This window comes from Hyla sarda, chromosome 1 (genome assembly GCF_029499605.1).
Source record: "Hyla sarda isolate aHylSar1 chromosome 1, aHylSar1.hap1, whole genome shotgun sequence".
Taxonomy (NCBI): domain Eukaryota; kingdom Metazoa; phylum Chordata; class Amphibia; order Anura; family Hylidae; genus Hyla; species Hyla sarda.
In genome coordinates this window covers 196,061,304-196,133,392 of record NC_079189.1, presented here as the reverse complement: position 1 = coordinate 196,133,392, position 72,089 = coordinate 196,061,304, and the positions used below count along the sequence as shown (strand labels likewise).

The following is a 72,089-nucleotide window of genomic DNA, read 5'->3' as shown; positions in this document are numbered from 1 at the left end:
CATAAGTGCATACCACATACGTACATCTAAGTGGTGCACCATTTTGTTCCTGTTAAAGTATTAAAGGGGTACTCCGCTACCCTGTGTCGGAAGCTCCGCTCCCCAGCGTCCGGAAGTTTATTGTTCCGGACGCTGTGTGCGGCTTCCGTGTTCAGGGCTGCCCCTCGTGACGTCACGCCCGCCCACTTCGTGATGTCACGCCCGCCCCCTCAACGAAAGTCTATGGGAAGCCATCGTTGGCCATCCAAAAGGCCATCCAAAAGTACACACCTGCTGGTGTTGTAGACAAATACTGTTTTAAGCCTAGTGGAGTGTATTGTACTCCCCTGACATGTGCACTAAGTATGTCAGCCAGAGAAGTGCCAGGATGTGCACAGAGGAGTGGCAGAGACCTAAATTAATCAGGCAGCAGACTAGGGGCGAGTTGCAGCAGGAGTTGCAGCGAGAAGGTGAGCTCCCGAATCTGCTAGCAGTTGTGTCTCGACCAGTAACCCATGTGCCATCATCGATTGGTTAACACGGTCATCCACTTCAACGCAAGTGACATCTGACACTCCCAGTCAACAGTCGGTGGGTTCCTAAGACACAACCCTCAGATAGCATAGCCCGGGAGCAGTCCATGTCCTCACATTGCCTCTGTCCTATGCTGTTCTCTCCCCCACAGAAGTATCTTATGCTGTGGGTTCAGCTCCACTATTTAGTGAGAACAATCTCCTAGAGGACAGTCAGCAGCTACTGCCCAGCCAAGAAGTGCAAGCTGTTTCCTCCGCTAGGCAGGCAAGTAGTGATGATGAGAGTGGTGTGGGAAGTGGTGTTGCAAGCGTTCAGGCTCCTGAAGCAGACACTGTTGAGGAACCTGAGGAGGACATCAGTGACGTGCAGACACAACTCGATGATGTTCAAGCCGATCGCACTTGGGAGCAGAAGGGGCTTCATCGTCATCAGGAGAAGAGGGTTGCAGGTTGCCCGTGAGGCAGCAGCTGAGAGAGCAAGGTGGTAGCATAGTTGGCAGTCAGCATGGTGACAGAAGTGGAAAGTCTGGAGCCAAACGTGCCAAGGGGAAAGACCACCTGCTTCGAGGTAGCCTACCTTCCCAGGAGGTAGTGGAACAGGGGTTCCTGGAGTCGGCGGCAGTAGCAGTCAATCAGTGCGGACTTTTGGTGGGAAAATCAGCTACTCGGCGGTGGCAGTTTTTCATCAAGCTTCCAGAGGAGGTTAACATGGCCACATGCAAGATATGTCGGCAGAAGTTGAAGTGTGGCCAGGGTCCCAATGTTCACACCATGGCCCTTAATCAACATATGCAGCATCACCATAAAGCGCCCTGAAAAACTGTGGCAACTATGTATTGGTCCAGCCTGCTGCATCACCCAGTGGTACGCCACTCCCTGTTTAAGCCAGCCAAGGCTCCACCACCTCAGCCGAAGGGAGCTGTGTGTCATACCCATCTCAGGTCGCTCCAGATGCTCCTGCTCCTCCTACTTTGAGTTAATCATTCTGCCAGCAATCCATCAGCGAAGCCATGTCCAAGAGGCACTCATCCAATGGTGCAGAAGCTGAATGTGCTCCTGTCCAAGTTGCTGGTGCTGCAGTCCCTCCCTTTTCAAGTGGTGGACTCTGCACCTTTCAGAGAACCGATGGCTTGTTCGGAGCCGAGGTGGAGAGTCCCAAGCCGTCATTTCTTTGCAAAGAAGGCAGTACCAGCCATACACAATTTAGTGGAACAGAAGGTGGGACAGTCCCTGAGCCTATTGGTGTGTACCAAAGTACACGGCAGTGCCGATGTGTGGAGCTGTAACTACGGTCAGGGACAATACATGTCCTTTACTGCCCACTGGCTGAATGTGGTTCCTGCACAGCCACAATACACAATGGACAGGTCACGCCGCTTCCGTCACCAAGCTCTCAGGCCGTTGGTCCTGTGACAGTGTGCGACTCTGCCTCCTCATCCTCCACCGTTTCCTCAGCCTCCACTGCATGGACAAGTCTCAGTGCCCCTCCAGCATACCATATGTGCAGGGCACGGCGGTGTCACGCTGTCCTTCAAATGGTTTGCTTTGGCGAACAGAGTCACACAGAACAGTACCAGCTCCATCAGCAGTAGCCTGAGTCTACAGTCGCTGATGAGTAGCTTTTTTCACCCGCATAGTAAAGCAACTCATCAGCAGCAGGTAGACCTAGAGCAGGACCTGAACCATCAGGTGATGGCATACCTTGACATGATCATGCCAACGCACCTTGAAGATCCACTGGACTTCTGGGCAGCCAAACTTGATTTGTGGCCGCAACTAGCAGAATTTGCCCTGGAAAAGCTGTCCTGCCCGGCCAGTAGTGTGCCATCAGAGCGGGTGTTTTGTGTGAAGGGGGCCATAGTAACCCCAAGGAGAACTCGTCTGTCCACGAAATATATGGAGAGATTGACCTTTGTGTAGATGAATCAGGCATGGATCGGCAAGGATTTCCAACCACCAATGCCTGATGCATCAGAGTAGTTTGACCATGGTGCCACACCAACATTTCACAAATAGGGATAGTGCAAAACATATTTAAGGTGCTGCTCCCCAGTTACAGAAATTCCTCCGCATCAGACCACAAGTAAGTATTGAGGATATGCATTAGCTAAAACGTAACTTTTCTTAGGATAAAACATATGGACCCCATGTTTTTTTTATACCTAAGAAAAAGAAAGGTGTGCAAAAAAACACCATGTGCACCTACACCACCAAGTATCAATGTGATGCAAAGACCTCTAAAAGGTGGAAGGGAACAAAGCATGGTCCATTGTAACCGGTGGGGGTAAAAACTTGCCCTGTAAGGCCTTACTCTCGCATTATTAATTCCCTTCTTGGCAAGTGTTACTTGCCCTAAAAAGGGCAGCTCCCACACAGGCTACTCTCCCTATTTCCACCTAAAAACCCTGTGAAATGGCAGTGCAGGTGGAAATAGGGAGAGGTTCCTGTGTGGGGCCGCCCTTTTTAGGGCGAGTAACACTTGCCTAGAAGGGAATTAATAGGGGAAGTTTTTACCCCCAACGGTTACAATGGACTATCCGTTGTTCCCGTCCACCTTTTAGAGGTCTTTGCATCACATCAATACTTGGTGGTGTAGACTGTTTTCTTCTGTCTACCTGCCTCAGCTACTATTCAGATCCTGCCACCCGCCTGATGCCACACATCTGATGCCAAGTTCTCCTTTTATCACCCACCTTCGTCACCGGGTACTGGTATTGCCACCCACCGCCCCACTATGTAACCGGGTCACTTTCAGGACTCGTGATGCTACTGATGCCACCTCCAGGCTGTCTCATTCTGACACCATGTGTTCTCCTCATGCTGCCGCCAACTCCAGGCTGTTTCATTCAGCCACTATATGTTCTCCTCCTGCTGCCGCCGCCAATTCCAGGCTGTGTCATTCAGCCACTATATGGTCTCCTCATGCTGCCGTCAACTTCAGGTTGTGTCATTCAACCACTATATGGTCTCCTCATGCTGCCGCCAACTCAAGGTTGTGTCATTTAGCCACTATATGGTCTCATGCTGCTGCCATCGTCAAGCTGTGTCTTTCAGGTACGCCCTCGTTCCCTGGAACTTAAGGATGCAGGGCGTACCTGTATGCCCCAACGCCTTAAGTGGCTTTGAAGCAAGCGCAGAAGCAGCTCTCGCTTCAGAGCAGTAAGTATCAGCTACCATCAGTAGCAGCTTACCGAACACCTGTGACATGAAAACAGAGTGCCAGTGTGTTAATTCTATATGCAGAGTTGCAGTGTGTGGCAGTATTATATTCTGAGGCTACAGTGTGTGGAAGTATTTACCAGCTCCATTGAATGACGTCGGTGGGCAGAGCGGAGCTGAGCTGAGGTTGGCATTAGGAAGGAAGACAGAGTTCCAGTTTGTCCAAAACAAAGAGGCAAACAGTGGCACCGATACCTATGAGTCTCAACCACGAGATGGATATACTCACGCCAGGCAGAAGACCAGACAAACCTTACTCGGCGGTGCTAGGACAATGCAAACGATAATCAGCAAAATGGAAAAGACAAGAGAAAACAGGCGTCCTGCACTCACCGTGTAAGAACTGGTCAAACGACTCCCATCTCAGGTGATTCCTCCGGAGGGATCCTAAAGACTGTATGGGGCGCTCAGAGGCGACTGACGGCAGTTTCAGACAATGAATGTGCTTCGTCCTGCCTCTTTGTTTGAGTTCCAGTTTGTGTTAGTTTTATATGCAGAGTTAGCAGTGGGTGGTAGTATTATATTTAAAGTGCACAGTGTATAGTAGTATTATATTCTGAGGCCACAGTGTGTGGTAGTATTATATTCAGAGGGAGCAGTGTCTGGCAGTATTATATTGAGAGGGTGCAATGTCTAGCCGTATTACATTCAGAGGGTGCAGTGTCTAGCAATATTATATTTAGAGGGTACAGTGTGTGGTAGTATTATATTCAGAGGGTGCAGTGTCTGGCAGTATTACTGTATATTCAGGGGTACAGTGTGTGGTAGTATTATATTTAGAAAGCGCAGTGTGTGGCAGTATTATATTCAGAGGGTACAGTGTGTGGCAGTATTATATTCAAAGGGTTCAGTGTCTGGCAGTATTATATTCAGAGGGTACAGTGTGCGATAGTATTATATTCAAAGGGTTCAGTGTCTGGCAGTATTATATTCAGAGGGTGCAGTGTGTGGCAGTCCTCACTTGTTTATTTACTTATGTTGTAATACATTAGTAATTGTATTATTTTATCTACGCTATATATTGTACACTACAGTGACATTTAAAAAAACAAATGTAACTATTACTTACAAATGCTCTTCATACGTCCATAGAAAATACCTATGGGTGGTGCATATCAGTATAGGTAGAGCAATTTGGGATGGGTGGGGTACATTGGCATGGGTGTGGCATACCTTGTGGGGGAGGAGCTTAGGGGCCTCCTCAGTAGGTCTCGCAAGGGGGCCCCTAAATTTATTGTTACCCCACTGGCAATATGGTACAGGTCATCAAGTAGAGGTGAAGTCAAGAAGGCAGGATAAGGTCAAACACAGAATATGGAGCACTAAGAAGAAGCCACTTTACTTGGAACACTAGCAGGCTAGTGTGGTAGAGGGTGTGATGCAAGGCAGATGGAATTACCCTAGGGGCATATGGCATTAACCCCTTGTATTCATGATGCCAGGGCGTGGTTTATCCTCAATACCACCCAAAGGTGTACCGCTGGATACTGGGCTAGGCACGGGGGCAATAATGACTCTGATACCAGGTTACGGAACAACGGTAGCTTTACTGAGTTAGACAGGTGGAATAGTCTATACAGTTTAGCCAGGCCCACGGAGGTGACCAGTATGTCATGTCTATCCTGGTCTGTGTTCACACACAGCTATTGGATTTGCTGTGTGTGAACAGTTTTATGTTCTCTGGTCAGGGAATAGTTAATGTCTCTGGCTTTTTCAGCCTCAGCCTCTGTTGTCCAATTGCCTTTACGGTGTGTCTATTTAATGTCAGCCCAGTCTAGCCTCTGGGATTGTGATTGACTTCATTTCATCCTGACTTGCTAACATGCTGGCTATGCTGCTTATGGAGACTTGGTGAAACACTCTTTGTTTGAGCTTTTAATCTACTATCTCTGTTTTATCATACCACCACACTAGGAACCTCTTGAATTAGAACAGATATGAATGCCCTACATAACCTGTACGGACCGGTGGTTGACCAAGGAGCCTACAGGCAGGCAGAGAAACAGCATCAGGACCAGAGGAAAGGGGGGGGCATAGAATGCCTAGACACAGAAAAGAGAGGTAAGCTGGTGACTGTGTCTGCAATAGGTATCACATGCTGACAGGGATAAGCCTTCAGTGTTGTACCCATTATCAGCCCTCACAATGACCTTGCATGTTTGTGTTACAGAATTTCCCTCTACTCTTATATATATATATCTAATGATAAGGCTCCAAAGGAATCCATTATTATCTTTATTAATGACTAGCTGAGTACCCGGCGTTGCCCGGTTTTTCCTTCCTAATCCTTGTTGGGGAGGAAAATAAACAAAGGAGGAAGCTTTTGACTTCATATCCCGTCCTCATATATTGTTGTCATATCCTGACCTCCTATCCCCTCATCATATCCCGACCTCCTATCCCGACCTTCTATCCCGTCCTCCTATCCCATCCTCCTATCACGTCCTCCTATCCCGTCCTCCTATCCCGTCCTCCTTTCCCGTCATCCTTTCCCATCCTCCTATCTTGACCTCCTTTCCCGTCCTCCTATCTCGACCTCCTTTCCCGTCCTCCTTTCCCGTCCTCCTATCCCGTCCTCCTATCCTGTCCTCCTATCCAGTCCTCCTATCCAGTCCATCTATCCCGTCCTCCTATCCCGCCCTCCTATCCCGACCTCCTATCCCGTCCTCCTATCCTGACCTCCTATCCTGACCTCCTATCCAGTCCTCCTATCCCATCCTCCTATCCTGTTCTCCTATCCCGACCTCCTATCTCGACCTCCTATCCCGACCTCCTATCCAGTCCTCCTATCCCGTCCTCCTATTGCGTCCTCCTATCCCGACCTCCTACCCCAACCTCCTACCCCGGTCCTCCTATCCCGGTCCTCCTATCCCGGTCCTCCTATTCCGATCCTCCTATCCCGGTCCTCCTATCTCGACCTCCTATCCCGACCCGTAATATGTGTACCAGTTATTGAAATATCTACAGCCGTACCTAAGTTATGTGGGAACATACATTTCCCATTGATTTGCATGGGACTTTAAACAAAAACCCCGACCCTCACAAATGAGGGTAGTTAAGGGTTAAATTAACTATCCTATATTTTAAGTGGATATATAAGTAACATGTGACCAAGTATTATCGAAATATCTCCAGTAACATGTGTGCCAAGTTTCATGTTAATATCTTTAGCCGTTTGGACGTGATGCTGGAACATACACACATACATACACACATACATACATCCACACACACATACATACACACATACATACATACATACAAACACACACACGTTGAGTTTTATATATATAGATAAATGCAATGCTTTTTATAGCATACTTGTATGTCCCCTACAATATATAAATGATCTATAGGATTATGTTAGCACTGAATATCTGTGAGAATGTTGTCCATGTTATGGAAAAAGGGTAATTGTTTTATTTAAAGCGTTACTGTCATTAAAAACAACTTTTAACATATCCTTTCGGCTAATAACTCACGTCGTAGCATGTCTCAGTAGTGAGCCCCAGTCTGATCACCATGTCCGAGTGACATGTCAAAAGTTGTTTTTAATGAGAGAACAACTTTTCCTTATTGTGCTCAGTAACATCTCTCTCACTCTCTAGAGAATTCCAGTTTTGGCAAGCTCTTACATAGCTATGTGAGATATGAGGATAAACACCAACAGCCATGCACAGTCTTTTCATTCCCCTAAGAAATTCTGACTGGTATATGCTTCTTCTGGCTATCACTCCAAAAGAGATAAGTGAGCTATCAGGCCTAGTATGTGCAACTGATATGTTAAGCAGTGTTTGCTGAGAGATCAGCTGCCATACTGTACAGAAGAATGAGCAAAACATAGAACCCTGACCTTTCCTCTAAAACTGTCATACAGTAGTAATGGGGGCTGAGGTGATTGAATTCTTTATTAGTGTTGAGCGGCATAGGCCATATTCGAATTCGCGAATATTCGCGAATATATGGATGAATATTCATCATATATTCGCTAAATTCGCATATTCATAATATTCGCGTTTTATTTGCGCATATGTGAAAATTAGCATACACAAAAATTAGCATAAGCGAAAATTTGCATATGCGAAAGTTAGCATATGTAAATTTTCGCATATATGCGAAAATTCGCATGCCAGTCTCACACAGTAGTATTAGAGCCTTCTGTACACCACACAAGCTGGAAGCAGAGAGGGATGATCACTGTGATGCGTACTGTGATAAAAAAATATATATATATATTTGTAATTACGAATATATAGTGCTATATTCACGAATATTCGCGAATTCGCGAATATGCGATATTCGTGAATAAAATTTGCATTGCGAATATTCGCGAGCAACACTATTCTTCAAGCCGGGACTGGAGCTGAAGTTAATGGAGAAGATTACCAGAGATCCCCTGCACGGAACGGGACAAGATAAGTACCGTTGTCATCAGTGTCACCTGCACTACCTGTCGGTACTGACAGGTTAGTGCAGGTGACACTGGTGACAGGTTTCCTTTAACCCCTTAAGGACACATGACGTTCTCATACGTCTCCATTTCCGAGTCCTTAAGGACACATGACGTATGAGAACGTCATGTGTTTTACCGGCCCCCCGCAACCATCTGGAGCGGAGCCGGTCCCCGATGCCTGCTGAAATCGTTCAGCAGGCATCTGGGCATATCGCCCAGGGGGTCATTATGACCCCCCATGTCGGCGATGGCCGCAGATCTGCGGCGGATTCCGGGTCAATCGGGTCTCCAGTGACCCGGTGACCCGGAATTATTGGCTGATCGGGGCCGTCAGAGACGGCCCCGATCAGCCAGAGCCAGCAGGTGTGAGGTGGCACTGGTGCCACCTCACGATCGCCCTGATTCGTCGGCCGGATTACCGGCCGACCAATCAGGGCGCCTGCTGCGGGTGTTACTCCCGCAACCCGCTCCTCTTCCGGAGGACGTGAGCGGGTGCGGGACGTGCACCCCGGGTGCTGGGGACCCCGATCCCCGGCGCCCCTGTTGGGATCGGGGCCCCAGGAGCAGCGGCGGCGGCGGAGACGACGAGGGACTGACCTGTGCGGCGAGGATCGTTGGAGGTGAGTGACAGCCTCCTGCTGTTGCTTAGCAACAGCTCCCAGCATGCAAAAAGGGCATGCTGGGAGCTGTAGTTATGCAACAGCAGGAGGCAGACCACCACAACTCCCAGCATGCCCTTATGGGCATGCTGGGACTTGTAGTTTTGCAACAGCTGGAGGCACATTCTTTCTATGGAAAAGTGTACCTTCAGCTGTTGTGTAACTACAACTCCCAGCTTGCACAATCAGCTAAAGTGCATGCTGGGAGTTGTAGTGGTGCATCTGGTGGTTGCATAACTACAACTCCCAGCATGCCCGTTGGCTGTCGGTGACTGCTGAGAGTTGTAGTTTTGCAACAGCTGAAGGCACACTGAGTTAAGTAGTAAACCAGTGTGTCTCCAGCTGTTGCATAACTACAATCCCCAGCATCCCCAGCCAAAGTAGTATGCCTCCAGCTGTTGCATAACTACAACACCCAGCATGCCCTTCCGCTGTCCGTACATGCTGGGGGTTGTAGCTTTTGCAACAGCTGAAGGCACACTGGTTGCAAAACACTGAGTTTGTTACCAAACTCGGTGTTTCACAACCAGTGTGCTTCCAGCTGTTGCAAAACTACAACTCCCAGCATGCACTGATAGACCGTACATGCTGGGAGTTGTAGTTTTGCAACAGCTGGATGTTCCCCCCCCCCCAATGTGAACGTACAGGGTACACTCACATGGGCAGAGGATTACAGTAAGTATCCGGCTGCAAGTTTGAGCTGCGTCAAATTTTCTGCCGTAGCTCAAACTGCCAGCGAGAAACTACTGTGAACCCCCGCCCGTGCGACTGTACCCTAAAAACACTACACTACACTAACACAAAATAAAATAAAAAGTAAAAAACACTACATATACACATACCCCTATACAACCCCCCTCCCCAATAAAAATGAAAAACGTCTGGTACGCCACTGTTTCCAAAACGGAGCCTCCAGCTGTTGCAAAACAACTACTCCCAGTATTGCCAGATAGCCGTTGACTGTCCAGGCATGCTGGGAGTTTTACAACAGCTGGAGGCACCCTGTTTGGGAATCACTGGCGTAGAATACCCCTATGTCCACCCCTATGCAAGTCCCTAATTTAGGCCTCAAATGCGCATGGCGCTCTCACTTTGGAGCCCTGTCGTATTTCAAGGCAACAGTTTAGGGCTACATATGGGGTATCGCCGTACTCGGGATAAATTGGGCTTCAAATTTTGGGGGGTATTTTCTGCTATTACCCTTTTAAAAAATGTAAATTTTTTGGGAAAACAAGCATTTTAGGTAAAAAAATATATATATTTTTTTACATATGCAAAAGTCGTGAAACACCTGTAGGGTATTAAGGTTCAAATTACCCCTTGTTACGTTCCCCGAGGGGTCTAGTTTCCAAAATGGTATGCCATGTGTTTTTTTTTGCTGTCCTGGCACCATAGGGGCTTCCTAAATGCGGCATGCCCCCAGAGCAAAATTCGCTTTCAAAAAGCCAAATGTGACTCCTTCTCTTCTGAGACCTGTAGTGCGCCAGCAGAGCACTTTTCACACCCATATGGGGTGTTTTCTGAATCGGGAGAAATTGGGCTTCAAATTTTGGGGGGTATTTTCTGCTATTACCCTTTTTAAAATTGTAAAAATTTTGGGAAACAAGCATTTTAGGTAAAAAAAATATATATTTTTTTACATATGCAAAAGTCGTGAAACACCTGTAGGGTATTAAGGTTCACATTACCCCTTGTTACGTTCCCCGAGGGGTCTAGTTACCAAAATGGTATGCCATGTGTTTTTTTTTTGCTGTTCTGGCACCATAGGGGCTTCCTAAATGCGGCATGCCCCCAGAGCAAAATTTGCTTTCAAAAAGCCAAATGTTACTCCTTCTCTTCTGAGACCTGTAGTGCGCCAGCAGAGCACTTTTCACCCCCATATGGGGTGTTTTCTGAATCGGGAGAAATTGGGCTTCAAATTTTGGGGGGTATTTTCCGCTATTACCCTTTTTAAAAATGTAAACATTTTGGGAAAACAAGCATTTTAGGTAAAAAAAAATATTTTTTTTTACATATGTAAAAGTCGTGAAACACCTGTAGGGCATTAAGGTTCACGTTACCCCTTGTTACGTTCCCCGAGGGGTCTAGTTTCCAAAATGGTATGCCATGTGTTTTTTTTTTGCTGTTCTGGTACCATAGGGGCTTCCTAAATGCGGCATGCCCCCAGAGCAAAATTTGCTTTCAAAAAGCCAAATGTGACTCCTTCTCTTCTGAGACCTGTAGTGCACCAGCAGAGCACTTTTCACCCCCATGCGAGGTGTTTTCTGTATCGGGAGAAATTGGGCTTCAAATTTTGGGGGGTATTTTCTGCTATTACCCTTTTTAAAAATGTAAAATTTTTGGGAAACCAAGCATTTTAGGTAAAAAAAAAATATATTTTTTTTACATATGCAAAAGTCGTGAATCACCTGTGGGGTATTAAGGTTCACTTTACCCCTTGTTACGTTCCCTGAGGGGTCTAGTTTCCAAAATGGTATGCCATGTGTTTTTTTTTTGCTGTCCTGGCACCATAGGGGCTTCCTAAATGCGGCATGCCCCCCAAAAACCATTTGTCGCTCCTTCCATTCTGAGCCCTCTACTGCGCCCGCCGAACAATTAACATAGACATATGAGGTATGTGCTTACTCGAGAGAAATTGGGTTTCAAATACAAGTAAAAATTTTCTCCTTTTTATCCCTTGCAAAAATTCAAAAATTGGGTCTACAAGAACATGCGAGTGTAAAAAATGAAGATTTTGAATTTTCTCCTTCACTTTGCTGCTATTTCTGTGAAACACCTAAAGGGTTAATACACTTACTGAATGTTTTTTTGAATACTTTAGGGGGTGTAGTTTTTATAATGGGGTCTTTTATGGGGTATTTCTAATATGAAGACCCTTCAAATCCACTTCAAAACTGAACTGGTCCCTGAAAAATAGAGTTTGAAAATTTTGTGAAAAATTTCAAAATTGCTACTGAACTTTGAAGCCCTCTGGTGTCTTCCAAAAGTAAAAACTCATAAATTTTATGATGCAAACATAAAGTAGACATATTGTATATGTGAACCCAAAAAAAATATATTTTGAATATCCATTTTCCTTACAAGCAGAGAGCTTCAAAGTTAGAAAAATTCAAAATTTTCATTTTTTTCATCAAATTTTGGGATTTTTCAGGATGCAAGTTACCATAAAATTTTACCACTAAGTTAAAGTAGAATATGTCACGAAAAAACAATCTCGGAATCAGAATGATAACTAAAAGTATTCCAGAGTTATTAATGTTTAAAGTGACAGTGGTCAGAATTGCAAAAAACGCTCCGGTCCTTAAGGTATAAAATGGCCTGGTCCTTAAGGGGTTAAAGGGGTAATCGAGGTGTTATTAACATTTATTGAGTGGGCAATATATGTCCTGTTGCTTTAGACTAAAGGAAAGAAAATGTACAGTGAGTAAAAATAACGCTTTTCATCCAGCAGAAGTACCAATGAGAATTTAGCAATTAGCCACTGGAGGGGAGGGAGTAATTTTGCACCGTGGACTATAGTACCACTCTACTGGGCTGGTTGTTGTACTCTGTAATATCCAGCCTGTATTTCACATACATGTAGTAAAAAGACTAGGCATGCATTCCTTTTCTGCCTATAGCTGCTGTGAGTGAGCGCTTAACAGTTACAGCGCTTGTAACCCAGCCTGTGTATAGCAAATGGAAATGGTCCCCCTTATACTTCTGATTTTAGAAGCTAAGATACTTTAAGACCCTTGATCTTGCCTAAGAAAGACTGAAAGAGATGCTCTGACTCTCTTATCTCTTTGGTGCACTCCAGATACTGTAGGTGTTAAGGGTTCTGACCACAGCCAGAGAGTGAAGTCTCTTCTGCTCTTCAGTAGAAATCAGTATCCGTATTTACTGGTCGAGTCATATTAACCGCCTTAACAAAACCCTGTATGAGTTGCTCCTGCAAAAGCCATTTTCCTAGAGCTGCTGACAATGCCAAAATATAACAGTTTGATGTTCAAGACCCTTATGAATACCCTCATGTAAAAAATCCTGGATATTCTTAATAGGAGAGGAGGGGGGGGGGGTGGCACCTGGTTCCAGCAACACCCCCAGAAACTGTGCCAGAGGTGTGCGATCTGTTAGAAGATTATCTGATTCAGATGCTATTCCCTTAGAGAGGAAAATCATGGCTTAGTCTGCCAAGGAGTTGGGATTTATTTTACTACAACTAACTGCTGAGAGAAGCTCTCTACCCAGGTAAAAATCAGATCCACACCTATTAGAAGGGTAATGGATCTTGTGCCTACCTGGTATAGGATACTTACTAACCACAAAGTTGCTAAACAACTGCTTAAGGGTGGTCTATGCCATAGTAAAGATTGGTTCCCCTGGGCTGGGTGAAAATGATTTAGAGATTTCTGAACAGCTCTCTTTTTTTTGGGGGGGAGAATAAATAACCGTTTGGTCAGAGACCATGTCCCAACCTCTGCATGACTGTGTGTGCACCATCCTGTTAATCATGCATCAATCACTATTTCCATCTATGTCAGAGGAGTGAGTGACTTGCAGTTTTTTTAGGAAGAGTCAGTACCAATTCACAATACTAATTCTGCTGACTCGACTTGTATTTGACACACGTGTCATCTTTATCATTTGACAGGTAGACCATAACTCTGGTTCTCAGAACTCTGACAGCGTAATGGAGAAATGGACATTTGTCTTATGATGTCTTACAGAAACCCCAGAATATGACACTGCATAACCAGCTTATGCGGTGCCGTTTATGGGGTTCTGTAAGACATCATAAGACAAATGTCCATTTCTCCATTACGTTGTCAAAGTTCTGAGAACTAGAGTTATGGTCTATGTGTCAAATGATAAAGATGACACGTGTCAAATACAATAAAGACTGGATGTCTCCTGGTTGACTATTCACCCCAGAGCCTTGATGTAAAAAAAATATTGTGTTAAGATTTGCTGTAAGATTCCTCACGGAGCTGACTTTACCAGTTCTTCCTACAGGTAGAGAGATACATTGTAATAACTGACTCTCCTTTGGTAAACATATGCAATGCAGAAGAAATAATGAAGGATATTATTGGACTAGAAATTGAGAAAGTTGCCTTCTGCCTACTATCAAGTATCTGTGATTTGCAGAAATTTGTAATACTTTCTGTAAATAGGGGTGTACAGGTATGCACACTTAAAAAGTACCTGTCACTAATTAAACTTTTCTAAACTAACTCAGGCTATGTTCCCTAACCATTCATAACACCCCCCCCCCCCCCCCCCCCGACCACCACCACCACCACCACCACCCTTAGAAAATGAATAGAAGACCTCAAGCAGCTTTCAGTCTGTGTATCTTTCAGTGAGGCTCTGTTCAACTTTCAGTCTGTGCAGCTTTTAGTCTGTTCAGCTGTCAGTGAAGTTCTTTGCAGTTTTCAGTGAGGTTCTTTGCAACTTTCAGTAAGGCTCTTTGCAGTTTTCAGTGAGGCTCTTTGCAACTGTCAATCAAGCTCAGTGCAGAGAAACACTTCCTGAGATTTTGACCAGATAAAATGTATTCTGGCCAAGAAGGGAGACCCCTGGTGGCCAGAAGTATACAGCAGGAAAACTAACATAAAACATTTTTTTTTTTTCATGGAAACCAATTACAAAAGTTATTTATTTAGCATAAGGAATCAAATATCAAAAATCATGTTTAATGACAGTGCCCATTTAAGTTCAATAGTCTTCTTCAGGAATTAAAAGGCAATATACATTTTTTCTATATGAAACCTTTCCTTTTTGATGACCCCTTTCTTGTCTTCTCTAGGTGTCAGAAGTCCAACTTGCAGTTGGTAGAGGAGGAACCGCTACTACATGCTCTTTGGCTCTGACCAACTAATCTCCAAGAGAAAAGACTCATTGTAGCTGAGCCTCTTCTGACTGCTAAAATCTTTCCGGCCCCCGCCGCTCTCCGGGCGGGAACCAGACCGGGATGCCTGCTGAAATCATTCAGCAGGGATCCCGGCACATCGCCGAGGAAGGTCCTGAGGACCCTCCATATCGGTGATCACCGCAGATTGCCAGTAAATACAAACCAGCAATCTGCGGCGATTGTGACATGTGACCCCATGACCCAGAAATGGATGATGATCGGTGATGTAACATATATCACCAATCATCATCCTTGGGAGGTGGCAGTGTTGCCACCCCCCCTCCCTAGTACAGATGTGATTGGTCCACAGTGACCGCACCAATCACAGTGTATGAGGAGGGGGGAGGAGTGCAGGAGCATGTTGCTGATCAGGACGGAGCTCCGTGCTTTATCTCCCCCTCACAGTGTTCTTAGAGCCCTTTGGCACTGTTTCTGTGCCTCCTGGCACAGCAGCGATTGGGTAAAGCTTTAGATTAGGCAGGGACAGAGTTAGGTGGTCAAAAAAAGATAAATTTGTTTTCCGTTTTTTTTCAGCGCACCATCTGTAGGTGTCCGCTGGTCGGCATCACCTTTAACTGCATGACCCGGGTCCTACAGGGTCGCTGCGGTCTGGGACAGTTTTTTTTTTTTTTCTAAATATATGGTCAGGCCCTCTTAGTCATAAAAGAGTGGTTCGCCACCATTAGCTAAAGCCCACCCGCCACTGATCAATCCTGTAGTACTCGGGTATTTTGTGTGGGGGTCTGTCCGTGCCACCAGCCACTGTTCTGGGCTGAGTGGCCGGACCCCCCCCCCCCCCCCCACTGACTTCTGCACTACCTGCCGCCACCAAGCACTAATCAGTGTGCACACCACTGATTAGGTAAACTTTTTTTTTTTTGCACAGGGCTTTTTTTGCGCTAGAAGCCTTTTTTCTTTTTTTTTACTTTTTTTTCCCCTTTTTAGTTTATATTTTTTCTGTTAGGGCGGGTTTAGTTAGGTTAGGGCGGGTTAGGGTGGGTTAGAGCAGGTTAGGGAGGTAGTCTCGCACCACACAACACACAGCACATACAAAAATAAAGATTTCCCCACACATACACACACCCCCATCCCCATTAGAGTAGGGAAATGGCCCGCAGGGCGTTTTCAGCGGAGGAGGCATATGCCTCTATCACTTCTAATCCCTGTTGTGTGCCCGCCCAGCACGTTACCCCATGTGTGGATGTATTTCCATAGACAGGAGAAAAAGCCCTCCAAAATTTGTAACCCAATTTCTCCCATTACCCCTTGTGAAAATGTAAAAAAAATTGGGTAACCCCAGCACTACAAATTTTGGGGGCCTTTTGCCCTATTACCTCATGTGAAAAATGAAACATTTGGGGTAACACTGCGAGCCCCAGTCCGTCACTCACCTGGTGCTTCTCCTGCCCCAGCCTCTGCCTCACTGCTCCGGCACCCGTGTCCCTTTCCCCTAGGGCGCGCTCGTGCTGGAGCTTTAAGATTTAAAGGGCCAGTGTGGTCATTAGTGTGATTCACATGTGGCTCATTTATATAATACTCCACCCTCCTCACTCCCCTGCCGGATCTTTGTTGTCTTGAGCCTGAGAGAAAGCATTCCTGTTTCTGCCTTGCCGTGTATCTGATCCTTCGCTTTGTGATCCGACCTTGCTTCTCTGCTGCCTGCCTATTGACCTCCTGTTACGTCCTGACTACGCAACCGTGCTGCCTGCTCTGACCTTCTGCTATCCAGACTACAAGCTGCCTTATCCCTTCTATGCCTCGCATCTCCTCAGCCATCTGTGTGGTCGAGCCGTGCCAGGGGTAGTGACCTGGGTGCCGCCTGCCGCAGCAAGTTCATTCCGCTTTGCGGTGGGGTATGGTGAAAATCAGTGGCATCTTAAACTCCGCTCCCTGGTATGGTCCGAGTCATCTGTCACACAGGTCCAGCAGATTCACATCCACCAGAATTCCTGTCATCTGAAACGTGAGTGTTACACATATGGGGCGTTTTCTTAATCGAGAGAAATTGGGCTTCAAATTTTGGGGTCCATTTTCTCCTATTACACCATGTGAAAATGAAAAATCTGGAGTAACACCATCATTTTAGCGTTAAAAATAACAATTTTCACTTTTACGGCCTACTGTTCAAAAAACATGTGAGGTGTAAGTACTCGCTGTAACCCTTGTTACGTTCCTGGAGGGGTGTAGTTTCCAAAATGGTGTCACATGTGGGGTGTTCTGCTGTTCTAGCTCCATGGAAGGTTTGTAAATGCACATGGCCCCCAACTTCAATTTCAGCAAAATTCTCTCTGTTCTGAGACCTGTAGTGCGCCAGCAGAGCACTTAATGTCCACACATGGGGCATTTTCTTAATCAATTTGGGGTAACACCATTTTGGGGTCCATTTTCTCCTATTACAACTTTGGGGTAAAATTTGGGGTAACACCATCATTTTAGTGTTAAAATAAATATTTTCATTTTCACTTCCAACTTCAACGCAAAGTCGTCACCTGTGAGGTGTTAAGGCTCACTATACCCCTTGTTACGTTCCTTGAGGGGTGTAATTTCCAAAATAGTATGCCATGTGGGTTTTTTATTTGCTCTTCTGGCACCATGGGGACTTCCTAAATGCAACATGCTCCCCAAAAACCATTTCAGCAAAATTCTCTTCCAAAAAGTCAAATTTTGCTCCTTGTCTTCTGAGCATTGTAGTGTGCCAGAAGTGCACTAACCTTCCACATATGGGGCATTTTCTTAATCGGGAGAAATTGGGCTTTAACTTTTGGTGTCCATTTTCTCCTAATACCCCTCGTGAAAAAAGAAAAATTTGGGGTAACACCATCATTTTAGTGTTAAAAATAAAATTTTCCGTTTTCACATCCAAATTCAATGCAAATTTGTCAAACACCTGTTAGGTGTTAAGGCTCACTATACCCCTTATTATGTTCCTTGAGGCATATAGTTTCCAAAATAGTATGCCATGTGGGGATTATTTTGCTGTTCTGGCACCATGGGGGCTTCCTTAATGCAACATGGCCACCAAAAACCATGACAGCAAAATTTGTTTTTAAAAATCCCCCAGTTGCTCTTTCCCTCTTGAGCCATGTTGTGAGCCCACAGAGCACTTTATGTCAACATATGAGGTATTTCCATACTCGAGAGAAATTGGGCTACAAATTAAAAAAAAATTCTCGTTATACCACTTTAAAAAAAAAATGGGGCTACAAGAACATGTTAGTGTCTAAAATGCAGATTTTGATTTTTCTCTTCCACTTTGCTGCTATTCTTGTGAAACACCTAAAGGGTTAACAAACTTTCTGAATGTCATTTTGAATACATTGAGGGGTTTAATTTCTATAATAGGGTCATTTATGGGGTAGTTCTCACAGAAAGCCCCTCAAATCCACTTCAAACTTAACTGGTCCTTGAAAAATTCCGATTTTGAAATATTCAGGAAAATTTTGAAAATTTTGGCTATATTTTAAAGTCCCCTAATGTCTTCAAAAAGTAAAAACATGTCAACTTTATGATGTCAACGTAAAGTAGACATATTGTATTTGTGAATCAATATATAATTTATTTGGAATATCCATTTTCCTTACAAGCAGGAAGTTTCAAAGTTAGAAAAATTCTAAATTTCCATGAAATTTGGGGATTTTTTACCAAGAAAGGATGCAAGTAATGACAAAAATTTACCACTAAGTTAAAGTAATCTCAGAATCAGAATAAATGGTAAAAGTATCCCAGATTTATTAATGCGTAAATTGACAGTGGTCAGAATTCCAAAAAAGGGTCCTTAAGGTGAAACTGGGCTGAGTCCCTAAGGGGTTAACCTTATAGGCTATAACCTATTGGTCAACCTATTATCACCCAGAAGCTTAGACTCATTAGGAATTATGGCCTTAAAGGGGTACTCCGGCGCTTAGACATCTTGTCCCCTATCCATAGGATAGGGGATAGGATGCCTGATCGCGGGGGTCCCGTTGCTGGGTGATCTTGCACGCTGCACCCCGTTTATAATCAGTCCCCGGAGCGTGTTCGCTCCGGGCCTGATTACTGTCGATCACAGGGCCAGAGCATTGTGATGTCAAGGCTCCGCCCCGTGTGATGTCACGCTTACGCTCCTATGGGGCCTCCCATAGGCTTGCATTGAGGGGCGGAGCATGACGTCACACGGGGGCGGAGATGTGACGTAACACGCCGCTGGCCCTGTGGTCGCCAGTAATCAGACCCGGAGCGAACATGCTCCTCCGGGGACTGATTATAAATGGGGTGCGGCGTGCAAGATCACGGGGGTCCCCAGCGGCAGGACCCCCGCGATCAGGCATCTTATCCCCTAGGTTATGCTTAGGAAGACTTCCTTAAAACATTGCAGTCACACAATGTAGACTCTTTACATCCACTAATGCAGAATCATGTATGACATTTCTTATCCATAGCAAGATTTCATGGTTGGAATGTGGTTGATCTTCAACAGGAAAAACAGGAAAACTATTAAACCTTCAGGATGCACAGAAATTATATTTTCTACCATCAGCCAGTGAGGTATCACAGGATCTGCATGAAATGTGTCAACTTTTCCCAAAAGCCACCTAGTTCTTTTCCCAGAGCCTTAACCTGAAAACGGGGACTTAACACACCGGGGCATAAAGGTACACCCTAGAGCATTAGGTAACTTTGTATCAAGCGCAGGAGGGCACTGTGTTAAAGCCAAATACCCCAAAAGTTTCTAAATTGCAGTTTTCTTATGAATTTCCACCCACAAATAATAACTTTTTTTTGTTTTGTGGTACATTTTATGGTAAAATGAAAGGTGTCAGTGCAATGCATCTTAAAAGGAAAGGAGGAAAAAACTAAAATGAAAAAAAATTAAAATTGTCTGTGTCCCAAAGGCCAAAATGAGCTGTGTCCTTAAGGGGTTAAGGGGAAACTGATAGCCTGCACTAAACCTTTACTCGCACTAAACCCAATATACTGGGTATAGTGTGGGTAAATAATTTTTTATGGGGAGCGTGTCACCAGGGAAGTGACCCATGGGAATAGAATATATGCCACCAGTGCAGCTCTCATCCTTTCTCATTGGTAGTGAACCTTAAGGGGACACTTGGGGTCTCCCTCACCCTTTAACCATGCCTACTCAAGAGGGACTACAAGTGCAGAAACTACTTTGCCACCTAGCCCCCCCCCTCCAAAGTCATCTCAGAATTACATTGCTATCTTTGAAATGCCCATAGGGTTAAAGTGGTTATCCACCATAAGGTGATTTTAGTACGTACCTGGCAGACAGTAATGAACATTTATAGGAAGGATCTGCGCTTGTCTTGGGGCTAAATGGCTATGTTGTGAGATTACCAGAACACTGTGGCTAGCTTTCTGTGAACTGTTATTTCCTGTTTCAATTTTCTTTTTTCACCTACAAATCCCATAATTCCATTTTCCTCCTTCCCACATATCAGCCACCCCACCCATTGAAACATAAATGAGCTACATCCATTCAAAAGACCTGTGGTTTTCAATCAGGGTGCCTACAGCTTTTGCATTAGGTGCAGATTGATCTCTCTCCCACCAAGCGATTGGTCCACCCATTGAAGCAGACAGGCTCCCTGTCATCAGCTGACTAGTGAGGTCAGGTCTCAGCCGCACTACAACCTTGGAAAAATCTGAGACAACAGTAATTTTGCATGCTGTTAAAAATAAATATAGGGGTGAAAATCCCAGAAGAATTGTGAGAAAACCGTCACACACAGGTACAGACACTATATTATGAACTACACTAACTTTACAACCCCTGTAGCATAGTCAAATAAAAAAAAATCCTGGAATACCCCTTTAAATGGAGTGGCAGCACGCATGTCCAAACACTACCTCATTGAAATGGGGGTGGGAGGGACACAAGATCCCTTAAAAATACAAGTACAATGCCTGATGTCTGTACACTGACCTCCAGCCATGACACATCATCACTGAATACCGGGTGTACGGAGTGGGGAACAAAGGAGTGGACAGAGTGTTTTGTTTGCTTTTTAATTTTACACTCAAGCCTTTTTCTACATGGATATCTACAAGAACTTTGCCTCAAAACCCACACAGTTTATTAGAAACCTAATATGCGGACATTTTCCACAGTATACCCACAACTTGCAAACTTAAATGGGCACTGTCACATATAAAGACTTTTTATATATTGTACATCTTGGCAAAACAATAGATTTTTTTTATATACTTCTTTTTTTAAAATGTCAAATTTTCTTAAAGAAAACTGACTTTGAAAATCCCACCACTAGGGGTCCCCATACCTCCTGGGACTGATGAGTCCTACAGCAGCATGAGGGTGTCCAAGGGTCATGGACATGAGATGGCTGTTTGAAAAGGCTGCAGGAGTAATACAGCCTGCAGCAATACTGCTGTAACACAGAGTTGTACCAAACATGTGCCTCCAGCTGTTGTAAATCTACAACTCCAAGCATGTCTGGACAGTCAAATGATGTCTGGGCCTGCTGGGAGTTGTACTTTTGCAAAAGCTGTAGGCACATAGCTGGAGGCAACACTGCAGTAAAAAAGAGTTCTCCAAGCAGTGTACTTCCAACTATTCCAAAACTCCAAGTACCAGCATTACTGGACTGCCTAAGGCTGACATACATAAATGACTTAGGAAGATCTAAGTTATACAGTCACCATATTGTCTTTGGTGGTAGAGTACAGGAAATAACCAATAATCATTGTGTGTGTGTGTGTGTGTGTGTGTGTGTGTATGAAGCATAAATCAAGAGAGGAAAGGTTTACAGAGCAGGACTGCCAGCCTCCCAAGAGCAGTGAGTCAGCAGAGTGAGGAAGGGGGAGGAGTCATCGCATTACAGGCAAGAGAAGACACGCCCCTTTCCTTTGACAAGATGGAAAAGACATTGATTTAAATATGCTATTTTTAGTGAAATATGGGAGTTATAGACAGAAATAGATTACATGTACATGATCAGGATGAGGTATTGCGTAACATAATAGTTAAATTTTTTTTGTGTGATCTGACAGGTACGCTTTAAGCCTTAGTGTTAACAAACAGGTGTATAAATCTGATAATTGCATGTGTTCAGTGTTTATGAATAAGTTATTATGACCTCATAAGAAGTGACAAATTAATCTAGAAATTTTACATTCTTAGGAATGTTTATTAGTGCTATATAGCTGAGACTACTATGGTATAGCCTAGTTTTCTTTGTGTGTCTTTCTTTTGTAATAGCTAACTAAATGACACAAGTTTTGCACACGGCACATGCTGTATGCTTATAATGTAGACTTGTGCAAAAGGATTCAACTTTAGCCTGACCTTTCCTAGATCTGAAGTTCACACAAAGGAAAATACACAGCTAGACAGCCAGCAAATTCAATCCCAAGGACATATCAGGGCCCATATCCAATACAGTAAAAGGAAGATTTATTCTGCCTCATGTTTGTCGATATCACACAAGCTTCTCTATGATCTCTAGACATTTTGATTTCCCAATAAACATGAATACTAGGATCAGCTGAGAGTGCATGTTCACCGCCAAAAAGAGTGGGGGGGGGTTAACTGCTACCAGACACCTCTTGTGTTGCTTGTTTCGCATTAGTAGCCATTGGGAAATGGTCAGGCTATCATGTGTATATTCAATTATTAGAGGGGTTCTTCTGAAATGGAATCTGCTATTAGTTATTTAAGGTGTGGGCAAGCTTTACATGCCATGTACCCTGGAAAAAGAGAGGGTAGGCAACCCTGTTGCCACGCCCCCTCCCATAGGCTTGCATTGAGGGGGTGGAGCCTGATGTCACACGGCAGGGGCAGGGCCGTGACATCACAATGCTCCGGCCCCGTGATCGCCAGTAATCAGACCCGGAGCATACATGTTCCGGGGACTGATTGTAATGGGGTGCTGTGTGCAAGATCACAGGGGTCCCCTGTGGCGGGACCCCTGCGATCAGGCATCTTATCCCCTATCCTTTGGATAGGGGAGAAGATGTTTCAGCGCAGGAGTATCCCTTTAAGTGGGGGTATGCTGGTGTATACCACCTATATGTTATTCAATCACTCATATATGTGGTATGTAGAGGAATATACCTTTATTTGATATAGTGACATGCTGCTGACAATTCAGATTAGTGATTCCCAGCGTCCGCAGTCCTGCTGTGCACAGCATGCACGGACCATCAATTGGCTCACTAGCCTTTTATTTTACTTTGGCCCTATTGATGAAGCAGTACAATAGACCCAATAGAGGTGCAGTTAAAACATATGACTGTCACCCCCCGACATGTTTCGCCACTATCGTGGCTTTATCAAGTCATTGCTGGCATTGCTGTCAATTTGACTCCTTGATAAAACTACACAAGTTTTCTATACCTCTACATTTGTTATTTGGCCAACTGTAGTAGTGTGGTACATTGATATTCCACACTATAAAATATTAACTATTGACAGAATGAGGGAGATTTATCAAATCCTGTTCAGAGGAAAAGTTGCTGAGTTGTCCATAGCAACCAATTAGATCTCCTCTATCATTTTGCAGAGGCCTTTTCAAAAATGAAAGAAGCAATTTGATTGGTTGCTATGGGCAACTCAGCAACTTCTCCACTGGACAGGTTTTGATAAATCTCCCCCCAATGAGTCAGAAGATATTGGATCCTGCAATTTAGCTTTAGGGAATTGATTTTGTGGCCGTATCCAAACCATGGCTAATTCAGCATTAAGGCACCTGATATGGCCATATTATTGTGAGACAACAATACCTCACCATACAAAGACACTGATAAACAAGGGATTAAAATAAGCTCCACCATAAACGCTTTATGGCTTTTTTTTCATAAAACATATTTTATCATGAACTGATAGCAGGTAAACATAGGTATTGATTCTGTGAATAAAGAAAGGGTAGTTTATTAATATTCCCTTTATACCGTGGTTAATCTGTCACAAGGTAAATAAGGCTGTAATAACAACACGGTTTGTCAAAATGTAACAAAAGATAACATTAAGGCCCAGCAAACAGAATAAAATGAATTACCAGCTCTTCTCTAGATTTCCTCTTCTGGACCCGGTAACAACCATAATCACTAAAATTGCATATCACTAAAAAAGACAACAGCTTTCCTGTCATTTTCAACTTTTACTGCCTAAAACCACACACACGTATCACAAGTAATGGGCTATATCCACAACGTTACTGTGCCACATAGGAGGGTCCTATTTTGGAGCCACCTCTTATAGTTACATTACAAAAATGATACTATCATTATAACATTCATAAAAGGTACAAGGAAAATTCCAGCGGGATACCTCAGGTAATTAAAAAACACTCTAGAGGTCATGTGACATAAATTGGTGGTCAATACACAAATGCACTACAAGTGCCATAAAGCACTCTAAATAATAAAGTTAATGGCATAGACACAACACATTTTATATGTAATGAAGAGTTCACTTAACAAGCTAGTGAACAATTTACTGATCGGAGCACACTATAGTATAACAAATTGTGGGGTCCTGATCAGTTGGGTGCACAGATAGTACCTTACCTTTCTCCCCTGTAGTAATGTAGCTCCGATAATATTCAATGCTGTTCTATGGAGCAGCATTCTTCATTGTTTACAATCTAAAGATTGATATTTCTAAATAGAGACTAAATAATAGTGAAAAAATAAAAAAGTTAATCAATGTAAATAAGCCCTTCTCTAATAAAAATTTTAATCACCTCACTTTCCCATTTTTTAACCTCTTAATGACCATTGACATGTATACACATCAATGTGCTGTTAAGAGTGCATGGTCCGGGCTCCAGACTCAAGCCCCTGTCATACTGGGCTGCCGCCAGCTGATTCCTGTGGCTGTGGGGGTGTCGCTAATAGCCAACAAGTGGCGATCACCACGGCCAGCTATTAACCCTTTAGATCTCTGCTGTCATAGCTGACAGCGGCGTGTAAAGGGAGAATTAAATGGACCCTGGCGGTCTAGTGTGGTGGTTCGATCCACTGCTGAGGTAGCCAGAGGGTTTACCTCTCCTGCCATCTAGTCCGTGGTTTGGCTGGACCAGGCTTTATCAATTAAGCGCAGAGCACACAGATCAATGGAGTTCTATGAGGAATGTAATGATTCCTCCTCAAATTCCCTTAAGGGACCAATAAAGTAAAAAATTTTTTTTAAATAAAGGTTTAACACACATACATTAACCTCTTCCTTATTAAAAGTTAAAATCACCCCTCTTTTCCCAAATTCTATACAAAAAAAAATGTATACATAAAATTAAACATTTGGTATCGCTGCATGCGTAATTATCCAAACTATTTATAAACATTGTTTATCCTGTATGGTGAACGGCATAAACAAACAAAAAAAAAACACAATTTAAATTTTTTTATCACATCATACCCCAGAAAAAATTAGGTAAAACATGATCAAAAAGTTCAATCAATGCCATAATGACACCGATAAAAACAACAGATTATGGCACAAAATAGAGCCCTCATAGAGCATGGTAAACAAAAAAACTAAAAAAGTTATAGTGGTCAGAAAATGGCAATTAACCCCTTCCCGCAGAATTACTTATATAAACGCCAGGTTATGCAGCTAGTTCGCGCATCCTGATGTTTATATAAGTCATTCAGTTAACCCGGCGGCATCGTACGGATAACAGGCAGAAGTCCCACTGTTACCAGCATAGACAACTTCCACAACCCCCCCCCCCCAGGACCATCTGTGAATGGTCCTGGTCAGAGATCACTGTGATTGGTCCCTGTGGACCAATCGCAGTGTCTCAGCTGGCTGGAGGGGGGGTGAAAGTTCAGATCCCCCGCTCTGCCCGCCCCTAGAAGTCCAGGCAGAGCAGGGGAAGAGGACGCCGAGAGCTGCGGGTGCCAATGTGGTAGGGGGGACTGGCGGCACATACCTGGGACCGGCGCAGGCAGCGGGGCCCGGGGACCAGCAGGCAAGTGGAGGAGGCTGCGGCAGCTGAATCAGAGGCAGCAGTGAAGATCACTGGAAAGTGATCTTCACTGCTGCTTTTAGGAGTTTCAAAACTTCAACTCCCAGCAGGCCCAGACAGCCTTTGGCTGTCCGGGTATGCTGGGAGTTGTAGTTTTGCAACATCTGGAGGGCCAAAGTGATCTTCAAGATGTTGCAAAACTACAACTCTCAACATGCCCAGACAGTCCAGGCATGCTGGGAGTTGTAGTTGTGTAACATCTGGCCCTTCAGATGTTGCCGAACTACAACTCCCAGCCTGCCTGGGCAGTCTGGGCATGCTTGGAGTTGAAGTTTTACAACATCTGGAGGGCTACAGTTTGGACACCACTACACAGTGGTCTCCAAACTGTTCTCCTCCAGTTGTTGCAAAACTACAACTCCCAGCATGGGAGTCTGGGCATGCTGGGAGTTGTAGTTTTGCAACCAACAACTCGAGGCACACTGGTTGGGAAACACTGACAGACCATGCATGCTGGGAGTTGTAGTTTTGCAACAGCTGGAGGCCCACGGGTTGGGAAACACTGAGTTAAGTAAAAAACTCAGTGTTTTGCAACCAGTGTGCCTCCAGCTGTTGCATAACTACAACCCCCAGCATGCACGGACAGCCAAAGGACATGCTGGAAGTTGCAGTAGTATGCCTCCAGCTGTTGCATAACTACAAGACCCAGCATGCCCTTCTGCTGCTGAGAGTTGTAGTTTTGCAACAGTTGGACGTTTGACCCCCCCCCATGGGAATGTACAGGCAAATTTTCAGCTGAAGCTCAAACTACCAGCGGGAAACTTGCTGTAAACCCCCGCCGGTGTGAATATAACCTAAAAACACTACACTACACTACACAAAATAAAGGGTAAAACACTACATATACACACACCCCGAAACATCTGGCACGGCACTGTTTCCAAAGCAGAGCCTCCAGCTGTTGCAAAACGACAACTCCCAGTATTGCCGGACAGCCATTGACTGTCCAGGCATGCTGGGAGTTTTGCATTAGCTGTAGGCACCCTGTTTGGGAATCACTGGTGTAGAATACCCCTATGTCCACCCCTATGCAAATCCCTAATTTAGGCCTCAAATACGCATGGCGCTTTCTCACTTCGGAGCCCTGTCGTATTTCAATGCAACAGTTCAGGGTCACATATGGGGTATTTCCGTACTCCTTTTACCCCTTATGAAAAGGTAATGTTGGGGTCTACTCCAGCATGTTATTGTAAAAAAATTAAATTTTTTACACTAACTTTTCATTTTCACAAGAAGTAAAAGGAAAAAAAGATCCCTAAAATTTGTAACGCAATTTCTCCTGAGTACGGAAATACCCCATATGTGGACGTAAAATGCTCTGCGGACGCACAACAAGGCTAAGGATTGAGAGCACATGTACATTTGAGGTGATTTGCACAGGGGTGGCTGATTGTTACAGCGGTTCTGACATAAACACAAAAACAAAACACGCACATGTGACCCCATTTTGAAAACAACAACACCCTTCAAGGAACATAACAAGGGGTATAGTGAGCCTTAACACCACACAGTTGTTTAACCCCTTAAGGACTCAGACCATTTTTGCCTTAAGAAAATTTTATTTTTACGTTTTAGTTTTTTCCTCCTCGCTTTCAAAAAATCATATTCTATTTTATATTTTCATCCACAGACTAGTATGAGAGCTTGTTTTTTGCGCGGCCAGTTGTCCGTTGTAATGCAATAACTTACTTTACCATAAAATGTATGGCGCAACCAAAGAAATACTATTAAAAAGAAATCCACAATTTTGCTAATTTTGAAAGGTTTCATTTTCACGCCGTACAATTTACAGTTAAAATGACATATGTTCTTTATTCTTTGGGTTAAAATGATTAAAATGATACACATGATTATATACTTTTCTATTACTGTTGCGCTTTAACAAAAATCGCTAACTTTTTAACCAAATTAGTACGTTTAAAATCCCTCTATTTTGAAGACCTATAACTTTTTCATTTTTCCATATAAGAAGCGGTATGAGGGCTAATTTTTATTTTTATTGATACCATATTTGCTTACATAAAACTTTTAATAAATTTTTTTTTTAAATTTTTTGAATAAAATGTTATAAAAAAGCAGCACTTTTAGATTTTTATTTTTTACGTTCACGCCGTTAACCGTACGATATCATTAACATTATATATCAATAATTTGGATATTTACGCACGTTGCAATACCAAATATGTTTATAAAAGAAATGTTTTTTACACTTTTTGGGGGTGAAATGGGGAAAATGGGCCAATTTACATTTTTATTGGAGGAGGGGATTTTTCAATTTTTTAAACTTTTTTTTTTACACTTTAATAGTCCCCATAGGGGACTATTTATAGCAATCATTCGATTGCTAATACTGTTCAGTGCTATGTATAGGACATAGCACTGATCAGTGTTATTGGTCATCTTCTGCTCTGGTCTGCTCTGCTTTTAATTTACATTTCCGACTTTAACGAAAAGTTGTCAAACACCTGTGGGGTGTTAAGGCTCACTGTACCCCTTGTTACGTGCCTTAAGGGGTGTAGTTTCCTTTTTTTTTTTCTGTTATGGCACCACAGGGGCTTCCTTAATGTGACATGCCCCCCAAAAACCATTTCAGCAAAATTTCCTTTTCAAAAGCCAAATGTGACTCCTGAGCATTGTAGTGCACCAGCAGAGCCTTTGACATCCACATATGGGGTATTTCCATACTCAGAAAAAATGGGGTTACAAATTTTGATGGGCATTTCCTCCTATTACCTTTTGTAAAAAAATGTAAATTTGTGGAAAAAAATGCATTTTAGTGAAAGAAAAAAAATTTCATTTACACATCTGACTTTAACGAAAAGTCGTCAAACACCTGTGGGGTGTTAAAAGAGATATCCAGTGCTGAAATTACGTATCTCCTATCCTAAGGGTAAGGGATAAGTTTCAGATCACGATCTCCTGTACGGGGCCCCAGCAGCCCACAGGAAGGGGGCGTGTTGACCACCGCACGAAGCCTTCGCCGCTTCGTGCATTGGTTGACATCCGCTATCTGCCCAGCAAGCCAGGGCCCCATACAGGAGATTGCGGGGGGCCCCAGCGGTCGGACCCCCCACGATCTGAAACATATACCCTATCCTTAGGATAGGGGATAAGTTTTTCAGGACTGGACTACCCCTTTAAGGCTCACTGTACCCCTTGTTACATGCCTTGAGGGGGGTAGTTTCCAAAATAGTATGCCATGTGTTTTTTTTTTTTTTGCTGTTCTGGCACCATAGGGGCTTCCTAAATGCGACATGCCCCCTAAAAACCATTTCAGCAAAATTCACTCTCCAAAATCCCATTGTCGCTGCTTCACTTCTGAGCCCCCTAGTGCATCCAAAAGGCACTTTACGTTCACATATGAGATATTTCCTTACTCGAGAGAAATTTGGTTACACATTTTGGGAGGCATTTTCTCCTTTTACCCCTTGTAAAAAATTAAAAAACTGGGTCTACAAGAAAATGTTAAAAATGGAGATTTTGAATTTTCTCCTTCACTTTGCTGCTATTCCTGTGAAAAACCTAAAGGGTTAACAAACATTCTGAATATCATTTTGTATACTTTTAGGGGTGCAGTTTTTATAATGGGGTAATTTATAGGGTATTTCGAAAATCAAGACCCCTCAAATCCACTTCCAAACTGAACTGGTCCCTGAAAAATTCAGATTTTGAAAATGTTGTGAAAAATTGGAAAATTATTGCTGAACTTTGAAGCCCTCTGATGTCTTCCAAAAGTAAAAACATGTCAACTTTATGATGCCAACATAAAGTAGACATATTTTATATGTGAATCAATATATAATTTATTTGGTATGTCTATTTTCATCACAAGCAAAGAGCTGCAAAGTTAGAAAAATGCTAAATTTTCTAATTTTTGATGACATTTTTGAATTTTCCACCAAGAAATGATGCAAGTATTGATGAAAATTTACCACTGTGATAAAGTAGAATATGTTACAAAAAAATTATCTCGGAATCAAATTCATAAGTAAAAGCATCCCAGAGTTATTAATGCTTATAATGACAGTGGTCAGATGTGCAAAGAATACTGTCACGATTCGGCTTCCAGATAGTGGATCCTCTGTGCCAGAGAGGGATTGGCGTGGACCGTGCTAGTGGACCGGTTCTAAGCCACTACTGGTTTTCACCAGAGCCCGCCGCAAAGCGGGATGGTCTTGCTGCGGCGGTAGTGACCAGGTCGTATCCACTAGCAACGGCTCAACCTCTCTGGCTGCTGAAGATAGGCGCGGTACAAGGGAGTAGACAGAAGCAAGGTCGGACGTAGCAGAAGGTCGGGGCAGGCAGCAAGGATCGTAGTCAGGGGCAACGGCAGAAGGTCTGGAATCACAGGCAAGGAACACACAAGGAACGCTTTCACTGGCACTAGGGCAACAAGATCCGGCAAGGGAGTGCAAGGGAGGAGACTAGATATAGGCAGGGAACAGGTGGGAACCAATTAAGCTAATTGGGCCAGGCACCAATCATTGGTGCACTGGCCCTTTAAGTCTCAGAGAGCTGGCGCGCGCGCGCCCTAGAGAGCGGAGCCGCGCGCGCCAGCACATGACAGCAGGGGACCGGGACGGGTAAGTGACCTGGGATGCGATTCGCGAGCGGGCGCGTCCCGCTGTGCGAATCGCATCCCCAACGGCCAAGACAGTGCAGCGCTCCCGGTCAGCGGGACTGACCGGGGCGCTGCAGGGAGAAAGACGCCGTGAGCGCTCCGGGGAGGAGCGGGGACCCGGAGCGCTAGGCGTAACAGTACCCCCCCCCCTTAGGTCTCCCCTTCTCTTTGTCCGGTAACTGCCTCCCCTGGGATGAGGACACCTGGAAAGAATGGAGGGTTTCCTCAACGGCAGGCAGTACAGCAGGAGTGGGAATGGGGAGGGAGGGCAGAGGGCGAGGCCTGGCACGGGGCAGTGTGACACCAGGACGGGGGCCATGGGGAGGCACAGAGGCTTGCCTGATGGGACTGGGAGGGGGGGAGAGGCACTTCCTGTGGCAGGCAGAGTCCCAGTTCCTGATCTCCCCGGTGGTCCAATCAATGGTGGGGGAATGAAGCCGGAGCCAAGGCAGACCGAGGAGGACCTCAGAGGTACAGTTGGGGAGAATGAAGAACTCAATCCTTTCGTGGTGGGGTCCGATAGACATCAGGAGGGGTTCTGTGCGGTAACGCACGGTGCAGTCCAATCTGGCTCCGTTGACCGCGGAAATGTAGAGCGGTTTGACGAGACGGGTCACCGGGATGCTGAATCTATTAACAAAGGACTCCAACATAAAATTCCCGGAGGCACCAGAGTCCAAGCAGGCCACGGCTGAGATGGAGGAGTTGGCTGTAGGGGAAATCCGCACGGGCACCGTGAGACGTGGAGAAGAAGACTTAGAAGCAAAAGATGCCACACCCACGTGAGCTGGGTGCGTGCGTGCGTTTCCCAGGCGTGGAGGACGGATAGGGCAATCCACCAAGAAATGCTCAGTACTGGCACAATACAGACAGAGATTTTCTTCTCTACGGCGATTCCTCTCTTCCTGGGTCAGGCGAGACCGATCCACTTGCATGGCCTCCTCGGCGGGAGGCCCAGGCGAAGACTGCAAAGGATGCTGTGGGAGAGGAGCCCAGAGATCTAAGTCTTTTTCCTGGCGGAGCTCTTGGTGTCGCTCAGAAAAACGCATGTCAATGCGGGTAGCCAGATGGATGAGTTCTTGGAGGTTGGCAGGAATCTCTCGTGCGGCCAGCACATCCTTGATGCGACTGGATAGGCCTTTTTTAAAGGTCGCGCAGAGAGCCTCATTATTCCAGGATAGTTCAGAAGCAAAAGTACGGAATTGTATGGCGTACTCGCCAACGGAAGAATTACCCTGGACCAGGTTCAGCAAGGCAGTCTCAGCAGAAGAGGCTCGGGCAGGTTCCTCAAAGACACTTCGGACTTCAGCAAAGAAGGACTGGACTGTGGCTGTGGCAGGATCATTGCGGTCCCAGAGCGGTGTGGCCCAAGACAAGGCCTTTCCTGAAAGAAGACTCACTACGAACGCCACCTTAGACCGTTCTGTAGGAAACAAGTCTGACAACATCTCCATATGCAGGGAACACTGAGACAAAAATCCACGGCAGAGTCTGGAGTCCCCATCAAATTTGTCCGGCAGGGACAAGCGGAGGTTAGGAGCGGCCACTCGCTGCGGAGGAGGTGCAGGAGCTGGCGGAGGAGATGGTTGCTGCTGTAGCAGAGGCAGAATTTGCTGTAACATGGCGGTCAACTGCGACAGCTGCTGTCCTTGTTGGGCAATCTGCTGCGATTGCTGAGCGACCACCGTGGGAAGATCAGCGAGACTTGGCAGCGGCACCTCAGCGGGATCCATGGCCGGATCTACTGTCACGATTCGGCTTCCAGATAGTGGATCCTCTGTGCCAGAGAGGGATTGGCGTGGACCGTGCTAGTGGACCGGTTCTAAGCCACTACTGGTTTTCACCAGAGCCCGCCGCAAAGCGGGATGGTCTTGCTGCGGCGGTAGTGACCAGGTCGTATCCACTAGCAACGGCTCAACCTCTCTGGCTGCTGAAGATAGGCGCGGTACAAGGGAGTAGACAGAAGCAAGGTCGGACGTAGCAGAAGGTCGGGGCAGGCAGCAAGGATCGTAGTCAGGGGCAACGGCAGAAGGTCTGGAATCACAGGCAAGGAACACACAAGGAACGCTTTCACTGGCACTAGGGCAACAAGATCCGGCAAGGGAGTGCAAGGGAGGAGACTAGATATAGGCAGGGAACAGGTGGGAACCAATTAAGCTAATTGGGCCAGGCACCAATCATTGGTGCACTGGCCCTTTAAGTCTCAGAGAGCTGGCGCGCGCGCGCCCTAGAGAGCGGAGCCGCGCGCGCCAGCACATGACAGCAGGGGACCGGGACGGGTAAGTGACCTGGGATGCGATTCGCGAGCGGGCGCGTCCCGCTGTGCGAATCGCATCCCCAACGGCCAAGACAGTGCAGCGCTCCCGGTCAGCGGGACTGACCGGGGCGCTGCAGGGAGAAAGACGCCGTGAGCGCTCCGGGGAGGAGCGGGGACCCGGAGCGCTAGGCGTAACAAATACTCTGGTCCTTAAGGTTAAAATGGGCTTGGTCCTTAAGGGGTTAACATGTTGGGGACGAAGGGCCCTTCGCCCACTCCCTTTCTATAATGCGGGGGTTAATAGCGCGCAGCACCGCGGTCAGATCAGATTAGCCCCGGCCCGACCCACTATGATTGCTCAGTGCCTGAGATCCAGGCATGAGCAGTCAAGCGGCAGAATCATTGAACTATGTTATCCTATGGGAGCTATAACATTGCAAAAAAATAAAAGTGGAAAAAAAGTGAATTAAGATCATTCAACCCCTTCCATAATAAAAGTTTGAATCACCCCCTTTTCCCATTTAACCCCTTAACGACGCAGGACGTATATTTACGTCCTGTACCGGCTCCCGCGATATGAAGCGGGATCGCGCCGCGATCCCGCATCATATCGCGTCGGTCCCGGCGCTCATCAACGGCCGGGACCCGCGGCTAATACCACATATCGCCGATCGCGGCGATGTGTGGTATTAACCCTTTAGAAGCGGCGGTCAAAGCTGACCGCCGCTTCTAAAGCGAAAGTGAAAGTGACCCGGCTGCTCAGTCGGGCTGTTCGGGACCGCCGCGGTGAAATCGCGGCGTCCCGAACAGCTGACAGGACACCGGGAGGGCCCTTACCTGCCTCCTCGGTGTCCGATCGGCGAATGACTGCTCCGTGCCTGAGATCCAGGCAGGAGCAGTCAAGCGCCGATAATGCTGATAAAAAATGTTTAAAAAAAAAGTGTTAATAAAGGTCATTTAACCCCTTCCCTAATAAAAGTTTGAATCACCCCCCTTTTCCCATAAAAAAAATAAAACAGTGTAAAAAAAAAAATAAATAAACATATATGGTATCACCGCATGCGTAAATGTCTGAACTATAAAAATATATCATTAATTAAACTGCACGGTCAATGGCGTGCGCGCAAAAAAATTCCAAAGTCCAAAAAAGCCCAAAATTCCTAAGTCCAAAAATTTTGGTCACTTTTTATACCATTAAAAAATGAATAAAAAGTGATCAAAAAGTCTGATCAAAACAAAAATCATACCGATAAAAACTTCAGATCACGGCGCAAAAAATGAGTCCTCATACCGCCCTGTACGTGGAAAAATAAAAAAGTTATAGGGGTCAGAATGTTACATTTTTAAACGTATAAATTTTCCTGCATGTAGTTATGATTTTTTCCAGAAGTGCGACAAAATCAAACCTATATAAGTAGGGTATCATTTTAACCGTATGGACCTACAGAATAATGATAAGGAGTAATCTTTACCGAAATATGCACTGCGTAGAAACGGAAGCCCCCAAAAGTTACAAAATGGCGTTTTTTCTTCAATTTTGTCGCACAATGATTTTTTTTTCTGTTTCGCCGTGCATTTTTGGGTAAAATGACTAATGTCACTGCAAAGTAGAATTGGCGACGCAAAAAATAAGCCATAATATGGAATTTTAGGTGGAAAATTGAAAGGGTTATGATTTTTAAAAGGTAAGGAGGAAAAAACGAAAGTGCAAAAACGGAAAAACCCTGAGTCCTTAAGGGGTTAAAAAAAAACTGTGTAAATAGAAATAAAAACATTTGTGGTATCACCGCTTACGGAAATGTCCGAATTATAAAAATTTATCATTAATTAAACCACATGGTCAATGGCATGCGCGGCAAAAAATTCCATTAGCGTATTTTTGGTCACTTTTTATATCATGAAAAAATTAATAAAAAGCAATCCGATCAAAAGTCCGATCAATACAAAAAGGATACCATTAAAAAATTTAAGATCACGGTGCAAAAAATGAGTCCTGTTACCGCCCCGTACACGGAAAAATGTAAACGTTATAGGGGTCAGAAGATGACAATTTTAAACATATTCATTTTCTTGCATGTAGTTATGATTTGTTCCAGAAGTGCGACAAAATCAAACCTATATAAGTAGGGTATCATTTTAACCGTATGGACCTACAGAATAAAGATAAGGTGTCATTTTTACTGAAAAATGGACTGCATAGAAATGGAAGCCCCCAAAAATGATAAAATTGTGTTTTTTCTTATATTTTGTTGCACAATAATTTTTTTTTACGTTTTGCTGTAGATTTTTGAGTAAAATGACTGATGTCACTACAAAGTAGAATTGGTGGTGCAAAAAATAAGCCATCATATGGATTATTAGGTGCAAAATTGAAGGGGTTATGATTTTTAAAAGGTAAGGAAGAAAAAACGAAAGTGCAAAAACGGAAAAACCCTCCAAGCCCAAGGGGTTAAAGATTAGAATCTTTTAAAATTGGTAAAACATTATGCAAACGATACAAATTGGGCATGATTTTAATCACGCTGACCTAAAGTATCAAGATTACGTTAGATTGACCGCACGGTGAATGTGTAAAAAAGGAGGGGGGGGGAGTAGCAAAATAGCTTTTTTTTTTTCACCTCACAAATTATTTTTTTCTGTTTTGGAGCATATGTTATGGAAAAATAAATGAAGATATTACAAAGTACAATTGGTCCTGCAAAAAACTAAACCCTTTTATAGGTGTGCAGAATTGGCCTGGTCCTTATGTGGTAAAACAAAATAATGTAAACAAAAATAAACATACACATATGTGGTATCGCCGCGTGCATAAATGTCCAATCTAGTAAAATATAATGTTAAATAACCTGCATGGTCAATGGCACTAAAGTGGAGGCACTAAAGTGGAAAAATACCAAAGTCCAAAATTGTGTATTTTTGGTCACATCATATATCAGAAACAGAATTCATAAAATGCAAACAGAAAGTCCCATCAAAGCAAAAATGGTATTGATAAAAACTACAGATAATGGCACAAAAAAATTGCCCCCATATAGCCCCATATATGGAAAAATAAAAGAGATGCCACACAAATAATTTATTTTTGTTGTGCCATATATTTTGTGGTAAAAGGAGTGATATCATTACAAAGTACAATTGGTGGCGCAAAAAACAAGCCCTCATATAGGTCTGTAGGTAGAATACTAAAAGCATTATGGCTATTAGAAGGCAAGGAAGAAAAAACTAAAGTGCAAAAATAAAAATAAAAACTGATTTCTTTAAAGTGTACCTGTCAGATGCCCACCAACATTTTTTTTAATATGTTGCTCAGTACCTCATCCTGATCATGAACATCTTATTTTTATTTGTCTATGACCTATATTTCTCTAAGAATTACCTTTATTTACTTGCCATCATTGCTCGGTGAGGTTTTTGTTCATGCAGAGGCGTGTCCTTCTCTTCTCCTCACTGTGATGACTCCTCCCCTCCCTCACTCTGCTCTGAGTTACAGAGAGCCGAGAGCAAGCATGGCAGCTCTGGACCTGCCTTCAGCCCTGTCAATCACTCAGGTGTCCATGACATGTCAATGACCACTGGACACTGCAGGACTGGTATGTGTCCCAGGAGGCAGGGGGACCCCTAGTGGCCACTTTTTTGACTGGCTTTCAGTATGAAATACTGAAAATTTTCTGATGAAAGCAATTGCAAAACATATTGTTTTTGCATGCTTTATAATATCAAGTTATTGTATCTGACAGTGGCCATTTTAGGGAGTATTGTTGATAAACATGTCCCAATGCACTTCTAGAGGTAAGAACAGAACTTTCCCCCGAGTGATCCAGTAATATACAGTATATCTAGTTCATAGTTCACGGTAAGCTAATGCTATGGTAAGCTGAGCAGAATTTATTTAGGCTGCATTCACATCACGATTTTTCCATCCGACCTGAGTACACGATTTTTATAACTTAAAATCTTATGAAATCGTATAAAAAGTCAGATCCATTGACCTCCATGAAAAAATCGGATCCATTACACACATCCGATTTGATCCGCATCCGATTTCACACGATTTTTGTTCGGGTCTGAAATCGGGGTTGACCACGATTTCAGACCTGAACAAAAATCGTGTGAAATCGGATGCGCATCAAATCTGATGTGTGTAATGGATCCGATTTTTTAATGGAGATCAATGGATCCGACTTTATATACGATTTCATACGATTTTAAGTTATAAAAATCGTGTACTCAGGTCAGATGGAGAAATTGGAGAAATCGTGATGTGAATGCAGCCTAATGTTTGTGAATTGGAATACAGATGATCACATGATCAAAGTTGACCAGTTGCCCATAGCAATTACTTCCTTCATTTTTTTAAAAAAAAGGCCTCCGAAAAATGAAAAAAGCAATCTGACTGATTGCTCTGGGCAACTGGGCAACTTTTCCTCTGCAGAGTTTTTGATAAATCTGTCCCGTGAGTGCATGTTCCTTGTCAGAGTACAATTCTGTTGCCTCTATTGCACTAATACATGTATTTGTCTGCAGAGACCAGCACACATTGGTGATATCCATGTACTATAATATGTTTCAATGCATTTACCAACTATAGCAATGATATACATAGTAAAGTAAATAGTTATAACCGCTACAAACTGCATAATATAAATTATAAGCAATAAAAGTTCTTATAGGTACAATTATGGTAATGTATTTTAATACTATAGTGTTACTAGTACTGTACTGCAACAATAAGGAGGAGGCTAGAAGGGAGAGGTCTGGGAGGGCTGTGGGCTGGTAATACAACAGGATATTTAACCCCCTATCAGACAGCACTGTACACTGGGCACCAGGAGAAAGCAGCTGCACATCTACTACACCCTAGAAGAGATCACCATGAGCACAGCTGGGAAAGTAAGGAAACTCACTTGTTGACTTCCACTTACTGTACTGTGTAATATTTACTCTACTACTGTCACTTCTAAACTATAGTTATCTGGCATTGTGTTACTTCTGTATTTTACTCTCATCTGGCCACTAAGTTCAACATTATTCCTTTTCATCAAAATCTCACTACCATCAGATATGCATGGAAACCCAATGTATAGTTACAAAATGTTATTTTATACATCTGTATATTGACAAATGCAGAATACAGAGCAGTTATAATGTTAAGATACTGACTGGTTCTTCTTTGCCCTTGAATATTATTTCCCCAATTCTGTTCATGTTCTGCTGTTACTTATCTGTAGGCTTCTGCAGTCCCTCTCCGCCTCTTTGTTTTGCTCCTCAAGAAAGGTCTTCTGAAATACATACAGCTCCTCAATGATAATATTATGTAACATTGATAGCACTAGACAGGTGTTTGGAGCTATTGAGAAACACAAGGATGTATAGCAGTGTTGTGTGTTGTGTGTATATGCTGATACATTAACTGGTGCATTTACTTATCTTTTTTATGGGACCCTCCAAGCTCTCCAATTTTAAAGGGGTTATCCAGGAAAATTTTTATATATATATATATATATATATATATCAACTGGCTCCAGAAAATTAAACAGATTTGTAAATTACTTCTATTAAAAAAATCTTATTCCTTTCAGTACTTATGAGCTGCTGAAGTTGAGTTGTTCTTTTGTGTCTAAGCGCTCTCTGATGATACCTGTCTCGGGATCTGTCCAAAGTAGAAGCAAATCCCCATAGCAAACCTCTTCTACACTGTGCAGTTCCCGAGACAAGCAGAGATGTCAGCAGAGAGCACTGTTGCCAGACAGAAAAGAACAACTCAACTTCAGCAGCTGATAATTATTGGAAGGATTAAGATTTTTTAATAGAAGTAATTTACAAATCTGTTTACCTTTCTGGAGCCAGTTGAGATATATATATATATATATATATATATATATATATATATATATATAAGTTTTTTTTTACTGGAATACCCCTTTAAAGTTATTACCCTAATCTCCTGTACAGCATTTACCAGACTTCACTAGTGGTTTAGTATTCTGTATTTTATAATTATGCTGCCTTTTCTATTAGGCTAAGTTTCCACTAGTTTTTTTTTCTAGCAGTTTTTGAAATATTGCCACTGCAGTTTTTGAGCCAAAGTCAGATGTGGATCCATAAGGGAGGAGAAGTATAAGTCCTTCCTTTATATGTCCTATTCCTTTCTAATACATTTCTGGCTTTGGCTCAAAAATTGCAGTGGCAGTTTTAAAAAAAAAACAACAAAAAAACGGAAAAAAAAGTGGGAACTTAGCCTAATAGAAATCAGCTTCACAAGCACTTAAATCTAGGAAAACCTGTGATAGACCTGTGTTTACACACATCAGCCAATCTGAGGAGACAGAGCTGCAGGGGGAGGGAGGCAGCAGCATACTAAACCAATGATAGGATGGCGGGGTCTCAGACTACATGTATACACTGTAGTTAAACTGTAGTCACAGATCCCAGCCCTTATATAGCGCCGTTCAGGAGCTCCATTGCAGAGTCCTTTACGGTGACAAATAACAGACCTGCACGGTCTGTTGCACAACATACACCAATGGGCCCATTGACTTGATTGGGGTCCTTCGGGTTTCTGCCTGGGCTCTGTTCTTTCACAGGAGTTGAGCGGAAAATACACTACATGCAGATATTTTTTTCTGCTCAACTATCTGTAATTTTAACAATTTCAACTAGCAGAACTCCTCTACGCAGAGGTCAATGCTGAGGTGAACTCAGGCTTAAAGGGGTACTCCACCCCTAGACATCTTATCCCCTATCCAAAGGATAGGGGATAAGATGTCTGATCGCGGGGGTCCCGCCGCAATATAGCATGCGGCACCCACCAGTTTCTGTTCCGGAAGCGCCGGAGGGTCTGGGTCCCGACCACCGGAACGGAAGTCTGTGACATCACGACTCCACCCCTGTGTGACGTCACGCCCCGTCCCCTCAATGCAAGTCTATGGGAGGGGGCGTGACGGCCGTCACGCCCCCTCCCATAGACTTGCATTGAGGGGACGGGGTGTGATGTCACAAGAGGGCGGAGTCATGACATCACAGACTTCCGTTCCGATGGTCAGAACCCAGACCCTCCGGCGCATCCGGAACAGGTGGGTGGCGCATGTTATATTGTGGAGTTCCCCAGCGGCGGGACCCCCGCGATCAGACATCTTATCCCCTATTCTTTGGATAGGGGATAAGATGTCTAGGGGTGGAGTAACCCTTTAAAAGCAACTGTGGAGCAGGATCTAAGAAATAAATAAATAAGATGAATGTTTCAAGTGGATTTGTAAAACTGACCAAAGCTTTCATACTATCAGTCAGTACAGAAGACTAATACTTTGTAAATGCTGAGAGTTCTGCTAGAAATAATAAAGGAACATTCTATTCATCAATATGCAATGTTCTGCAGATAAGTTTTTAGGTTCATGACCTCGGCTCATGCTACTCATGCAAAGAGTTTGAACGCCTGTACAAAGATTCCTTTCACTCAAATCATTTCATAAATAACCTTTACGTCTGTTCTCTGGAATGGAAATGTGAGGGGGGGAAGGTGGGGAAGGGGGGTGTTCAACTCATGAAACCCATCAATCTATCCACGAAACAGAACTTGCATTAAATCGTAAACACCTTTTCTACTGTTCTAATGTATCTAAAACAAAAATAAAAATACATTTAAATTGAAGCAAATGCTGTCTGGCATATTGAATTACGGTGCTCTTATACAGCGCAGTTTTGCATAGGATTTGTTTAGGTTTTTTAATGCAGTTTTCAAGCCAAAACGTAGTATGGATCATAATGACTTTACTTTTTAGATTTCTCTAATGTCACGACCACAGTGCTCTCTGCTGACCTCTGCTGTCCATTTTTAGGAACTGTCCAGAGCAGCGTATGTTTGCTATGGGGATTTCTCCTGCTCTGGACAGTTCCTAAAATGGACAGCAGAGGTCAACAGAGAGCACTGTGGTCGTGACATTAGAGAAATCTAAAAAGTAAAGCATTTCCTCTGTAGTATATAGCCCCTAAAAAGTACTGGAAGGATTAAGATTTTTTTAATAGAAGTAATTTACAAATCTGTTTAACTTTCTGGCACCAGTTGATTTAAAAAAAAAAAGTTTGCCACGGGAGTACCCCTTTAAATCATCTTTTAGCTCAGTGCTTCTCAAATAGTGGGGCGCGAGGCTCCGTAAAGGGGGGCCTGACTCACTCGCAAGCGGCGTCCCACACGGCGTCGGTTGCCTAGCAACTCTACAGCTGGATCTTACTTACGGCCCTGGGTTGTCAGTGTGGCTGCCTGGGAGAGGCGCTTTGAACTCCGGCATGGCTCGCTGCTACGTTCAGATGTGAGGTCACGTCACCAGGGTGATGTGACCTCACGTCTAAGCGCAGCAGCCCACCATGTCGGAGTTCACTGTGCCACCGAGCAGTGCGCCCGCCGCCCTGCTCTCTCTCGTACAGGCCCTGCTTGTCCTCAGGTACAGATCCCTGCTTGTCCTCCATGTAAAGAGCCCTGCTTGTTGTCAGTTTACAGAGCCCTGCTTGTTGTCAGTGTACAGAGCCCCGCTTGTTGTCAGTGTACAGAATCCTGCTTGTTGTCAGTGTACAGAGCCCTGCTTGTTGTCAGTGTACAGAGCCCTGCTTGTTGTCAGTGTACAGTGCCCTGCTTGTTGTCAGTGTACAGAGCCCTGCTTGTTGTCAGTGTACAGAGCCCTGCTTGTTGTCAGTTTACAGAGCCCTGCTTGTAGTCAGTGTACAGAGCCCCGCTTGTTGTCAGTGTACAGAGCCCTGCTTGTTGTCAGTGTACAGAGCCCCGCTTGTTGTCAGTGTACAGAGCCCTGCTTGTTGTCAGTGTACAGAGCCCTGCTTGTCCTCAGTGTACAGTGCCCCACTTGTTGTCAGTGTACAGAGCCCCGCTTGTTGTCAGTGTACAGAGCCCCGCTTATTGTCAGTGTACAGAGCCCTGCTTGTTATCAGTGTACAGAGCCCCGCTTGTTGTCAGTGTACAGAGCCCTACTTGTTGTCAGTGTACAGAGCCCCGCTTGTTGTCAGTGTACAGAGCCCCTCTTGTTGTCAGTGTACAGAGCCCTGTTTGTTGTCAGTGTACAGAGCCCGGCTTGTTGTCAGTGTACAGAGCCCTGCTTGTTGTCAGTGTACAGAGCCCTGCTTGTTTTCAGGGTACAGAGCCCTGCTTGTTGTCAGTGTACAGAGCCCCACTTGTTGTCAGTGTACAGAGCCCCGCTTGTTGTCAGTGTACAGAGCCCCGCTTGTTGTCAGTGTACAGAGCCCCGCTTGTTGTCAGTGTACAGAGCCCTGCTTGTTGTCAGTGTACAGAGCCCCGCTTGTTGTCAGTGTACAGAGCCCTGCTTGTTGTCAGTGTACAGAGCCATGCTTGTCCTCAGTGTACAGAGCCTTGCTTGTTGTCAGTGTACAGAGCCCTGCTTGTTGTCAGTGTACAGAGCCCTGCTTGTTGTCCGTGTACAGAGCCCTGCTTGTTGTCAGTGTACAGAGCCCCACTTGTTGTCAGTGTACAGAGCCCTGCTTGTTGTCAGTGTACAGAGCCCCGCTTGTTGTCAGTGTACAGAGCCCTGCTTGTTGTCAGTGTACAGAGCCCTGCTTGTCCTCAGTGTACAGAGCCCTGCTTGTTGTCAGTGTACAGAGCCCTGCTTGTTGTCAGTGTACAGAGCCTCATATACGTTAATAAGGATACAGTGTTATGCAGAGGTGTACTTATAACAATTTTATAGACAAATTACACTATTTACAGTCGCGCGGGGGGCGCAAAATGTTTTCTTCTTCCTAGGGGGGGCATGACAGAAAATAATTTAGAAGCACTGTTTTAGATGTACTCTATAACTACAAACTACGTGTTTATGATGCAGTTTTGATGCATGTGATCTAGAAAGGCATTCCTGTGTTGGAGGAGGCAGGGTGAAAGCCATATATAGCTAGCATTTAACACTGAATCTGAAAATGGGGTTATGACTGTAAATAGAAAGAATGAGTGGGTATTATTTATGACTTATGCAACTGAAGATATTTAGTTTTATTATTATTTCCCATTCAGGTCATCAAATGTAAGGCTGCAGTTTGCTGGGGACCCAAACAACCTCTCAGCATTGAAGAGATTGAAGTTGCACCTCCAAAGGCTCATGAAGTTCGCATAAAGGTAATATTTATACTTGATGATAATTTCATTAAATTAATAAGATCAGATATAATTCTACTTGGGATAGGGAATATAATGTATGTTTCACTGTACTGGAAAGTAACTATAGAATATGCTGTTTGAGACAATTTAGCTAGATTTGGTGGCATGTAAATTCAAAATAAATTCTTATGTATATTTTTACAGATTGTGGCGACTGGAGTTTGTCGATCAGATGATCATGTTATAAGCGGTGCATTAAATGTGAAGTTCCCTATAATACTGGGCCATGAGGCTGCTGGGATTGTAGAGAGTGTTGGTGAAGGAGTGACAGATCTGCAACCTGGTAAGGTTTGTGATTTTTGTGAACTAAATGGTAAAATGTATATGTTTATGAGGTGGTCCAGCACAAGCTTTTCCAACTGCTACCCATTACAATAGTTGGGTGGTTGAGTTACTAGAAGGTTTTCATGTTTAAAGGGGTACTCCACTGGAAAACATATTTTTGAATATCAACTTGTGCCAGAAAGTTAAACAGATTTGTAAATTACTTCCATTTAAAATCTTGATCCTTCCAGTAATTATCAGTTGCTTTATGATCCACAGAAAGTTCTTTTCTTTTTTAATTTCCTTTCTCCCTGACCACAGTGCTCTCTGCTGACACCTCTGTCCATTTTAGGAACTGTCCAGAGTAGGAGCAATTCCCCATTGCAAACCCATCCTGCTCTGGACAGTTCCTAAAATGGACAGAGGTGTCAGCAGAGAGCACTGAGGTTAGACAGAAAGGAAATTCAAAAAGAAAATAACTTCCTGTGGAGCATGCAGCAGCTGATAACTACTGGAAGGATTAAGATTTTTTTTATAGTAATTTACAAATCTGTTTAACTTTCGGACAGCAGTTGATTTAAAAATCATTTGTTCTCAGCCCGAGTACCCCTTTAAATATTGTATGGTCAAGCAAAGTTTACTTTCTGCATTAATAGTTTATTTTCTATCTGTCACCACATGCTAATGCTTACACTGAGATTTGCAGAGTGCAGAGGGTTATATTTTTATGCCTTACGCTACACTGTACAGTTGAATAGTTGATTTGGTCACATGTCAACTCCTAGTCAATTGATGGAACTAGCAGGAGCTAGTTCAAACTCAACCCACCTCTACTGGGAAAAGACTTGGATCTAAATCTGTTCCACCGTAGTCTATGTCTGGCTTTTGCCAGAGGCACATACTTTAGCTAGCTCCAGTCAGCACCACATGTACCTAAAGGTTGCTGTCCTAAACTCTATTCCATATCCATGCTGCAAAGATTCATATTCTACTTTCTCTTAATGCCTCCAAGAGGAGAGTATTGTCAAGAATGGATAAGAAGTACAAGGGCCATTCTGTGTTTCACTGGTTTATTTGAGGCATTGGTCGGACCAGTGCTAGTCTGTCTACCAAGTATAAAGAAGGACTTATAAGTAGAAAAGAGAAGAGGATCCAGCACTTGAAGAATAGCAGCTTTATTGTAAATCCTCAGAGTAAAAACGTACAATCACTTCAACTCATCTTGTCAATCTTGACACGTTTTGAGCGCATGCATTCGAAACGTGTCAAGATTGACATGACGATTTACAATAAAGCTGCTACAATTTTACTCTGAGGATTTACAATAAAGCCGCTATTCTTCAAGTGCTGGATCATCTTCTCTTTTCTACTTATTGATTGGACATTAGAGCTAGAGTGTGGATCCGTGCATGAAGTGACAGGGGAGGTGATCTGGACTTTATACTTTTACCAAGAAGGACTTACCTGCATACAGTCTTGTCACAGATGGACACCAAAAGAGTGAGTAAAGTGGAATTCTTTATATTTTATCTTAGTCAATGGTTTACTACCTGGGAACATCCTCGTCCACTAATTTTACATAATTTAGACTTAAGAACTATAAAGTTAGAAAACCTTAGGACCTTACAGGATATTATCTCATACAAGTGTTAAAATTACTAAATATTTATTCCTTCATCAATCTGCTAAAGATGCATTCAGTTAAAGAGACATTGACCAAATCTTGTTACTCCTAAGCAGTACTATAAGCTAAACTGTATTCACAAGACTTTGTATTTTTTGGAATTATGAAAGGATTTCAATAAAGTTATAAGTTGTTTTCTAGAATCCCGGCTACAAAAGTCTCATTCTTGGGCTTTGTATGAGTGAACAGGTTTATTTAGAAAAAAGGTTGTGTTTCAAAGAGGAACATTGGGTTAGCATCCAATGGGTTAACACTATGCTGTGTAACTTCATGGACTACTATCCTTATCATAACCCCCAACATCATCCTTAATGCTTACCCCAATTAAGTGAACTTTAATTGCAAAGGACAGCTTTGTAAAAGCAGACAGAGATTCTAACATGTACTGCATTAAAGTGTCTTCATTGGCCACCCATCACAAGGGGTAATAATATGCCCCCTAAAGCATGCCAGTCAACATTACAGGGAGTTAATTGCAAACGCATGTTGGTAGCACATTCCCTGTTTACATAGGGAAGGGGCTGCTGACAAACATTGTCCTTATAAAAGTTGTGATCAGCCGATCAATAAACAATGATCATTGGAATGTTTACACCGGGCAACGATTGGGAACTTGGGAACAAACATTTGTAGGAACATGAATTTGCTCAATCATAGGCCCAAGTAAAAGAGTCTTAAAGGGGTACTCCATTGGTCAGTGTTCCGGCTGTGTTCAGAACATTCAGTTCTGAACGTTGTGTGCATGTGCACGATGCAATATTCTAGCATCGTAGTTTTTTTCTAAATAAATATATGTAGCGTGAGGGACCTTAATGAACAACATATTCATGCTCATATTCCCTTTCTTACAGGAGACAAAGTCATCCCATTGTTTATGCCTCAGTGTGGAAAATGCAGATGTTGTGTAAATCCAGACAGTAATCTTTGCTACAAAAACGAGTAAGTATTTAGTTAACCTAAGAATGTGCCAGCTTTCCTGAACCCAGGGGTGGAGATATAATGGGTACAAAGGTAATAGTTGCTCCGAGGCCCTGATGTCTAGGGGATTTCAGTTCCCATAGACACAGGCAAAAAAAAAAAACGCATTATAATAACACATAGTAGAAGAGGACCCAGTGGTAGACTGGGTCTTCAAGTTGTGTTTCACCAAACTGAATGGTGCCTAGAAAAATTGACTCTATATAAAATATCTTTGGTATTTTGTTCTGTAGCTCAGATTTGCAATACGTTGAGTCAATGATTTGTTCACATACAGAAACAGTTAAATAGATTCCAGTTTGCAGTTACAAATTGATCACTTTGTTGGATTGTGGATTATTAACCTATAGGTTGCAAAGTGTCAAATTACTTAGACAACCAACTGTAGTTGGAATTTAGTGGATAATCATGTAATAGTAACCAATACAATATAATAAAATAGAAATCTATGTTCTTCCATTATGCAGCCTTGGCAAATATAACGGAGTGCTATTGGACAACACTTCTAGATTTACCTGCAAGGGCAAACCCGTTTATAACTTCATCACTACCAGCACTTTTACTGAGTACACAGTGGTTGATGACATTGCTGTAGCTAAGATAGACAAGGATGCCCCACTGGATAAGGTCTGCCTCATTGGTTGTGGATTCTCCACTGGATATGGCTCTTCTGTGCATGTTGCTAAGGTAAGTTCTGGCAGTGCTTTAATTCTCCACATTAAAAATTCAGTTAAAATGGTTGTCAAATTTTTAATGTGGTCTATATTTGTCAGAAGGGCCCCCATAAGTATGCTGGGACCTCTAGCAATTAGCCTAATTCTGCATGTACAGTAGGCTATGGACACCTTTAAATGCATTTTTTATTCTTGCTTTGTAGTTTGATATGGTGTAAAATATTTTCTCCATAAGTCTTTATTAAAAAAAAAAATTTGCTCAGTTTCTCTCTTACAGTCTCTTTTCTTTCACATATAGATCAGGTGGCTGTTTTGTTCACAGGGACATTGGAAAAACTGCCTTGACAGGACTGTTTCCAGCCCTTATCTCTCCTCTCCTTAAGGAACTTCTAAGCTGATTTAAGAACAGGTCAAAGGTCAACCTTATGGTCATAAATCAACTGAAAAGGCCTTCAGGAGAGGAGCTATAGGACTTGAAACAGACTTGCCATGGCAACAACTATGATGAATTTCACTCTCAGTAAGACACAGGAACTAGCACTATATGTAAAACAAAGAGGCTGTAGATGAGAAACTGATTGAAAATTAGCTTCATATATATTTTTATTAAATGGTTTTCAATATGTTTACAAACAAATTATCAAAAAATGATGTTCCTCAAGATTCAGTTTCAAGCATCCAATTACACACTAATAATTAAATGAATCCTTTGCAAACCAAGTGGCTGCATTGACAAATTACAAAACAAAGTTTAAAAAAAAAATGAATGCCGTTCAACCTTGTAAAAATGTATGTAACTGAGCAGAATTTTCAATAATGACCTATAGAGACAATATTTTTTGCATAATAATACGTGCAAATCAAGAATAATACAACAAAATGTTGTATGTTGTCCATACACTTTAATGCTTTGGCTTTTTTACACTACTGACTATTTATTCTGTACTATAAAAACAATAACAAGTCAACATACACTGTTTAACATTATCATTATATTATGGAACATGAAGTAATGTTCTGTCACAGCCAAGTAAAGCACAGTGAATCCCTACCACATCCTAAGCTGTAATAAAGTATATTTACTAATAGCTCATTTGTTGTAGAATATTCTGTGACTGTCTCTGATTCATCTGAATAGGGCCTGCATAAAAGCCATGTATGGCTGGGTTCACATATATGTGTCCGGCACAGTTTCCCTCCAGCGTGCCCCGGAGGGAAACTGATGCTAGAACTTATCCCATTCATTTGAATGGTACCGTTCACAATCATCCAGCGTCTCAATTTTGACACCGGATGGTTGGACATACTGGAAAGCACCGGGCAGGGAAACACAGCTTGGTGCGTTCCCCTGTCCGCCGTCCGGAAACAATGCCATACAACTGATGGCAACTTGATGACACTGGCATCCGTTGCAGAAAGGATGAGACATGAGCCCTGAATATGATTACTACTGGGGAGGAATGAGCTGTGGGTGCTGAATATGGTGACTGCACGGGAGGGGGATTAGTGCTGCTAGAAATAATGCTCATAATGCTCGAAGCTGCCTACTTTTGAGGAACTTCTCAAGAACAAGGCCAATCGGAGAGGCATTATAGAGCAGCTCTGTCTTCTGACATAGTCAGTCTCTCAAGAAGGGCTGCTAGCTGCACTGTGTTAATTGCTGATAGATGGCCCAGGTATGACGCAAATTTTTTAAAATTTTTTGTCATTTTAAAGCTTAAAGGAGTTATCTAGAAATAAAAAACAGTACTAATTTCATTCAAAAACTCCACATCTGTCCCCAGATTGTGTGTGGTATTACAACTTGGCTCCATTCACTTCAATGGAACTGAGCGTCAGAACCACACCCAACCTGGAAACAGACGGGGAGTGGTTTTTGAAAGTAATTAGCTCTGTTTTTCTATTCCTGAATAACCCCTTTAATTCAAGTGCTAAGTAGCAAATAGTGACTTATCGGTATTATGTGTTGCGTGTTTTTAGCAATTTTTGGGCTTTTGAAAAAAACAATTTGGTAGGGGTTCCCCGAGACTAAGAAGGTTGGGAAAAACTGATGAAGACTATAAGGATCTGGCTATAGAATTGGATGATGTATACTGCAGAGAAGAATGTTGACACACTCATTTACAGGTTAAACCCGGCTCTACCTGCGCAGTATTCGGTTTGGGTGGAGTTGGCTTGTCGGTCCTTATTGGATGTAAAGTTGCAGGAGCTTCCAGGATTATTGCAGTTGACATAAACAGCGACAAATTTGAAAAAGCCAAAGAGTTTGGAGCCACTGAATGTATCAACCCAAAGGATTATGACCGTCCTATCCATGAAGTGTTGGCAGAGATGACTGATGACGGAGTGGACTATGCCTTTGAGGTCATTGGAAATCCAGGCGTCATGGTAAATTGATGATAAAAAAAACTATTTAATACTATAATGACATTATTATGAAATAATAAATGCTGGCCAAAACCGATATTGGCTGCATTGTCACCATAGGAGTCATATTTCTCAATGCTGATCTGTGTTTTTCTTTTAGACATCTGCTCTTTTATCCAGTCACTTTGGCTGTGGAAAAACTGTGATTGTAGGCTTAGCTCCTTCAGATGCCACCATAACATTTGATCCATTGCTAGTTCTAACTGGGCGTGTTCTGACCGGAGCATTTTTTGGAGGTAAAGCATTATTTAGAAGTAATTTTCTTCTTAGAGCTTATGTATTTTATCTTGTATGTAAAGCTTGTGCTATTAGTAAGTTTTATTTCTAGTGTACAGCAGATCTTCAGTCTCTTATGGAAGAATATCGGGCAATGTGTAAGAATGTGTAACAAATGTTTTATTGCCAGCAGATAAACAAGCCATACACCCAATTATTTTTAATAAATCTTTAGGGATCTTCCTTTTATGGCTTTTGAAGTTTTTGTATTACCTTGCAGCCTTTTGTGTCCTGATTCAATTTATTGAACTTTTTTTCTACACCTCTGCTTCCCAAGATATTGGGCTTTTACTATTTCATTGAGTATCTATATGTTTTACTGAATTGCCTGATGGGCATAGATAGTCAGCAAAATAGTGAAACCCCTATATCTTGTGAATTGGGGGGGGGGGGGGTAGCAAAAACATAAAAAGCACTGCTGGAATTTGAGCTCCCAAGGCTACAAAGTGATACAAAAACAGAGCGGTCCTCTTTTTTATGTTTTAGTACTGTAAAGACAATAAATGTCATTTTTGTTTCACTGCATTTGAGATAATAACATTTTTAGGGCTTCTTTTCTGTGCGAGCGGTCCTAATATTTACATTGGTACCAATTTGTACATATAACTTATAAATTTGGTAATACTTTTTGGATGGCATTGTAAAAAAAAACAGTTATCCAGCACATTTTGTTTGTTTTTTTTGCATTGGCTTTTTTTTTGTTTACATGCAGTTTATCATATTTTTTTAAATCAGTTAACAAGTGTTACGCCGAGCGCTCCGGGTCCCCGCTCCTCCCCGGAGCGCTCGCTTCTCTCTCGCTACCGCAGCGCTCCGGGCAGCTCCACTGACCCGGTGCGCTGCGATACCGTCTCCAGCCGGGATGCGATCCGCGATGCGGGTAGCGCCCGCTCGCGATGCGCATCCCGGCTCCCGTACCTGACTCGCTCTCCGTCTGTCCTGTCCCGGCGCGCGCGGCCCCGCTCCCTAGGGCGCGCGCGCGCCGGGTCTCTGCGATTTAAAGGGCCACTGTGCCGCTGATTGGCGCAGTGGTTCCAATTAGTGTGTTCACCTGTGCACTCCCTATTTATACCTCACTTCCCCTTCACTCCCTCGCCGGATCTTGTTGCCATTGTGCCAGTGAAAGCGTTTCCTTGTGTGTTCCTAGCCTGTGTTCCAGACCTCCTGCCGTTGCCCCCGACTACGATCCTTGCTGCCTGCCCCGACCTTCTGCTACGTCCGACCTTGCTTCTGTCTACTCCCTTGTACCGCGCCTATCTTCAGCAGTCAGAGAGGTTGAGCTGTTGCTAGTGGATACGACCTGGTCACTACCGCCGCAGCAAGACCATCCCGCTTTGCGGCGGGCTCTGGTGAAAACCAGTAGTGACTTAGAACCGATCCACTAGCACGGTCCACGCCAATCCCTCTCTGGCACAGAGGATCCACTACCTGCCAGCCGGCATCGTGACAGTAGATCCGGCCATGGATCCCGCTGAAGTTCCTCTGCCAGTTGTCGCCGACCTCACCACGGTGGTCGCCCAGCAGTCACAACAGATAGCGCAACAAGGCCAACAGCTGTCTCAACTGACCGTGATGCTACAGCAGCTACTACCACAGCTTCAGCAATCATCTCCTCCGCCAGCTCCTGCACCTCCTCCGCAGCGAGTGGCCGCTTCTGGTCTACGACTATCCTTGCCGGATAAATTTGATGGGGACTCTAAATTCTGCCGTGGCTTTCTTTCCCAATGTTCCCTGCACTTGGAGATGATGTCGGACCAGTTTCCTACTGAAAGGTCTAAGGTGGCTTTCGTAGTCAGCCTTCTGTCTGGAAAAGCTCTGTCATGGGCCACACCGCTCTGGGACCGCAATGACCCCGTCACTGCCTCTATACACTCCTTCTTCTCGGAAATTCGAAGTGTCTTTGAGGAACCTGCCCGAGCCTCTTCTGCTGAGATTGCCCTGTTGAACCTGGTCCAGGGTAATTCTTCCGTTGGCGAGTACGCCGTACAATTCCGTACGCTTGCTTCAGAATTATCCTGGAATAATGAGGCCCTCTGCGCGACCTTTAAAAAAGGCCTATCCAGCAACATTAAAGATGTTCTGGCCGCACGAGAAATCCCTGCTAACCTACATGAACTCATCCATCTTGCCACTCGCATTGACATGCGTTTTTCCGAAAGGCGTCAGGAGCTCCGCCAGGATATGGACTTTGTTCGCACAAGGCGTTTTTTCTCCCCGGCTCCTCTCTCCTCTGGTCCCCTGCAATCCGTTCCTGTGCCTCCCGCCGTGGAGGCTATGCAGGTCGACCGGTCTCGCCTGACACCTCAAGAGAGGACACGACGCCGCATGGAGAATCTCTGCCTGTACTGTGCCAGTACCGAACACTTCCTGAAGGATTGTCCTATCCGTCCTCCCCGCCTGGAAAGACGTACGCTGACTCCGCACAAGGGTGAGACAGTTCTTGATGTCTACTCTGCTTCTCCACGTCTTACTGTGCCTGTGCGGATATCTGCCTCTGCCTTCTCCTTCTCTACTATGGCCTTCTTGGATTCCGGATCTGCAGGAAATTTTATTTTGGCCTCTCTCGTCAACAGGTTCAACATCCCAGTGACCAGTCTCGCCAGACCCCTCTACATCAATTGTGTAAACAATGAAAGATTGGACTGTACCATACGTTTCCGCACGGAGCCCCTTCTAATGTGCATCGGACCCCATCACGAGAAGATTGAATTTTTGGTCCTCCCCAATTGCACTTCCGAAATCCTCCTTGGACTACCCTGGCTTCAACTCCATTCCCCAACCCTGGATTGGTCCACTGGGGAGATCAAGAGTTGGGGGCCCTCTTGTTTCAAGGACTGCCTAAAACCGGTTCCCAGTACCCCTTGCCGTGACTCTGTGGTTCCCCCTGTAACCGGTCTCCCTAAGGCCTATATGGACTTTGCGGATGTTTTTTGCAAAAAACAAGCTGAGACTCTACCTCCTCACAGGCCTTATGATTGTCCTATTGACCTCCTCCCGGGCACTACTCCACCCCGGGGCAGAATCTATCCTCTGTCCGCCCCAGAGACTCTTGCTATGTCGGAGTACATCCAGGAAAATTTAAAAAAAGGCTTTATCCGTAAATCCTCCTCTCCTGCCGGAGCCGGATTTTTCTTTGTGTCCAAAAAAGATGGCTCTCTACGTCCTTGCATTGACTACCGCGGTCTTAATAAAATCACGGTAAAGAACCGCTACCCCCTACCCCTCATCTCTGAACTCTTTGATCGCCTCCAAGGTGCCCACATCTTTACCAAACTGGACTTAAGAGGTGCTTATAATCTCATCCGCATCAGAGAGGGGGATGAATGGAAAACGGCATTTAACACTAGAGATGGACACTTTGAGTATCTGGTCATGCCCTTTGGCCTGTGCAACGCCCCTGCCGTCTTCCAAGACTTTGTTAATGAAATTTTTCGTGATCTCTTATACTCCTGTGTTGTTGTATATCTGGACGATATCCTGATTTTTTCTGCCAATCTAAAAGAACACCGCCAGCATGTCCGTATGGTTCTTCAGAGACTTCGTGACAATCAACTTTATGCCAAGATAGAGAAATGTCTGTTTGAATGCCAATCTCTTCCTTTCCTAGGATACTTGGTCTCTGGCCAGGGACTACAAATGGATCCAGACAAACTCTCTGCCGTCTTAGATTGGCCACGCCCCTCCGGACTCCGTGCTATCCAACGTTTTTTGGGGTTCGCCAATTATTACAGGCAATTTATTCCACATTTTTCTACCGTTGTGGCTCCTATCGTGGCTTTAACCAAAAAAAATGCCAATCCCAAGTCTTGGCCTCCTCAAGCGGAAGACGCCTTTAAACGGCTCAAGTCTGCCTTTTCTTCGGCTCCCGTGCTCTCCAGACCTGACCCATCTAAACCCTTCCTATTGGAGGTTGATGCCTCCTCTGTAGGAGCTGGAGCGGTCCTTCTACAAAAAAATTCTTCCGGGCATGCTGTTACTTGTGGTTTTTTTTCTAGGACCTTCTCTCCGGCGGAGAGGAACTACTCCATCGGGGATCGAGAGCTTCTAGCCATTAAATTAGCACTTGAGGAATGGAGGCATCTGCTGGAGGGATCAAGATTTCCAGTTATTATTTACACCGATCACAAGAACCTCTCCTATCTCCAGTCTGCCCAACGGCTGAATCCTCGCCAGGCCAGGTGGTCTCTGTTCTTTGCCCGATTTAATTTTGAAATTCACTTTCGGCCTGCCGATAAGAACATTAGGGCCGATGCTCTCTCTCGTTCCTCGGATGCCTCGGAAGTTGAACTCTCTCCGCAACACATCATTCCTCCTGACTGCCTGATTTCCACTTCTCCAGCCTCCATCAGGCAAACTCCTCCAGGAAAGACCTTCGTCTCTCCACGCCAACGCCTCGGAATCCTCAAATGGGGTCACTCCTCCCATCTCACAGGTCATGCAGGCATCAAGAAATCTGTGCAACTCATCTCTCGCTTCTATTGGTGGCCGACTCTGGAGACGGATGTCGTGGACTTTGTGCGAGCCTGCACTGTCTGTGCCCGGGATAAGACTCCTCGCCAGAAGCCCGCTGGTTTTCTTCATCCTCTGCCTGTCCCCGAACAGCCTTGGTCTCTGATTGGTATGGATTTTATTACAGACCTACCCCCATCCCGTGGCAACACTGTTGTTTGGGTGGTCGTTGATCGATTCTCCAAGATGGCACATTTCATCCCTCTTCCTGGTCTTCCTTCAGCGCCTCAGTTGGCTAAACAATTTTTTGTACACATTTTTCGTCTTCACGGGTTGCCCACACAGATAGTCTCGGATAGAGGCGTCCAATTCGTGTCAAAATTCTGGAGGGCTCTCTGTAAACAACTCAAGATTAAATTAAACTTTTCTTCTGCATATCATCCTCAATCCAATGGACAAGTAGAAAGAATTAACCAGGTCTTGGGTGATTATTTACGACATTTTGTTTCCTCCCGCCAGGATGATTGGGCAGATCTTCTACCATGGGCCGAATTCTCGTATAACTTTAGAGTCTCTGAATCTTCCTCCAAATCCCCATTTTTCGTGGTGTACGGCCGTCACCCTCTTCCCCCCCTCCCTACTCCCTTGCCCTCTGGTTTGCCCGCTGTAGATGAAGTGACTCGTGATCTTTCCACCATATGGAAAGAGACCCAAGATTCTCTTTTACAGGCTTCATCTCGCATGAAAAAGTTTGCCGATAAGAAAAGAAGAGCTCCCCCCATTTTTGCTCCCGGAGACAAGGTATGGCTCTCCGCTAAATATGTCCGCTTTCGTGTCCCCAGTTACAAACTGGGTCCACGCTATCTTGGTCCTTTCAAAGTCTTGTGCCAAATTAATCCTGTCTCTTACAAACTTCTTCTTCCTCCTTCTCTCCGTATTCCTAATGCCTTTCATGTCTCTCTTCTTAAACCACTCATCATCAACCGTTTCTCTCCCAAGTTAGTTTCTCCCACTCCTGTCTCCGGTTCTTCTGACGTCTTCTCAGTGAAAGAGATACTGGCCTCCAAGACGGTCAGAGGAAAAAGGTTCTTTTTGGTGGATTGGGAGGGCTGTGGACCTGAAGAGAGATCCTGGGAACCTGAGGACAACATCCTAGACAAAAGTCTGCTCCTCAGGTTCTCAGGCTCTAAGAAGAGGGGGAGACCCAAGGGGGGGGGGGTACTGTTACGCCGAGCGCTCCGGGTCCCCGCTCCTCCCCGGAGCGCTCGCTTCTCTCTCGCTACCGCAGCGCTCCGGGCAGCTCCACTGACCCGGTGCGCTGCGATACCGTCTCCAGCCGGGATGCGATCCGCGATGCGGGTAGCGCCCGCTCGCGATGCGCATCCCGGCTCCCGTACCTGACTCGCTCTCCGTCTGTCCTGTCCCGGCGCGCGCGGCCCCGCTCCCTAGGGCGCGCGCGCGCCGGGTCTCTGCGATTTAAAGGGCCACTGCGCCGCTGATTGGCGCAGTGGTTCCAATTAGTGTGTTCACCTGTGCACTCCCTATTTATACCTCACTTCCCCTTCACTCCCTCGCCGGATCTTGTTGCCATTGTGCCAGTGAAAGCGTTTCCTTGTGTGTTCCTAGCCTGTGTTCCAGACCTCCTGCCGTTGCCCCCGACTACGATCCTTGCTGCCTGCCCCGACCTTCTGCTACGTCCGACCTTGCTTCTGTCTACTCCCTTGTACCGCGCCTATCTTCAGCAGTCAGAGAGGTTGAGCTGTTGCTAGTGGATACGACCTGGTCACTACCGCCGCAGCAAGACCATCCCGCTTTGCGGCGGGCTCTGGTGAAAACCAGTAGTGACTTAGAACCGATCCACTAGCACGGTCCACGCCAATCCCTCTCTGGCACAGAGGATCCACTACCTGCCAGCCGGCATCGTGACAACAAGTTTATGGAAGACGAGAAGAAACCATGCCCCCTGTGATCAGTTGTTATCTTGAGCCACATAGGAAGATGGGAAAGGCTCAAGACAACAATAATTCGTAGCCCAGAAGAATGCTGAACCTCAGGGGGCATGAAAGTACAAAAAATTTAAGGCAGGGAGGGGGTTAGGGATAGATGGGCAATAGGCAGGGACAGGTTGAGAGGCACGTGCATCTGCGGCTGCGCCCTTTGAATTATATGGCAGCTGCTATGAGTTGGCATTGATTTCCACTGTAATTTACATCATCTACTGACATACATTATAGGAAATTGAGGGGGGGGGGCTTCGTTTAAAGGGGCCAAAAAGTAACAATTTTTTGTGTAAGAGCATGACTGCTCAAAAATGTGCGACCATTTGACATTCGAATGTAAATAGCAGCATTATTATACTAAATATAACAACTTCTGCTTTTTGAGACAGGTTGGAAGAGTAAAGATGATGTCCCAAAACTTGTGTCTGATTATATGAATAAGAAATTTGACTTTGATGGGCTGATAACACACAAATTACCATTTGAAAAGATCAATGAAGGATTTGAACTTCTGCGAAAAGGAGAGAGGTGAGCTTTATACATTATTATATATAATTGTAAAATAACTGTACATTTAACAGATAGTCCCAAACTCAGGATACAGCACCAGTCACGAGGTCTGGTTCTGTTGCAGGCTTAAAACCTTATGGCACCAAGGCACACAATATGTTATAGAAAGATGATATAGCATATTTGGTGCCTTGGTGCAATAAAGTTTTAAGCCTGCAACCGAACCAGACCTTGTGACTGGTGCTGTATCCTGAGTTTGGGACTATGGTTTGAATTCAGCTCTAGAGGCAATCCTGAGCTGATTGTTTTCTTTTGGACTTTATATTTAACAGAATACAGCCCAACATATAGCTAGTCTGCAGTAAATTAATAATTATTTTGGGTGGTAAATGGTGTCTAAATGTTCATTTACAAATAAGTTCAAACTTTTTTTTTTTTGATAGGATATTCCAAAAGTAAATGATCAAGGTTTTTTCATCTACATGTATACATGTTAGTTGTTGGAACTCGATTATTCTAATACAAAGCCTCAAATTCCTTGTCTACCTAATCCTGACTATGTACATCTAATTTGTATGCCTCTATCACCTATATTTATTATAAAATCCCTCTTTTCATTAGCTCACAGTATTAGAAATCCTCTCAGGGGAAGGGGGCGTATCCCTTCCTTGTGGTGGTGGGAGGTGATTGGTGTGTTTGCTCATGCAGCCTTGTTCATCAGTCATCTCTTGTCCATGACACATGGACAAGCCTGATGCTGCTGCAGGACTGGTGATGTGCCCCAGTAGGTATGGGAACCCATAGTAGTGGGATTTTCAGGAGCAGTTTTCTTTATTAAATATTCAAACATTTTAAACAACCATATCACAAAAGGTCTTTAATTTTCATCAGTAACAACATATAAAAAGTTTTTAGATTAGTTTTAAATAAAAAAAAACAAAAACAAAACCAGACTTCATGCAGCCACTACCATGCATATAAATGGTGGTCACTAATGGGGAACAGGTCTCCTGTGCCAGCATGGCGGATTCATAGATGTCAGCATAACAGCTGGGCTTCCAAACTATCAGGAGTTGAGAAACCTCCGATCTTGTCAGTTTACCCCCTTGAATGCCTTGGTCAAATCATGACCATGCCATTTAAGGGGCTTGAGAGAGTCTGTCACCCCCTCTGGATATCTTCTAAGATTTTCTTAGATTGTCTCAATACAATAATAATTACAGTATAAAAGCCTATTAAGTACAAAAGCAATTCTATATATTCTTCTGAACAACAAAGAATAATCTCAGTATGTACAGTAAAATATGTTCAGACTGAATATATCATGCAGTGGCCTTTAACCCCTGTATGACCACCTTTTGCAATGCTGCATTCTAAGGTTAGGTTAAAATTAAAACAATAAAATAATTTTTTATCTAATAATCTGTTCTATTAAAGGGGTACTACCATGGAAAACTTTTTTTTTTTTTTTATCAACTGATGTCAGAAAGTTAAACAGATTTGTAAATTACTTCTATTAGAAAATCTTAATCCTTCCTTTACTTATTAGCGTCTGTATACTACAGAGGAAATGTTTATCTTTTTGAATTTCCCTTATGTCATAGCTCTCTGCTGACCACTGCTGTCCATTTTAGGAACTGTCCAGAGCAGCATATGCTTGCTATGGGGATTTTCTCCTGCCCTGGACAGTTCCTAAAATGACCAGCAGAGGTCAGCAGAGAGCACCGTGGTCGTGACATAAGAGAAATCCAAAAAGATAAACATTTCCTCTGTAGTATACAGCCCCTAAAAAGTACTGGAAAGATTAAGATTTTTTGATAGAAGTAATTTACAAATCTGTTTAACTTTCTGGCACCAGTTGATTTAAAAAAAAGTTTTCCACGGTACTACCCCTTTAAAGTCTATGAAATAGCCAATATCAGTGCACCCATTGTATTTAAAAAAAGTTATAAGCCATAGTTATAGTTAAAAAGTTCTAGCCATTTTATTTTAAATAAAGGCCCAGTCCCGGCTATTACAACACAATTGTGGCCCAAAAATTAAGGCAAATTGTGACACTTTACAAGATGAAACACCAAGAACCCCGCAGTTTGCATTTTTGACCCGATGAATTGGGCATGTTTTTTTCAAAATCCTACAGGTTTATTGTTTCAACTTACACAAAAATAAAAATACCTACAACAATATGTAGGGCTATGTTCAGACAGCATTTTTATGCTGTTTATTATCTATTGAATTCAATTTTGGGTCTGTTTTTTTAAAATTATGCATAAACCTCCCTACCTGGCCAACTAGCCGCACACACATCATTATAAAGTCAAAGCTCAAATTCCCTTTGCCCCTTTTAACACCATTTTGGGATAAGACATTATTTAAATTGAGTTAGTTAAAAAAGGACACCTATTGTAATGATTTACACCTGTTAAAAAAATGTGTGAACAGTCAAATAAAGTAGTCATTTTTGATAAAATGCATCTACCGTATATACTCGAGTATAAGCCGACCCGAATATAAGCCGAGGCCCCTAATGTCACCCCAAAAACCCAGAAAAAAAATGTTATTGACTCGACTATAAGCCTAGGGTGGGAAATACATCATCCCCCCTGTCATCATCCAGACCCCCGTCATTAACACCCTCATCATCATCACCCTCATCATCATCCCCCTTCATCATCATCACCTGTCATCGTCCCCCCTTCATCATTACCCTGTCATCATCCCCCCCTTCATCATTACCCTGTCATCATCCCCCCTTCATCATTACCCTGTCATCATTCCCCCTTCATCATCCCCCCTTCATCATTACCCTGTCATCATCCCCCCCTTCATCATTGCCCTGTCATCATCCCCCCCTTCATCATTACCCTGTCATCATCCCCCTTCATCATTACCCTGTCATCATCCCCCCTTCATCATTACCCTGTCATCATCCCCCCTTCATCATCCCCCCCTTCATCATTACCCTGTCATCATCCCCCCTTCATCATCCCCCCCTTCATCATTACCCTGTCATCATCCCCCCTTCATCATTGCCCTGTCATCATCCCCCCCTTCATCATTACCCTGTCATCATCCCCCCCTTCATTATTACCCTGTCATCATCCCCCCTTCATCATTACCCTGTCATCATCCCCCCTTCATCATCCCCCCTTCATCATTACCCTGTCATCATCCCCCCCTTCATCATTACCCTGTCATCATCCCCCTTCATCATCCCCCCTTCATCATTACCCTGTCATCATCCCCCCTTCATCATTACCCTGTCATCATCCCCCTTCATCATCCCCCTTCATCATTACCCTGTCATCATCCCCCCTTCATTATTACCCTGTCATCATCCCCCCTTCATCATTACCCTGTCATCATCCCCCCTTCATATTTACCCTGTCATCATCCCCCCTTCATCATTACCCTGTCATCATCCCCCCTTCATCATTACCCTGTCATCATCCCCTCTTCATCATTACCCTGTCATCATCCCCCCCTTCATCATTACCCTGTCATCATCCCCTCTTCATCATTACCCTGTCATCATCCCACACCACCCCCTTCATCAGCACCGCTTGTCAATGTCTTCAACCGGCTGTCCGGGCATGCTAGGAGTTGTAGTTTTGAAACATCTGGAGGTCCGCCGGTTGAAGACCACTGCCCGGGCCTTCGTCATCATCCAGCCCCCCATCCCCCCTTTAGTTTTGTACTCACCTCCGCTCGGCGGGACGTTCGGGTGAGCTGGTCTGGGCAATCTGTGCATGGTCATGGGACTCTTCTCCGCGCTTCGAGCCCGGCCCCGGAATAATGATGTTGCCTTGATGACGACGCAGAAGGACGCAACGTCCCTCTGCGTCATCGTCAAGGCAACTTCATTATTCCGGGGCCGGGCCCGAAGCGTGGAGAAGAGGCTCCCCCCAGTGAAGATGGACAGCCCGGACCGACTATCCCTCCACACCGGACGGTCCTGCAGCACAGATGGCCTGGACCAGCTCACCCGAATGTCCCGCCGAGCGGAGGTGAGTACAAAACTAAAGGGGGGATGGGGGGCTGGATGATGACGAAGGCTCGGGCAGTGGTCTTCAACCTGCGGACCTCCAGATGTTTCAAAACTACAACTCCCAGCATGCCCGGACAGCCATCGGGAGTTGTAGTTTTGAAACATCTGGAGGTCCGCAGGTTGAAGACCACTGAGGGCGGAGAGTTCACTCGAGTATATACGGTAGTTGTTTTTTTATTTTACGGATGCAAAAGAAAAAAACAACCAGTTCAATACACTGTGTGCACAGACAACCATTTTTCCATAGACTTACACAGAAAACATTAATTTGTAAAAAGACAGACATAAAGTTTTCAGGATTTTACGGATGCTTTTTGAAAAAAAAAATGGTCTGAAAAAAAAAATGGTCTGAAAATACAGTGTGTGAACATGGCCCACATTTCTAACATCATGGGCTGCCACAGCAACTATCCAAATGCAGAAGCAGAGTAGCACTTGAGCACTGTGCTGGTAGACTTTTATTGACTGGGAACGGATTATTTCAGTTCCCTTTCACAGTACTGGATCGGGTCGATTCTGTCCATAGCTCTGCGTGCAGTAAAATGCAAAGCTGCCAAATTCAAACATGTTAATTAAATGGACATTCCAAGATTTTTTTTCACCTAAGCCTTTGAGCCCATAATGCCAAGTTATAATACTGTTATATGCTTTTATTACCTCTATGTGCTGCTTTGTCTTATATGCATGCATTTTGCTGTTGTCGCTGACCTTTCTCAGCATTCCATTCGATCAGAGTCATAAGTCACATGGTCTCCAGGGGGTGTGGCTATTCTGCAGTAGGTGGGTGGATAGCAGGGTGGAAGGGATTTACCGAAGTAATTCTATCCACCCATTGCAGCATAGCCACACCCCTTTGAGATTATATGATTTATGACATATTGTCTCTGTCCGCATGAAATGCTGGAAAAAAACGGACAAAGGGTATAACACAGGATTTTAACTTTGCATCGTGGTATCAAAGTCACCCTTTAGTGGACTGGAGGCATAAGGATCAGCTCCACAGCTTGTAGTCATTTTGGGGTTAAAGGGATATTCCAGGAAAAAACTTTTTTTATTTATATGAACTGGCTCCAGAAAGTTAAACAGATTTGTTAATTACTTCTATTAAAAAATCTTAATCCTTCCAATAATTACCAGCTGCTGAAGTTCAGTTGTTCTTTTCTCTCTGGCAACAGTGCTCTCTGCTGACATCTCTGCTTGTCTTGGGAACTGCACAGAGTAGAAGTTTGCTATGGGGATTTGCTTCTACTCTGGACAGTTCCCGAGACAGGTGTCATCAGACAGCACTTAGACAGAAAAGAACAACTCAACTTCAGCAGCTGAAAGGATTAAGATTTTTTAATAGAAGTAATCTACAAATCTGTTTAACTTTCTGGAGCCAGTTGATATGTAAAAAAAAAAAGGTTTTTTTCCTGGATAACCCCTTTAACATAACTTTACATAACATAGATTGGTAAGTACTGCATATACCATAGATGTCTGTAACCAATGTATTTTCTTTCTAGTATCCGTACAGTGTTGACTATGTGAAGAGCCCAGTCCTGGACGTCATCTAAGGAAGAAATCCCTAATATTGTCAGCATGCAGGATCCAATATTCATTTATCGCAAGAAACTTTTATTGCTTTTTATTATATAACTATAAGGTCTAATGTTACAGATATAGTCAGTGTATACTGTCTTCAATATATGTTATATAGCCACACAGTAACATATTGGTACTTCCCATCTATTTTTCTATTCATACTACAAAAATATGTGCCCCCATTATTGTATGTACTGTAAAATACAAAGTCAAAAATGTTTGGTGAATTAAAGGAACACAAAAACACCAGTGTAACCTTGTTACTGTAATGTATGTTCAATAAAGATCCCTGTGTTTATCTTTTATGTTTGTTCTGGTTTCATCATGGATACAGTACACACTCTTAAAAGATAAATAGTATTCTTACTGAAGGGGTTATTCAGGAATAGTAAAAGATCTAATTTCATCCAAAAACAGCACCGCTCTCGTCCTCATATTTAGTGGCATTGTTTAGGGGGTGCGTACCACACTAGTGATACCCCAAAGCAGGTGACACCACTAGAGGCGAGAAGGTTTGCTGCCCGGCCGTGCAACCTGCCTGTGTGACAGCGACATTCTTACCTCACAATGTTAGACTGTGGCCGGGCCACACCACTGGGGCGAATGCTGGGGGTGTGACCTGTGCAGAGGAGATGTGCGTGCAGCACAGAGCGCCCTCTGCTGTGTGCCAGATACAGAGTTTGTAAGGGAGAGACAGGATGGGGACAAAGGAGTCTGTGAGAGGGAGACAGAGTAGTTTGGGGGAGAAGGATGATTCTGTAAGGGGAAGGGCAAAGGGATCTTGGGGGACAGAGGTGTCTGTAAGGGGAAAACCGGGGTCTGGGGGGGGGGGGGCAGAAGGGTCTGGGATGGACAGAGAAGAATGGAAGAGGGGAAAAGGGGGCCTGGGGGAGGACACAGGGAGTCTGTGGCGGGAAAGAGCAGTCTGGAGGAGAAGACAGAGGGGTCTGTGGGAAGTGGTAGTACAGGGGTGGGATTTAAAAAGTGTGTGGTAGTATTATATTCCTTGGGTGCAGTGTGTGGCAGTATTATATTCAAGGGCACCGTGTGTGGCAGTATTGTATTTAGTAGTGCAGCGTGTGAAGTTGTTGTTTTTAGGGACAACAGTGTGAGCTACTATAAGAAGTTTATCTTGGTGTAGAGGATAAAGGTTCGTTTTAAAGGTGAAGCGCTTAAGATGTCCATGCATCAAACACTACAGAGGAGAGTAACAAGTCATTGTAGTCCGGACCAAAGCAAGAGGAAAATCAATAATTACAGAGAAGAAGTCCTCTATGAGTCACTTTCATTGTGTATTTTGTCCCATCAGTGCTGTTGTTACTTGCAAGGTCTTTAGCAACGAAGGGTGAAACAACAACTTCTAACATACCCTTACCATTTCTCAGGTCTGGGAGCTGTAGTTTCACATGATAAAAACCACAGCATGCCCTAACCTGACTTGGCAGTTGGTTTATTGATTATTTGATAGAAGTAAATTCCATGGTGTGGTACATCGTGATGTTGCTGCTAGTATACTATGCAACCTGCATAAGTAAGTCATGTAATCCTTCAATGCAGATGCAGATACCCTGAGTGTTGTAGAGGAAAACAATTATTAGCATGGGGGGGGGGGGTGACACCATTTTCTATCGCCCTAGATGACAGCGACCCTTGCTATTGTCAGGTTGTGTGGTATATGAAATAAAACTAATATGCAACAACACACTCAACCAAAGTACAGGTATGGTGCTGTTTTTGGAAGAAATCAGCTCTGTATTTATTATCCTTTTAAACCATTTTAAAAATAACATTAAGGCACAGCAGGAAATACTGACATGGACCCTTAACACAGTGACATATGATGCACTCTGAATGGCACACTTTGGGCCTTGGCCCTATAGGAAGAGATCTGTCAATCAGGGCCAGGGGCCGCTTTGATATGTCGGAGCCCTGATCCTGACCCAAGTTATATCTATGATCATTGCTGTTGTAGTTTTAGGGTCCTAATCCTGTTTTCAGCTCCACTTATTGTGGAAATCCTGCTGACTACACCAATTGTGGATTTTACGATTAGAGTAAAACAAAAAAGTAACGTTGCACTCACCACAATACACAGCATGAAGGTTTTCAAATCTGGGTTTATTTGTAAATACGAAGTGCTATACAGTCAAAGCAGGTTGGAGGGAAGGGACGGAAACAGACATCAGCTCCGTGGAGCGGGCTGAGTGCAACAAATCGTTTTGCAGTGAAACTGCTTGATCACACTCAAGCAGTTTCACTGCGAAATGATTTGTTGCACTCCGCCAGCTCCATGGACCTGATGTCTGCTCCCTTCCTTCCAACCTGCTTTGACTGTATAGCACTTCGTATTTACGAATAAACTCGGATTTGAAAACCTCCATGCTGTGTCTTGTGGTGAGTGCAACGTTACTTTTTCTATTACCTGTATATGAAGTAATTGTACAAGGTATTTCGGCAGAAATGTCTTGTACCAGCAGTGTATCCCATCAAATTAACAATCACTTTGTAACCAGTACAGTTATTAACATTTAATAAAACATTTATAGCTAACTAAATAAAACATACATACAAGCATCAATACAATGGTACATGCTCTATGTTTTGCAGACTAGCACGGATCTACCTGAGTGAAATATATATATATATGTATACATATATATATATATATATATATATATATATATATATATATATAAAATATAATATACTTATCCAGTCCGGGCTATGTTACGCTGAGGAGGAACAGGATATGTGGGATCTTCCTCATTCCCTCCCAGGAAGTCAAAAGACTGTGCGTTGCTCAAGTTTTCACTAAACTACCACAGATGCCTCACCCAGAGGAGGAGACAAATCTCCATAGCAAACTTGTACTGCTCTGGACAGATTTTGACATGGACAGAGCAAAAAGTATTATGGTCAGATAGGAAAGAACTACACAACTTTTATTTTTCCTTTGTTCTGATACACGGGCCACGGCCCACTCTCTGCAGTCCATGCTCTTCTACCAGCAAATATGCTAAAAACTACTACAGCACCGACCTAGCATCCAAGCCGGTAGCTAAAATAGCATTTTTTTAATGTATTATGTAAGTATTTAGTATTATGTACCCCATCCCCCACACAGCACCCATAGCACCCCTCAAACACACACACACAGCACCCCTGGAACACACATCACCTCACACACAGCACGCCTCAAACACACACACACACACAGCACCCCCACAAACATCACCTCACACACAGCACCAAACTCACACAGCACCCCCACACACAGCACCTTACACACACACACAGCACCCCTCAAACACACCCACACACACAGCACACAGCACCAAACACACAGCACCCCCACACACAGCACCTCACACACACAGCACCAAACACACACACAGCCCCTCACACACACAGCAACCCTCAAACACACACACACACACAGCACCAAACACACACAGCACCCCACACACAGCACCTCATACACACACACAGCACCTCACACACACACACAGCACCTCACACACACACAGCACCCTCACACACACACTGCACCTCACACACACAGCACCAAACACACACACAGCCCCTCACACACACAGCACCCCTCAAACCCACACACACACAGCACACACACACAGCACCAAACACACACAGCACCCCACACACAGCACCTCATACACACACACAGCACCTCACACACACACACAGCACCTCACACACACACACAGCACCCTCACACACACACACAGCACCCCCACACACTGCACTTCACACATACAGCACCTCACACACAGCCCCTCACACACAGCACCCCTCAAACATACATCACCCCACACACATCAGTATTCTGATTTAATTGCTGTGCTGGCACTTTGAGGGAAAAAAAAGTTGGCGTGCATTACGGTTTGGGCACTCGGGCTCAAAAAGGTTCACCATCACTGGCCTATGCACTGCGGCTAAAGCGTCACAGCGGTTTTTCCTGCAGACCAACACCCCCCCTCCTCTCATTGGTCTCACCTGTGGACGGAGCTCCGGTTGTCAGTGCTCTGGCTTCCGGCTCCATGCACCCTGGGACCCGGCAGAGATACCATGAGGAGCCAGTGCAGCAGCGAGGTCATCCCGGGCCTCCTACTGTTGCTGGGGACCAGTGTACTGGCAGAGGTAAGAGGCAGGTGGGGCTCAGGGCGGATCCAGGGGGGGGGACAATGGGGGGTGCCCCTTACCCTTACATATAATGCTTGCATCATGTTCCCCTCACATATAATGCCCCCTGTGCTGGGGGCATTATATGTTAGGGGAGCATGATGGGGGCATTATATGTTAGGGGCACAGCACTGGGGGCATTATATGTCAGGGGAACATGATGGGGGCATTATATGTTAGGGGAGCATGATGGGGGCATTATATGTATGGGGCACAGTGTTACGCCGAGCGCTCCGGGTCCCCGCTCCTCCCCGGAGCGCTCGCTACACTCTCGCTACTGCAGCGCTCCGGTCAGATCCACTGACCCGGTGCGCTGCGATACCGCCTCCAGCCGGGATGCGATTCGCGATGCGGGTGGCGCCCGCTCGCGATGCGCACCCCGGCTCCCGTACCTGACTCGCTCTCCGTCGGTCCTGTCCCGGCGCGCGCGGCCCCGCTCCCTAGGGCGCGCGCGCGCCGGGTCTCTGCGATTTAAAGGGCCACTGCGCCGCTGATTGGCGCAAGTGGTTCTAATTAGTGTGTTCACCTGTGCACTCCCTATGTATACCTCACTTCCCCTGCACTCCCTCGCCGGATCTTGTTGCCATTGTGCCAGTGAAAGCGTTTCCTTGTGTGTTCCTAGCCTGTGTTCCAGACCTCCTGCCGTTGCCCCTGACTACGATCCTTGCTGCCTGCCCCGACCTTCTGCTACGTCCGACCTTGCTTCTGTCTACTCCCTTGTACCGCGCCTATCTTCAGCAGTCAGAGAGGTTGAGCCGTTGCTAGTGGATACGACCTGGTCACTACCGCCGCAGCAAGACCATCCCGCTTTGCGGCGGGCTCTGGTGAAAACCAGTAGTGACTTAGAACCGGTCCACTAGCACGGTCCACGCCAATCCCTCTCTGGCACAGAGGATCCACCTCCTGCCAGCCGGCATCGTGACAGTAGATCCGGCCATGGATCCCGCTGAAGTCCCTCTGCCAGTTGTCGCCGACCTCACCACGGTGGTCGCCCAGCAGTCACAACAGATAGCGCAACAAGGCCACCAGCTGTCTCAACTGACCGTGATGCTACAGCAGCTACTACCACAGCTTCAGCAATCATCTCCTCCGCCAGCTCCTGCACCTCCTCCGCAGCGAGTGGCCGCTTCAGGCCTACGACTATCCTTGCCGGATAAATTTGATGGGGACTCTAAATTTTGCCGTGGCTTTCTTTCTCAATGTTCCCTGCACTTGGAGATGATGTCGGACCAGTTTCCTACTGAAAGGTCTAAGGTGTCAGCTTTCGTAGTCAGCCTTCTGTCTGGAAAAGCTCTGTCATGGGCCACACCGCTCTGGGACCGCAATGACCCCGTCACTGCCTCTGTACACTCCTTCTTCTCGGAAATTCGAAGTGTCTTTGAGGAACCTGCCCGAGCCTCTTCTGCTGAGACTGCCCTGTTGAACCTGGTCCAGGGTAATTCTTCCGTTGGCGAGTACGCCGTACAATTCCGTACTCTTGCTTCTGAACTATCCTGGAATAATGAGGCCCTCTGCGCGACCTTTAAAAAAGGCCTATCCAGCAACATTAAAGATGTTCTGGCCGCACGAGAAATCCCTGCTAACCTACATGAACTCATTCATCTAGCCACTCGCATTGACATGCGTTTTTCCGAAAGGCGTCAGGAGCTCCGCCAGGATATGGACTTTGTTCACACGAGGCGTTTTTTCTCCCCGGCTCCTCTCTCCTCTGGTCCCCTGCAATCCGTTCCTGTGCCTCCCGCCGTGGAGGCTATGCAGGTCGACCGGTCTCGCCTGACACCTCAAGAGAGGACACGACGCCGCATGGAGAATCTCTGCCTGTACTGTGCCGGTACCGAACACTTCCTGAAGGATTGTCCTATCCGTCCTCCCCGCCTGGAAAAACGTACGCTGACTCCGCACAAAGGTGAGACAGTCCTTGATGTCAACTCTGCTTCTCCACGTCTTACTGTGCCTGTGCGGATATCTGCCTCTACCTTCTCCTTCTCTACTATGGCCTTCTTGGATTCCGGATCTGCAGGAAATTTTATTTTGGCCTCTCTCATCAACAGGTTCAACATCCCGGTGACCAGTCTCGCCAGACCCCTCTACATCAATTGTGTTAACAATGAAAGATTGGACTGTACCATACGTTTCCGCACGGAGCCCCTCCTAATGTGCATCGGACCTCATCACGAGAAAATTGAGTTTTTGGTCCTCCCCAATTGCACTTCCGAAATTCTCCTCGGACTACCCTGGCTTCAACACCATTCCCCAACCCTGGATTGGTCCACTGGGGAGATCAAGAGTTGGGGTTCCTCTTGTTTCAAGGACTGCCTTAAACCGGTTCCCAGTTCTCCTTGCCGTGACCCTGTGGTTCCCCCTGTAACTGGTCTCCCTAAGGCCTATATGGACTTTGCGGATGTTTTTTGCAAAAAACAAGCTGAGACTCTACCTCCTCACAGGCCTTATGACTGTTCTATTGACCTCCTCCCGGGCACTACTCCACCCCGGGGCAGAATTTATCCTCTCTCTGCCCCAGAGACTCTTGCTATGTCTGAGTACATCCAGGAAAATTTTAAAAAGGGCTTTATCCGCAAATCCTCCTCTCCTGCCGGAGCCGGATTTTTCTTTGTGTCCAAAAAAGATGGCTCCCTACGTCCTTGCATTGACTACCGCGGTCTTAATAAAATCACGGTAAAGAACCGCTACCCCCTACCTCTCATCTCTGAACTCTTTGATCGCCTCCAAGGTGCCCACATCTTTACCAAACTGGACTTAAGAGGTGCTTATAATCTCATCCGCATCAGAGAGGGGGATGAATGGAAAACGGCATTTAACACTAGAGATGGACACTTTGAGTATCTGGTCATGCCCTTTGGCCTGTGCAACGCCCCTGCCGTCTTCCAAGACTTTGTTAATGAAATTTTTCGTGATCTCTTATATTCCTGTGTTGTTGTGTATCTGGACGATATCCTGATTTTTTCTGCCAACCTAGAAGAACACCGCCAGCATGTCCGCATGGTTCTTCAGAGACTTTGTGACAATCAACTTTATGCCAAAATGGAGAAATGTCTGTTTGAATGTCAATCTCTTCCTTTCCTAGGATACTTGGTCTCTGGCCAGGGACTACAAATGGATCCAGACAAACTCTCTGCCATCTTAGATTGGCCACGCCCCTCCGGACTCCGTGCTATCCAACGTTTTTTGGGGTTCGCCAATTATTACAGACAATTTCTTCCACATTTTTCTACCATTGTGGCTCCTATCGTGGCTTTAACCAAAAAGAATGCCAATCCTAAGTCATGGCCTCCTCAAGCGGAAGACGCCTTTAAACAGCTCAAGTCTGCCTTTTCTTCGGCTCCCGTGCTCTCCAGACCTGACCCATCTAAACCCTTCCTATTGGAGGTTGATGCCTCCTCAGTAGGAGCTGAAGCGGTCCTTCTACAAAAAAATTCTTCCGGGCATGCTGTTACTTGTGGTTTTTTTTCTAGGACCTTCTCTCCGGCGGAGAGGAACTACTCCATCGGGGATCGAGAGCTACTAGCCATTAAATTAGCACTTGAGGAATGGAGGCATCTGCTGGAGGGATCAAGATTTCCAGTTATTATTTACACCGATCACAAGAACCTCTCTTATCTCCAGTCTGCCCAACGGCTGAATCCTCGCCAGGCCAGGTGGTCTCTGTTCTTTGCCCGATTTAATTTTGAAATTCACTTTCGGCCTGCCGATAAGAACATTAGGGCCGATGCTCTCTCTCGTTCCTCGGATGCCTCGGAAGTAGAGCTCTCTCCGCAACACATCATTCCTCCTGACTGCCTGATCTCCACTTCTCCAGCCTCCATCAGGCAAACTCCTCCAGGGAAGACCTTCGTCTCTCCACGCCAACGCCTCGGAATCCTCAAATGGGGTCACTCCTCCCATCTCGCAGGTCATGCGGGCATCAAGAAATCCGTGCAACTCATCTCTCGTTTCTATTGGTGGCCGACTCTGGAGACGGATGTTGTGGATTTTGTGCGAGCCTGCACTGTCTGTGCCCGGGATAAGACTCCTCGCCAGAAGCCCGCTGGTCTTCTTCATCCTCTGCCTGTCCCCGAACAGCCTTGGTCTCTGATTGGTATGGACTTTATTACAGACTTACCCCCATCCCGTGGCAACACTGTTGTTTGGGTGGTCGTTGATCGATTCTCCAAGATGGCACATTTCATCCCTCTTCCTGGTCTCCCTTCAGCGCCTCAGTTGGCAAAACAATTTTTTGTACACATTTTTCGTCTTCACGGGTTGCCCACGCAGATCGTCTCGGACAGAGGCGTCCAATTCGTGTCAAAATTCTGGAGGGCTCTCTGTAAACAACTCAAGATTAAATTAAACTTTTCTTCTGCCTATCATCCTCAATCCAATGGGCAAGTAGAAAGAATTAACCAGGTCCTGGGTGATTATTTACGGCATTTTGTTTCCTCCCGCCAGGATGACTGGGCAGATCTTCTACCATGGGCCGAATTCTCGTATAACTTCAGAGTCTCTGAATCTTCCTCCAAATCCCCATTTTTCGTGGTGTACGGCCGTCACCCTCTTCCCCCCCTCCCTACTCCCTTGCCCTCTGGTTTGCCTGCTGTGGATGAAATATCTTGTGATCTTTCCACCATATGGAAAGAGACCCAAAATTCTCTCTTACAGGCTTCATCACGCATGAAGAAGTTTGCTGATAAGAAAAGAAGAGCTCCCCCCATTTTTTCTCCTGGAGACAAGGTATGGCTCTCCGCTAAATATGTCCGCTTCCGTGTCCCTAGCTACAAATTGGGACCACGCTATCTTGGTCCTTTCAAAATTTTGTGCCAGATTAATCCTGTCTCTTACAAACTTCTTCTTCCTCCTTCTCTTCGTATTCCTAATGCCTTTCACGTTTCTCTTCTTAAACCACTCATCATCAACCGTTTCTCTCCCAAACTTGTTTCTCCCACTCCTGTTTCCGGCTCCTCGGACATCTTCTCCGTAAAGGAGATACTGGCCTCCAAGAAGGTCAGAGGGAAAACTTTTTTTTTGGTCGATTGGGAGGGTTGTGGTCCTGAAGAGAGATCCTGGGAACCTGAGGACAATATCCTAGACAAAAGTCTGCTCCTCAGGTTCTCAGGCTCTAAGAAGAGGGGGAGACCCAAGGGGGGGGGTACTGTTACGCCGAGCGCTCCGGGTCCCCGCTCCTCCCCGAAGCGCTCGCTACACTCTCGCTACTGCAGCGCTCCGGTCAGATCCACTGACCCGGTGCGCTGCGATACCGCCTCCAGCCGGGATGCGATTCGCGATGCGGGTGGCGCCCGCTCGCGATGCGCACCCCGGCTCCCGTACCTGACTCGCTCTCCGTCGGTCCTGTCCCGGCGCGCGCGGCCCCGCTCCCTAGGGCGCGCGCGCGCCGGGTCTCTGCGATTTAAAGGGCCACTGCGCCGCTGATTGGCGCAAGTGGTTCTAATTAGTGTGTTCACCTGTGCACTCCCTATGTATACCTCACTTCCCCTGCACTCCCTCGCCGGATCTTGTTGCCATTGTGCCAGTGAAAGCGTTTCCTTGTGTGTTCCTAGCCTGTGTTCCAGACCTCCTGCCGTTGCCCCTGACTACGATCCTTGCTGCCTGCCCCGACCTTCTGCTACGTCCGACCTTGCTTCTGTCTACTCCCTTGTACCGCGCCTATCTTCAGCAGTCAGAGAGGTTGAGCCGTTGCTAGTGGATATGACCTGGTCACTACCGCCGCAGCAAGACCATCCCGCTTTGCGGCGGGCTCTGGTGAAAACCAGTAGTGACTTAGAACCGGTCCACTAGCACGGTCCACGCCAATCCCTCTCTGGCACAGAGGATCCACCTCCTGCCAGCCGGCATCGTGACACACAGCACAGGGGGCATTATATGTTAGAGGAGTATGATGGGGGCATTATATGTATGGGGCACAACACAGGAGGCATTATATGTTAGGGGAGAGGGGAGTATGACGAGGGCATTATATGTAAGGGGCACAGAAGGCATTATATGTTAGGGGAGCATGATGGGGGCATTATATGTGAGTGACACAGCACAGAAGGCATATGTGAGGGGCACAGGACAGAGGGCATTATTATTATCTGGGGGAAACAGGACAGACATTATTATTATGTGGGGGGTGAAGGACGGGTCATAATTATTATATGTGGGGGACAAGATGGGGCATTATTACTATGACTTACTATGTGAGGGGAACAGAATGTTTTGCATTTTAGA

General features: G+C 44.8%; 1 protein-coding gene across 1 annotated transcript; it reads left to right on the top strand.

The window, feature by feature from the left end:
* Positions 1–37,407: 37,407 nt before the first annotated feature.
* LOC130303536 (alcohol dehydrogenase 1-like) lies at positions 37,408–61,970 on the top strand. Its single transcript, XM_056551830.1, has 9 exons — positions 37,408–37,492; positions 42,630–42,731; positions 42,918–43,056; positions 45,573–45,660; positions 46,167–46,386; positions 48,501–48,761; positions 48,901–49,036; positions 55,915–56,053; positions 61,589–61,970. The coding sequence occupies exons 1-9, from the start codon at positions 37,475–37,477 to the stop codon at positions 61,611–61,613; spliced, it is 1,128 nt and encodes a 375-aa protein (XP_056407805.1). The 5' UTR covers positions 37,408–37,474; the 3' UTR covers positions 61,614–61,970.
* The last annotated feature ends 10,119 nt before the right edge of the window (positions 61,971–72,089 follow it).

Excerpts from the sequence above, each read along its gene's own strand:
- LOC130303536 (XM_056551830.1), top strand. Across the intron at positions 45,661-46,166 it reads AATCTTTGCTACAAAAACGA|CCTTGGCAAATATAACGGAG; the intron begins GTAAGTATTTAG and ends TCCATTATGCAG. Across the intron at positions 48,762-48,900 it reads TTGGAAATCCAGGCGTCATG|ACATCTGCTCTTTTATCCAG; the intron begins GTAAATTGATGA and ends TTTTTCTTTTAG.